Raw genomic sequence first — 72,089 nt, forward strand, 5'->3', positions numbered from 1 at the left:
GTTCTCCATTCATAAGGTTTTCTAGTTCAATCATCAACTCTATTAAGATAAAATGTATACCTACTATAGTCTATTTTTCTTAGTACTAATTAGATTCTAGAATGATGAATGATGAGTTTAAATTTTAAATGGATTTACATTCTAGAATGATGAATGATATATTTAATTTTTAAATCAATGTATATTATAGAATGATGAATATGGATCAATTTATTTCACTATTGAATCTGGTGGTGTATGGATGAATGATGAATATGAATCATGTATGTACTAATATGAACCATGAATATGAATAGATGTATTGCATAATTTAATTTAATTATGTATGGTTCTATATATTTATGCAGTGAGGGGTTTCTTTCTAGAAAAAAAAAACTCCTCTAAATGCCACTATGCACTATTGTTCACCGTCAGATTCAGTGTTAACGATTGAACAATGCTCTACCCTCATATTAAACCGTAAACATAAACATGAAAACATTAATAAAACATAAACATGAAAGATATTTCGCTCAGCGTGGTTGCAGATCTCGGGAAGAAATACGAACAATGCAGTTTGAAGGCCACGGTTGCTACTAATTACAGCAAAGGATTTTCATTAATAAAACATAAGCACGAAGGATATTTGGCTGAGTGTGGTTGCTACTAATTACAGCAAAGGATTTTCATTAAAAAACATAAGCATGAAGGATATTTGGTTGAGTGTTGTTGCAGATCTCAGGAAGAAATACAAACAGTGCAGTTGTGAAGGCCACGGTTGCTACTAATTACATCAAAGGCGGAGCCGGCACGAACTTCAACTGCGCCAGGACAGTTATTGCACGTGTTGGTTGCTGGTATCTTCTCAAAGGAGGCGTGACCTTAGATTCCTCTCCCTCCTCCACCGCGTTATACTTTGAGGTACCTCCTGTTTCAATATATTTTTTTTTTATCAAGTATGATTATTGAAAGCCTTATATGAAATTCGTTATCTAGCTAAAAATATCAGTAAATGCATGGAAGGAGATGATATCAAGTATAAGTATGATTATGCATATGTGTTTATCGTGATTAAGTTTAATTTTTAGGATAAGCTAATAATTTTTAGTGTTTTGAATTCAATATTTTGAGAAATAGAAAATTAGAATTTAATACTCTTCTTAAATGGAAAATTAGTTATCACGATAGATTTTGTATTATTATTTTTTATAATTTATTTAGGTATAATGACAAGGGAAAATGGGAAATTAGATATCAAAATGGACTTCACAATTTTCCTTTTATATATTTTTTTTATAATTTATTTAATATGTAGAATGATTTTTATTAAGAAAATGGGAACGCCCACACCAATTAAGAAGAAGATTACGTGAACTTTAACATTTTATTTATAAAATAATTATTAAAATTTGAGTTTATCTTTGTTATTAGACGGAAAAAAAATAGCTATAGTAATATATATTTACTTTCCAGAAATATATGTTTAAAAATACATATAATAATAATCATATATAGGAAAAAAAAATAGTGATAGTAATATATATTTAATTTCTATAAATATATGTTTACAAACATGTGTAATAATAATTATATATTTATAAAAAAAAAAGAATGTTAATTTTCATGTCATCTAAAATTATACAAAAAAATTAGAATATTCTAAAGCATATTAATGAATATTTATCAATATTTTTCTGTAGATTATATTACTATTAATTAATGTTTTGAGGGCCACTAGGGTGTTTCATTTAAATATAATATTTTAATGGATATTTTCTTCTTTACTTCATTTTGATTAAAGGAAATTATCAATCTTTCTTGTAGATTTTATTACTATTATCAAAATTTTGAGCACCAAAAAGATTTTTCTTTTAGATATAGCATTTTAGGTGAGTGGGAGTTGAATTGGGGAACTTAGATGCAATGTTATTATTTACCAAATAATTCCCTCAATCATAGGGCCATATATATTATAATTATTAAAGTGTTTTTTTTATATATGTTTCTATTTTTTAAGAGGCTAATCCATGTGGTTAACGTTCATTAAAAAATTAGATGGTCGTTGATTTATTTCATTAAAATTTATGTTTCTCATGTGAGGAAATCACCCTCAACATAAGGAAGATATAAAGTCCCATTTCACTTACTACCAGAGGGGTCTTAGTGATAAGGTTGTTTTTCAAGATGTAGAAACTATAGGAAACCCTTTTACGTCTGGAAATTTTGATAGTAATAGTGTTCTACTATAAGAGAGGCCTTTTTCTGGGGGCTTTTTGTGTCCTAATGAGTTCATCTTATAGATGACTATGTTTGTAAAATGATTAAAAAAATGTCCACATAAAATGTATTCGATGAAGTTTCTGTGTGTAGAGTCTTTCATGAAGATCTTGATTGATATTTACTTCATGCAAATATTAACAAATATGACATTTTATTTATGATACTCTCTTTGTAGGAAATTCTTATGCAGGTAGGTGAATTCTAATAGCTATGTTTTAGATTTGAATAAAATTTGAGGTGCATTCTAATGATTCATATCGTGATGCAATACCACCTTATTTGAGGGTAAATAATTAGAGGATCTTTCCTAATTGATTGGTTAGTATATTAGTAAATATTTATTCTTATATTAGAATTTTGATCACACAAGAGTGGGGTGTTTAAATTAAAAATTTATTTTTTTCAATTTTTTTGTCCATTCATTTTCAACCACTTCAACAATGTTGGATGAAATTTCTAATCAAAATGGTTGAAATTGGATTTATGTTATATAAATGAATATAATGTTGATTAAAATTGAGTTTGAGTTTGTATTAGATGAACATAATATTAGTCAAAACTAAGTTTGTATTATATGAAGGTGACATCTTGATTTGAAAATTTTTTAGAAATTTTCAATCAAAATACACACAAATATCACTAAGCAATATTAAAAACTAAATATGTCTATTTTAGTACAAAACAGCTAGAATTATAATTTAATTATTCATAATTGCAATTTAATTATCAATAATTATTAGGTAGATATTAGACATTTAAACTCAAAATATTTAAAATATTCTTAATGAAATCAAATGTTAAAATTTATCTTCAAAGTGGTTACATCCTTTCAATTATTTAAAAATAATAATATTTATCCAATAAACAAGGGTCATATGAAATGTGTTTTTAGGTTTTTGGGCATATAGTATCAATAAGACATAGTATAAAGCCTATTTATAAGTTACTAATCTCAATGATGAGGAGAATGAGTGGATTTCCTTACTTAAAAAATATTGTATATATGTTTAACTCACCTATTAATTCTTTTTTATAAACAATAATAAAATAAATAAAATTATAATTTAGTTGTATTTTATAATTTTATTTAAGTTGGGAAGCATGAGATGTATAGTAAAATGTTTTGATGTCTATCCATATAAATGTTACATTTGATATAGCTTTCAACTTTGAGATGTAAATGAGATGAAATAAATGTTTCCCATATTTAAGCATCATTTAAATTTTTTTTATGTCTCTACTCATTGTAATATTTTTTATTATATTATTTATGACTTTTCTTTTGATATAGGTTTAACTTTCACATTATTTTTTATTGGGATAAAAAGGGTGGAAATGTTGGCCCATCATCCTCCATCTCAACATGCTTTGAACATTACAATGATTTTTTTTTAACTTTATCTACAATATAAAGTCTAGTGGGCTTTTAATTCAGATGGATGCATATTACAAATATGCAAGGGACATTATATTGTGCACGTTGTTAATAGTATAGGGCATTGAATGAAAGGAGCCAAACTATTCATCAAGCAAACCAAGAGGGACATCCCCATAGGGTGCACTATAATGAACATTATACTGAACAACAATGTTTATCAGGTGGATTTAATAACTGAATTATTCTATTAATACTCCAGTTTTCCCTTTTTATTTCATCTCAATTTAAGCCAATTTGATTCAACAATTATCTTGTCAATTCTTCATGTTTGGCTTAATTATTTTTCTTCTGAAACTAATATATTCTTATAAGTCCCTGCCATCTTGCAATGGCTAGGGACTATAGTAATCAGTTGGAGATGTTAAACCATTAATTCACTTGCTTGTTATTGCTTGTTATTAGTCACGATGGCTTATAAAGCAAAGTTTTCAGGAGAATTTCTTTTAACCATCTTATTTGGCCTCTTCCCGAGGGGAAGAGGCTATACCATGATATTTTTCCCATTCTTCGTACGATATTCCATTTATTTAGTTAACATTTTCTACAGGGAAACTATTGCTAGCATTAGTTCAAAAATATTGAATGCTATATTATAATCTTGGAATATGACTATAGAACCAGAACATAGACAGATGATGGCGTAGAAGAGAGATAGATGGCGTTGTACATGTGATGGCATAGAACAAAGACAGATGGCATTGAACAAAGAAATATGGCGTTGTGCATGTGAGATGGTGTTTGTTGCAATGGGGTTGCTCTGTCCTGTATTTTCAATGTAGAATCTACTTCCTTGGTTTTTCTTGTCATTCACTAGACCCTCCAATCAATTCGTTCTTGAATCATGTTAGCCTAAACGGGGCCTGGTGTTCAGTTGTTCACCTGGGTCATGTTCCACCCACAAAATGGAAATGAGGTGAAGCAAACTAAACTACTAACAGTAGTGATCTACCTACCATATGCTCGTATACAATGACCATATGCTGGTATAGAATGACCAGGGTAGATCAGTATCACCCTGCCTACATAGCTATTTATTTGTTGTAGCAATATTACTTGTGTAACGTATAAGGGTGGGCCTATTTGTTGTAGCTATGGAAGGAAATATCACCTTGCCTACATACCTATTTATTTGTTGTAGCAATATTACTTATGTAATGTGTAAGGGCAGGCCTATTTGCTGTAGCTGCGGAAGGAAGGGCTGGTGGTAACCTGACACCCTTAGGGATGCCTGTGAGAGCCAGCCTGTGGGTAGGTGCTACTCGCTGATATGTCCCGACATAGTTCAATCTGCACGTTGATGGCAGCGGAAGATTTCTTCTGTAGAGGGAGGTGGGGAGATTCATTCTGCATGCTGATGGAGGCAGGAGATGTCTTCTGCGGAGGGAGGTGGGGAGATTCATAAGCTTCAACCGGAGGGAGGTAAACTCGGGACGGACCTCATGGAGCACCTTCGGCCATCTGTTTATTCTCCCTTCGAAACATGCTTTGGCTATTAGCCTTTTCCTCCTTATGAATTGCCTGTCACACTTCCACCTCCTGCTTCGCTACTATATGCTCCAGCTCCCACCTCTGGTCGGCTCATCAGACCTTTGGTTTGGCTAATCAATTGTATCTTGATAGTCTACTCTTGCTTTCAAACTTACTATTCTTCCCCTTCTGCTCAGTCAATTAACTTTGCTTTTGCTCAGTCAATTAACTTATCTGGGTATGTATCTTATGTATGTAATTACAGAAGGATCTGGATATTCAATATGTAGGTGCCATTCAAATTTTCAATACATAGGTGCCACTAGATCAATATTTCAATATATGACAATTGCTTCATAAGAATAAACTATTGAATCAAAAGGAAGACTGGTGCTACTATAGTAACGCCAAGCATACAAGCAAAGGACTCTACCTACCCATACTTATGAATGAAAGAAGCTCAATGTGGATGATAGGGCAAGCGATATCAGTTCCATTCTTGTTGTTCCTATTCCATACCATAAAACAAAACCTTTTTATTAATCAACATTGGCACTAGAGGCTGCATCTTGGTCATGCTAATAAGGACTGATATGGTGATGAAGGTTATTCTCCAGCCTGATACAAAATTCAGAAAATTTGTCCCTCTATTAAACTAAGTTCGACCCTTTTCTGATGGTGGTTTTTCAGCCTACAGATAGATACAACCTGCTGGAAAATATGAAAGATTTCGGCTCCCTCTATGTAGGATAAACACAGCCTCAAAGAATCAACATAATTCTAAAGAAATCGGCCTCCTTTCTCTATGCAAGGAAATTCTGGAATAGCACACAGTGATCAGATCTCTCAACTGAGCCATTGGCACCAGAGAAACCCCCAACTCAGCGCTTAGAAATTTTAATATTTTTCCTGTGCAATTCGACCTCCTGGACTAGTGAATTTGGCCTTACTGTGGGTCACTTTAATGCTTCAGATTTCGTCCTCTTATGGAGAAATTTCTACCACTGCTTTGTATCTGTTATTTTTTCTCCTGTAAAACCCCTCATAAGCATATGCTTTGAACACGGGCAATAAAAACTCCATGTAATGGTCGGATTGCACCTCTTGCAGACACATAATGTCCGCCCCATAATGCAATATTTCTTGTATCAAATTCTGACTCCGATATCTCCAATCAAGTGCTTGCAAAGGACAAAGGCGATGGCGATCTTGAGTAGCCTAAATGTCTGCTAACAGACTTTCTAAGATGCGATTGAACCAGGGGGAGCTGCAATTCATCTGAAGGAAACATGACATTAAGAAAATTGTATAACCAACATTGAAAGTATCTCTTAGAATGTGAGTAAGGGAAGGAAAAGCCACAAGTGGCCACCATGCAATGCAACCGTTATCGTGTTTATCTTACTTTTCTCTATCGCAAGGAAAAAAACATGTCAATCAATGTCATTTTCCCCAAAATTTAAGAAACTGTATTAACTTTTATGAACTACACATTTTTAGTTTATTGAATTTTGGGTGCTTTTACATTTAATTTCACCTTTATCTTTATCTTTGCCTTTCTTTTTCATAGTTCATTTGCTTTTTAGGGGATGAGAAACCCTTATTTCCCATCATATTCTAATTCAATGTCATAGCTAGCTTGAAAGCTCCACAATTTGTTGCAATTGCAAATCCAAATAGCCTTAAATTCATAATGCTACTAAACCAATGTGCTATTGGTTCCATTCAATTCTTTTAAAATCAGAGTCCGCCATGAGAAAAACACCCAATCTGTCTAAACCACTACAGATTTATGATGGGGATCATAGAGCTCCCATAGGCTTGATTGTTGGAAAAAGCATAAAACATTTACCCACTGCACTGCATGGGGCACCTACAGAAGAAACTAAGTTTTTTCATTTTTGGGCCAGAAAATCTCTGAAGAATTTAAGAAGCTCTGTAACCTTTTGTACAATTTCATAATCATAGCAAACCTAGCGGTAGTTCAACAATCATTAAAGAACTCAGTTGTTTCTCAGCCATGCGCATCCATTTAAAGACGTTAATTCATTTAGCAGGTCCAGGGTTCCACTCGCCATCAATTCTTAAGATTCCGATAGATCTCTTTTCTTGGAACAGAGATTTCCTTGTCGCCGAGGAATTCTATAGACTCTTTCTCAGCTAACCTGAGTGTTATAGATATTTTTGTGCCCTACAACTCCAAGCATGAAATGTCCATAAACCAAGGGCTCCTAAGTCCCTAAAAGTGTTGTTCTAACCCCTAAAGGAACAAGGTCAACAGATTACAGCTTCTCCTAGAAGTTCTCCACCAGAAACTGCTCAGAATTGGTCAAAACAGGATCATTGCAGCTGCTCCACTGGCTAGGTGTGTTGCATCTCACCCAAATGCACTGTGAGGGTGCGTTGCATTTCAAAACTCCCTTCTGTAGGGTGCGATGGGCGAGAAATGACAAATGGAAGTGTCATTCCGCGAGGTGGAGAGGCAATGGAAGCTTCCAGAATCTTCTCCTGTGACACTTGCCTCACTGAATTCGACCAAGGATGAGTAAGAGGCCCTCAGTCTTCAAGTGGAAGCAAGAACTGACAGAGAGAAGACACTAATCAAATCACAAGCTGACTCATCCTCCTTACAGATATCTATATATGGATCCCTCATCCCAGAGATCCAGAGGCTGGAATTTTGCATATTGTAAGGAATTGTTGTTGGTTTCTAGAGACAAACATCAGATTGTTGGGTGATTTATGCTTTGTTTGAGGTGAAGAGGGGCTTCTTTGCTGGGAGGTTGATGCTGGGTCGGAACCACTGGATGTAACTCCTCCTAGATCTTTTCTTGTTTATCAATAAAAACTATTTAAGTTCTCCTCCATGCTTTTGTATCATTGATGCTTGTTACATTTTTATGGTTAACTTAAATCTGATACTAAGTTGTTTATGAATATAGATCCATGTCTTTGTATAATGCTCTTCTTCTGTGATCTTACAGGTACTTTGTGAAGCTGGGCATGCAAGGGAGCAGGTAGCTGGAGACTATCAAAGAAGAGAGGGATTGGATCAAAGGATTAGCGCAAGACACAGGTTGGTTCTTTCTATTCCTCTCTACCTATAATTCATAAAGGAAATACAAAAGTAGTTTTTCTCTGTTTGTTTCTCAGGAAGCTGTCACACCTTAGTGGGATAGAGCAGTTCTAAATAGACACTTTTCCCTGTAACAAAATGGCGACTCCGCTGGGGAATGTCTAATTAGTCTGTTTGTGTATCATTCTTTGTTGTTTGTTTCATAAACTTATAAGTAGCTTTCGAACTACATTTGCCATAACAAATGCAAAGTAGATAACTGCTGCTTCAATCCATTCACTGGAATCTGTTTATGATTTAAACAGCTGATTCACAAACTATCTGATTGCCCATGTGATAGCTCTTAGATCCTCCTTAGATCTACCCCTGATTGTTGCATTACTGATTGCTTTTTACTCGGCCAAAACCCAAGGACTGAATTGCAAAATGTGACCCGGAACCCGGACAGAGTCTCGTTTCTAGCCCAGCACAGGTATTGTTCAGAGATCCTGAATTTCAGTGCACTTCCCGAAGGGGCAACCTACGCTGCATTTCAGATTCTGTGTGCTATAGGTGCGCTGATCAGACTAGCTCTGTGCAGTTGTGGTTCTTGTGCTTCATTCTTTCCAGTTCTATCCCAGAATTTTACTACCTGTGATTAGTATATGTCTGTTTGAAACCTCTTTTCCTTGTTGTTATTCCGCCTCCTTTGTACAAAAGAACTATAGATGTTTTTGTGTGTTTGTTGAGTCATTTACAGTTTTCCATTGCAAAAGTAGAATAGTCGTACTGTCATCCTTTGATTTGAATCTGTCGCAAGTGTCGATTTCGATCATAGGAGAAAGTTTGATTGTTGTTTATGGTCAATTATACTATTACTATTGCCTTTGGTCTGAATTTGTAATTTTCTAGTGTTAAGAACGAGTGTTCATTTCAAAATCGTAAGGTGTCATAATCATCTCTGTTTTTGATTTCGAAAAAGAGCTTGTTTATATTTGTCGCTTGAAAAGAAATTCAGATTTGTACATCAACTTTCTTTTTAGCATCAATACTAAGAAAGTCGAAAACAAATACATGCATGTGCATTTGCATATAGATAGTCTGTTTGACTTGATTTAGGAAAGTGCATTTACAGTGTGCTCTTTGCTCTTTGTGAAAATATTCTGTCTTTCTTTTCCCCTAGTAGCTAGGATTTTCATTGCACAAAAGAGATAAAAGTTTGTTTATCATCTTTTGATTGCATTTTAGGAATTACACATACATCGCGTGGTGAACCCGAAATGAAAACTTCATAAACAAGATCAACTTAAAATAAATTCAATGAATCTAACAAGGCTTTGCAACTTAACGCACAACATTTAGAGGTCTAGGCTAGAGACGTATTCCGGCGTCGTAAAACCTAGTAACTGTTGTCCTCACTGATGGTTGGGTGATTCCTCCACTTTGAGACGATAAGTGCCAGTATAGACTTGTGCTCCCACGTACCGTCGAGTATATTTTGGGAGACCCCTATAGGCTTAAATCCTTTATCCTTAGGAAGCTGTGTCTGCCGCCCTATCGATCGCAATGCACTGAACACAGCATTCGGGAAGATTGACTGCCATACCGTAAATAGTATTCTGCAGTTTTGCGATTGGTTTGGTACTCCCTCTACCTAGATCTCCAGAGTAGTCCCTTTCATTCCTTTTCAGACTCCTTAACGGAAAAGGTCCATCTGAGCACTTGTCACTTCAGGCTCATTAAAAATCGAAGGCGACTAGAGTCATCTTTTGTTTTTTCTCGACTCTTAAAAACTGAAAAAACAAGTTGTGTCAAAGCGTCTAAAATTCATTTAGTTCGCAAAATACTTCCCCTTTATTTTAGTTGATTGAGTAATCTGCAATCGTGGAAGAAAGTCAATTGAAACCCCGTCGTTCGCGGAGGCTTATGAGTCAACCGTCTTTGTCTCCGGAATCGAAACCAGTACGGACAAAGCAAACTCGTTTAACCGGTTCCAAATCTCCTATTAAAGTTATAACAAGTGTTCCAACAACATCAAAGACTCCGATTACTCCAAACATTTCTGGAATCCCTGCCTCTACAAAAGAAGTTCAGCAACCACAGAAGGACAGTGATACTGATCCTAGTCTGAGAGTAAACACTTGTGTTACCGAACCAGTTCCATCTACAACCGGTTCGGAGAGTCTTACTCTTCAAACATCTGTCGCTGCCAATTTCACACCTTCTTCGGCACCAGAAATATTTTACGGACCTGACGGTCTTCCCCGTCCACCTGGTCTGATTGCCATAGAAGAAATTGTAGAAGATCCTCAAACAAGTACTCCAACGCAATTTGGAGTCGGGATCACTCTATATCCTTCTTCTTCGGAAGTTAGTCTACCACCAGCGGAAGCTCCTGTAGAATCGCTAGGTAATCTTTTGGATAGACTACAAATGTCTGAACAACCGTCAACATCTAGGACTGTGTCGTCTGACACAGTGACGACAGAACTCCCTGCTATCACTCCGACAATGTTCACCGGTATACCATTTGTCCCGACCAGCTCTCAACCGCTAGAAGGAGCTCACTCAGGGGCTATTTCGATAGTATGGTCTGTTCCTGTTTGTTCATCTGGAATAATATCCGGAAAATCTTATGTTGAGTCTCAACAAATTGATCCATTTGGAAGTCAATTTGGGCAGTCCGGCCCCCAAGGGCAAAACATCCCCTTGAGTTCTGGATTACCATCGTATGGGGGGCAGTATGCCCTTTCATTATCCCCTCCGGGAGGATATTCGTACGTGAGTTCACAACAACATTCAGGTTATACTGGAATTAGCTCAAGTGGTTGGGTACCTATACTACCTCAACAACCAAGAGTTGTATATTTGATGCAACAATGCTTACCTATGTCAAACATACCGACTACGCCAACTATTGTGACGGTGTCGCAAGTTCAAACGCTACCTGTCATATGCCAACCTCAGGTTTCTCAGGTTGTAATGCAACAGCCCCTTGACCCTGCAACTCAAGCACAATCGCCGACTGGTGGAATGACACAGGTTCAGACGGGTACAATTACCCCTCATCTTGGTCAAACTGTTAGTATCGGTCAACAGCACATGGATTTACAACCATGGCTAGTACAATACCAACAACCGCAATTCCAACAAGTATACCAAGGTTTTGAGCAACAAATCGTTTCTAATAGTGGGCAGCCGTACATTCAAAACGGTCAAAATCAACCATTTTACAATGGTCATGCCCACCAACCTTACCAAAGTTACCAGCATCAAATGCATTATGCTAGTATGCAAAGACCAACTGCTCAGGCAATCCCATCTTATCCTGGGTATGCTTCACCTAACCTGAAACAACAGTTACCCTTTGTGGCAACTTTGGAGTTACCTGATTTAAACCGGTTAACCAACGATCTAAATGCTTACGCCCCTTGGTGACCAGCGATTCCGCATAAACTTCCATCGGATATTCCTAAATTTAATGGAAATCCGGGTGAATATCCATTGAATCACGTGATGACCTTTCATCTATGGTGTTCATCAAACACCCTAAATGATGATTCGATAAGACTTCGCCTCTTTCAGAGGACATTGACGGGTCCGGCGGCAAAATGGTACATCGAATTGCCTAGAGCTTCGTTCGACAATTTCAGCACCTTAGCCACAACCTTTTTAACCCATTTTCAGTTACCAATAAGGTACGAAATGGGAACAGAACTTCTTACCAATTTCAAACAGACGACGGCCACTCACATATCTGATCATATACATGAATGGCAACGTCGTCGTAGAATGGTAAAAACGTATGTCCCCGATCAGCTCTCAGCTGAATGGTTTATCAAGTCATTACTACCTTCCATCCCGGAAGATGTGGAAAAGGGGGGAGTCGTAACAAAAGAGCAAGTTATCGCTCGAGCACAATACCTGGACTTGATTTACACTTAGTCTGGCACGCTCTATGATAAAATACCTGATGCCCCTAGACCGGAATTCTCAATTCCTCCTCCTCCTAAATCAAACAATGACTCTCATGCCGGCGATGGTGTGATTGGCACAACAGACACGAAATCGACAAAGGCTACATCCAAAAAGGCCTGTAAGATTTCAAGTCAAAATGCAAAAGATGAACTTCTTGCTTCGGAAGTAAATGTCGTATCGACAGATAAAGGCAAAGAAACCAAAAAACAAGGAAGCAAGAAGAAAGGCAAAGGGAAGAAGAAGAAACAGGAGGAAACGTCACCTGAAAAATCTTCTTCAAACCCTCCTGGAGATAGGAAACCAAAAAATCCATGCTTGATATGCGATGAGGATCATTGGACCACAAGTTGTCCACACAGAGCTGAGGTTAAAAAATTCTTTAAGAATTCGAAAACCTCCGCAGTGTTAACTGATCCATTTCCAAATCCAGGAAAAAATTTGGTTGAAAGGGAAAATGCTTCCCCGTCTCAAGTGCTAATGTTGTCGGTTTCAAAACAGCAAAATGATGCTTTGATATCGAGAAGGAACAAGGATTATGGGAATCCACAGCTGTCGAACAACAAGGATAAAGATCAACCAAGTAGTTCGAAAACAACTTCGACAGAAGTTGTGCCACCCACCATTCCTGAATTGATGATAAAACCGCCAAAGGGAGTAGTACACAAGTCGACATTTAATCCCCGCGCTAGAGCGGTACAACATTATAACATAGTGGAAGATTTGGCCCAATCGCCATCCACTATGTCGACTCTTGAAGTACTACAAAATTTCCCATCCCAAAGGCAGGCTTTATTATCGGCCATTGGTGGGATTGACCCAAAGGATTCCAATCTTGTATCCTTCGATCATAAAGGATACGATCCTCAATTACCAGCTCAACTAGCTTTCCTTGTACAAGTGAAAGCCCTCAACAAAACTGTTCATCGACCGATTATTAATGAGGGGGCATCTACATGCATTATGTCGATGAGTTGCTAGAAGACTTTAGGATCTCCAACCTTTTCGCGATCTTCGACGACATTAAAAGCATTCGACGGAAGGACATATACCCCATATGGTATCCTAAGTAACTTGAAAGTCAAACTAGGAGGGAAAACGGTAGAAGTAGATGTTGAAGTCATCGATGGGAATCTTGATTACAACATACTACTAGGAAGACCATGGATATATGCCATGGCAGCTGTTGTGTCGACGTATTTTAGAAATATTTCATTTCCCTTTCAAGGAGGGATTACAATCGTCGATCAACAAAACTTCCTCCCCAGTGGTTCTCAAGTTACTGGAAGCATTCCCATGATCCATGGAAGCCCCCATTCGCTTCAGAATATCGGAGTAGGCCTACTAAAAGATCCTATACCAATGGGAACTTTCGCTCTTCCACCTCCAATCAATCTGGCGGAAGTAGTGTCGATAAGAACCTGCAACATGATATCTTCTAAAAAGATCTCAGAAAATGATATCGACATGGATCATGCAATGGTTTCGCCCCCAAGCCCAACGGAAATATTGTAGCAATCAATGTTCCTAGCATGGGAGGCAAACCCAAATCAACGCTCATCAAGAATTTGGATAGATAGGTCCAGAGAATATGGTACCCCTTCAGATCCTTGGTCGCAAGTGCATGTCACCGACGAAGGAATTGTCCAATCTATGGTAATTGAAGGGACACCATGGAATGATTCCCACCATCGTTCCCTTCTTCCGAATTGTGGAGAAGATAATCAAGATGACCTGTATCATCCTTCAGTTTTTGAATTCCTATCAAATACTGTAAACACGGTGGATTCCGAGCGAAACTTGTCCAATATTGAAGAGACTATCGCCATAAATATCTCGACTAAAACAGATGGTGTAGAGAATATTCATGTCGGCAAATGTTGTTCTCCTTCAGAACTAGACATATATAACGCTCTTTTTCGCGAATTCAGAGATGTCTTTGCTTGGTCATATGATGAAATGCCAGTCATTGACTCGAGTATCGTTGAACACGAAATTAAGATGTATCCAGATGTCAAACCAGTACGACAACGGCTACGGCAGGTGCACCCCAAGAAAGCCGCTGCCATTAAGGCAGAAGTTGGAAAACTTCTCCATGCTGGTTTCATCTACCCGGTTCCTCTAACCGATTGGGTATCGAATATTGTCCCTGTTATGAAAAAACAAGGAACAGTTAGAGTGTGCGTCGATTATAGGGATGTAAATCAAGCTTGTCCAAAGGACAACTACCCTACACCCTTCATTGACCAGATAATTGATGAATGCGCCGGATGCGAAATCTTTTCATTCATGGATTGATTCTCCGGGTATAATCAAATAAATATCCGCCCACAGGACCAGTCAAAGACTGCATTTATTTGTCCGTGGGGCACATTCGCATATCGAAAATTACCCTTTGGTTTAAAGAATGCAGGGGCGACGTTTCAGAGGGCAAAGAATTATGCCTTCCATGACATCAAAAACATCGTTCAACCATACCTCGAAGACCTTCCGGCTCATTCGTGAAAGCGGACTGATCACCCGCAGCATTTAAGAGCGATATTTCTACGTTGCCGACACTACAAGATACGACTCAATCCACACAAATGTGTATTTTGCGTCAGTTCTGGTCGTTTACTTGGCTTTGTTGTCTCGAAGGACGGGATTTGTCTCGACCCATGTAAGGTCTAGGCAATCATAAATTTGCCTCCACCTTCGAATTTGCTTTAGATTCAGAAACTCCAAGGGAAAGCGAACTTTCTGAGGAGCTTCATTCCAAATTACGCCGAACTTGCTAAAGGTTATACACATCTTTTGAAAAAGGAGGTACCCTTTGTCTGGGATCAGGTTGCGCAAGCTTCCTTTGATGCTTTAAAAGATTCCCTAATGAAAGCATCATTAATGTACGCCCCTGATTATCAAAAAGATTTTAACCTGTATCTGGTTGTAGCGGATACGACCATCGCAATGGTTTTAGTTCAAGAAGTCGATGGAATTGAACATCCTATATATTATTTAAGTAAAAACTTAAATGATACAGAAAGCAAATATTCTTACGTTGAAAAGCTAGCACTCGCAGCTGTTCAAGCGATACAGAGATTTCGACACTATATCCTCTTTCAGAAAACTACCATTCTGTCAGATTGTAACCCCATGACTTATATACTGTCGCGACAGTTGCTGGGGGGAAAATATTCAAAATGGATAGCAATCCTACAAGAGTTTGATATGGAATTTGTAAAATCCAAGTCAAGGAAAGCTCTAGTTTTCGCAGAATTATTGTGCGATCTCCCATCGTCATCCAACGATGACACATCAGAAGAAACAATCGTGGATGAAATTTTGTTTCTGATATCTGCAAGCAATGAGTGGTATGGAGATACAATCATTTATCTCCAAACTCAAAATTACAGGCCAAACACCTCCCACTCCGAACAAAAACGTATCCGATACCAAGCAAAAGACTACATGATCGCCGGTGATACACTCTACCGTCGTGGTAGCGATACAGTTCTGAGAAGGTGCCTCACCCATGAGGAGGCCTAAAAAGTCCTGAATGATTGTCATTCAGGCACGTGTGGGGGACATCAATATGGATATGCTACGGCACAAAAAATATTACGAGCAGGATACTTCTGGCCAACAATGTTCAAAGATTGCATAACCGCAGTCAAAAGTTGCCCTGCTTGTCAAATTTTCGATAGCAAAACCAGAAGACCACCCGCACCTCTGCAACCAATAGTTGCTGTTGGGCCATTCGCCAAATGGGGCATCGATTTCATGACATGTAACCCCACCTCGACTGGGGGGGCATGAGTACATCATAGTCGCAGTTGACTATTTTACCAAATGGGCCGAGGTGATGCCTACATTAGATAATACTGGTGAAACAGCTGCCCTCTTCTTTTTTAATCATGTAGTCACCAGATTCGGCGTGCCGCAGGCTATAGTCACAGATCATGGATCACATTTTCACAATCACATGATGGTCGAATTAGCTGCCAAACTAGGGTTGTCTCACGACAGCTCTACTCCATATTATCCGCAAGCCAACGGACAAGTTGAAGCAATCAACAAGGTCCTCAAACGCATGCTGCAAAGGATGATTGGAGTTCACAAAAGAAGATGGCACCTAATCCTGTACTCATCTTTGTGGGCTTACCAAACATCGGTAAGGAATGCAACTGGGTTCACACCTTTCCAACTGGTATATGGCCTGGAAGCAGTCTTACCAATCCAGTGTGAAATCTCGTCTCTCAAACTCGCAATTGATCTCCTCCCCGAAACTTCAGAAGAAGAAGCTCGTTTCTTGGAATTAATCCAATTGGATGAAACCCATCGTGATGCCGCTTTGGCTAACGAAGCCCATAAGAAATGAGTCAAGGCGCAGTTCGAAAAAAATGTCAAACCCCGTGTCTTCTCAGAAGGTGACTTAGTCTTGCTTTACGACCAAGAATCCGATAAATTGGGAGCAGGTAAATTTAAGTCTCTATGGATGGGCCCCTATATTTTTAAACGAGTGTTAGCAAAAGGAGCCTACGAGTTAATGGATTATGATGGAATTCCACTGGCACAACCTCGTAATGGGTTGTACCTCAAGCGTTACTATGCGTAATGGTAACCTGTGTGCTTTTGTTATATTTTTGTTTTCGCTAAAGTGTTTATTTTGGTCAAGTAATCCACTTTTTACATTTGTTGCAGATGTCAAACCTATTGGAGTCATGTGTTGGATATGCCGACGGAGTGAGTCGTAGTTCACGGAACCTATCCTTCGCAGCCTGGGCCATTTTTGATCCAAGCGGCGAGTTAGTAAGTTTTAGAGGTGTATGTATTGGTCGATCAACAAATAACATCGTTGAATATAGCGCATTGATAGAACTTCTCTTTGATGCCATCAGACATGGTATACGCCGACTAATTGTCAGGCTAGACTCACAACTCGTAATACTACAACTCAATGGTATATATTCCGTCCGAAACCAAGCTATTTATCGCATGTTCCTAAGGGTTAAGATTTTGGAAAGACAATTTGATCTTATTCAATATCAACATATTTCCATAAACTTAAACACATTAACTGACTCATTAGCAAACTATGTGTTAGATAGACATTTGCAACATTTATAAAAAGAAACACATCATCAATGTTTTACATTTGGATCATGTAGCTCAACCAAAATAAAACTCCGAAAATCAAAAATATATATAACTGTTTATGGTTTACACATAATGTTCTGTAACCAAGACAAAATCGGTCAAATGACCCAAAAACTCAAAATACTAGGGGGCACCCTAGTCTAATGATGCTCGTGATAGCAAGTCACAGCCTGTGCGATCATGCGTAAGAGACGAGTCCATCGTCTGGGCACACCAGTAGTATGCCGCTGTAACCGCAAAGGTAGCTCTTCAGTCCTCACATCTGGAATACCGAGAGTGAGGCCCTCAACCTGCTCCTGTAATGCCGTGAGAGTCTCGGCCACATCGTGGTCACGAAGAATAGCCCTTCCGACGGCCTCTCCTGCTGGGGCAGCAGCTGGTACTCTCAGGCGAACTACTAGACGAACAGGACCAACATCTGCATGTACACATGAGTTTGATTAAAGTCTTGATAGAATAAAGCACAAGGAAATTATAAACAAAAAAAATGATAAACAAGAATATGGTCAAATATTTTACCAATGGCGCCCCACTACTCGCCATCCGGCAGTACTAAATCTGGATCACCCCAGAAGTCCATTCCAGCGTATGGATACTCAGAATAAACCATCTCCTAACGATCAAACCACCTAAAGAAGGTATCAGAAAATGAAATCTGAGACTGGCCAGCATGCCTAGACATATGGTCAACCCATCTCTGCATACGTGGTTCAGTAGGAGAAGGTAAATCGAGTGCAATGTACTGCGACTGCATCAGTGTTATCTTCTCCAAGGCAAAGGCGGTCAAAATAGAACCATACCCAAAGTTCTTCAACCTCCCGCTCTTTATCTTGGTCAACTGTTCTTTCATCACAAGAAGTACTGCGTCGCACCAGTTGAACACCTTCGGTTGGAGGCATTCCAAGGCATGTTGCATGTAAGATCGGTTGGCTACATGAAGAGCCGCACCACCGGCCATCCTACCAAAAGTAAATAGAATAGTCCTGAGGGACCTGTCAGTGACATCACAGATAATGATCTTACCATCTTTACTCGGCTGAGATCCTTCTCTGCAATACCGGCGGACATAATCTCTCACAGAATCGCCTCCTCGGGCCGAACCTGACAAAGAGATGGGGGCACCCCGCCTCGACAAGCCAGTCAAGAAATAGATGTCTACTACAGTCAGGGGGATAGATTTTCCCCTGATCTAGAAAACCTGATTGGTAGGATCCCAAGCATTGAGCAAATACTGCAGTAAGTTGATCTGTTGTCTCATGCTAGAAATGCGGAAGAACTTCAGCAAGCCACAGTTCTGCAGCGCGTTCACTGTAACTGGATCATGTAGGGCAAGCATTTCCTCTTCTTGATGCTCACGTTCTCGCCATGTAATAGTCATCTTACTCCAAAGATCTCTGAAAAACAAACAAGAGAAGAGTTAGATCCTGATTTTGGTGAGAAACAGGCAAAATTTCCATAAAAAATTGTGCGTCAAATTCCCTTTTTACGCCCAACGCACCTACAACAGTGTTCTAGGTGTGTTGAATGTCAGATAGCCTTTAGACAGGCCAACATTCAATGCAGTTTTCGATACATTGAGGGTGCGCTGATGGCAAAACGAGTTCTTTAAACCCCAGGGACTCAGAAAAGCTAGGAATCAAGCTCAAAATGCAAAATGGAAACCATGAAATGAAAGAGCTCAGGTTTAGCTCCTACCTGGTCCAAACGGTGCCGGGAATCGTCCACAGAATCTCCCGAAATCAGCTGATGAAAATCGAGGGGGAAAAGCACCTCCAAAGCTCCAACAAACCAAGTTCAAATGAAATGGTAAAATGAGAGGTAAAAACACTTTTTCATTACTTTTACATAGTTCAAAGTAAAATATTAGTGTTCTAACTCGTTTTCAAGCAAATATTGTTCATTTCTGACTAGTTTGATGAAGAAGTTGAAAATACAGTACGATCTTTAAAAGGACAAAGCTATTTATGGTAAAATCAAAACAAGACCATCTAATCGAGCAGTTTTAGCACATAGTTCAAGCTCGTTAAAAAATAAACATAAGACATGAGCAAATGTTTCCACCCGTGTTTAAGCTCGTTAAAAAATGAACTATTCCCCCGGTAAATAACCATCGTGAATGTAGTACTTCAGTCGTTAAAGCCTTAGTCGTGTTTGCACCATCACCTCCACTTTTCATTGGCCGATCATTCACCTCCATTTAATTGTTTACCCGTTTTGAGGAACAGCTGCGAAGAGTGATTTCACTAGCCATCCTTGTGACACTGCCGTGATTGGAAAATTCCAAACCTTACTTGGAATCAGCTGCTACCCGTTTTATCACTCGTTCCTCTAAAGATGAGTCTCCTTTAAGCTCTTTTCAACTGACTCGTAAAATATGAAAAGATTGCCGAGCCATTGGCCTCTCCAGGTCGTTAAAGGGACAGGAAGTGCTATCCCTCCTCTAGATTTTAATCTTTTTGAACCTGAGGGATTATTACACAAAAAGATTGAGCACTTGTTTTGTTCGGCTCATTAAAACTATCGAAAATTCATCCCTTCTGTATTGTTTTATACTTTTTCGGACTTAAGGGATTAGATGACGAAAAATGAATTTTGGAGTTGCCTTTATGTTCCTTTTTAGACTCTCTAAAATTGAAAAGGACCAAGTTATCTTTATCGTTAAACTCGTTAAAAATATTAATACCGACAAACTTGTCTTTAGACGAGAACGAATTTCACTATAACTAGGCTCATTAAAACATAGCGATGGGTTTGCCCAAAGGGAAAATTATAGAACAAGCATATGTTATCCTCCTCAAGCTTGACAAAAATAAAGAGGTACTGGTCAACAATGATTGGGGAAAAATTGGGAAGAAAACTCAAAGAAACTTTATTGGTAGCAAGTCGCTCTTGAACATGACACTTCCACTCCGTGTCCGAGTCGGGTTGGGTTGTTTCATTCACCGGTCACATCACCATGGTCATGCCATACCATCCACATTTGGGGTTAATGATACCAATCCATCACATCAGTGTTGCTGATATGTTCAAGAGAAGTCATCCAGAGAAGTCACCTGTGTCTCACCCACTACCATACATTATACTCCATTCTTTCATGACCGTCACCCTGAACCTTATATCATCAGATCATTTTCACCTCCATCAAAATCATTTGCTTCGTTCCGTGTCATTGATGTGGGATTCATTAAGGCCCTCCTCTGACGGATCACTTCTTGTCGACATCAGCTCATTATCCAAGAAGTTGATCTAGGAACACCCCATTCAGTACTTTGAAGCTTGCATGCCTAAATGGCAAGTTTCTCACTTCCGGCGACAGGTTTACATCAATGGCCTTCGACCGAAAGATTTTGTGTGGTGTTCGACACCAAGTCCTTTATTCACACCACGTGAATTGTACTGCAGTACCTTGAGGATCATTATCATTATCGGTGATTCCTCTCGCGCTTGTTAACAGTTTACATCATTGACTGGTAATCAAGCGATGTCCTTCCATGTTCGACTTCAGAACATTTCTCACATGGATCGACTTGTACTTCGAGTGAAGATCGGACGAGATTGAAGACCCTAGATCTAGTTTCATCCATCCGGGCTGCGATATATATTCAGGGAAATGAAGACATTAAATGTACAGCATTGCAGAACAGATAATCATCCTACCAAAAGGATGATGGCTCTATCAGAATCATCAGTCTACGCTCAGACGATTGTCTGTACTATGTACATGAAAATGAATTTATAAAGCTGAGCATGGGAATGCCCGCCTCAGCTAGATCATGAAAACAGTATGAAGATAATGTATTGTATTGTATCTTATTACAGGTCTCCTCCCAGCATTGAAAGAACTTCGGATCCTCATAATAAATCATTTCACCCGACACCAAAAGGTTAACGGCCTCATACTTTAGGGGGCAACTGTTATAGATATTTTTGTGCCCTACAAATCCAAACATGAAATGTCCATAAACCGAGGGCTCCTAAGTCCCTAAAATTGTTGTTCTGACCCCTAAAGGAACAAGGTCAATAGACTACAGCTTCTCCCAGAAGTTCTCCACCAGAAACTGCTCAGAATTGGTCAAAACAGGATCATTGCAGCTGCTCCACTGGCTAGGTGCGTTGCATCTCACCCAAATGCACTATGAGGGTGCGTTGCATTTCAAAACTCCCTTCTGTAGGGTGCAATGGGAGAGAAATGACAAATGGCAGTGTCATTCCGCGAGGTGGAGAGGCAATGGAAGCTTCCAGAATCTTCTCCTGTGACACTTGCCTCACTGAATTCGACCAAGGATGAGTAAGAGGCCCTCAGTCTCCAAGTGGAAGCAAGAACTGACAGAGAGAAGACACTAATCAAATCACAAGCTGACTCATCCTCCTTACAGATATCTATATATGGATCCCTCATCCCAGAGATCCAGAGGCTGGAAGTTTGCATATTGTAAGGAATTATTGTTGGTTTCTAGAGACAAACATCAGATTGTTGGGTGATTTATGCTTTGTTTGAGGTGAAGAGGGGCTTCTTTGCTGGGAGGTTGATGCTGGGTCGGAACCACTGGTTGTAACTCCTCCTGGACCTTTTCTTGTTTATCAATAAAAACTATTTGAGTTCTCCTCCATGCTTTTGTATCGTTGATGCTTGTTACATTTGTATGGTTAACTTAAATCTGATCCTAAGTTGTTTATGAATATAGATCCATGTCTTTGTATAGTGCTCTTCTTCTGTGATCTTACAGGTACTTTGTGAAGCTGGGCATGCAAGGGAGCAGGTAGTTGGAGACTATCAAAGAAGAGAGGGATTGGATCAAAGGATTAGCGCAAGACACAGGTTGGTTCTTTCTATTCCTCTCTATCTATAATTCATAAAGGAAATACAAAAGTAGTTTTTCTCTGTTTGTTTCTAAGGAAGCTGTCACACCGTAGTGGGATAGAGTAGTTCTAAATAGACACTTTTCCCTGTAACACTGAGGTGAGTTATCAGCCTTGATGTTAAGGATACAAACTTTCAGATTCGGTTCTCTTTGAAATTTTGCACTAATCTCATACTATGGAATCTCAGATTTTTTGCAAATGGTAATCAAACTTCAGGAACTAAAGCCTCTGAAAGGGATAGGACCATACAAGAAGACATGACCATACAAGAATGGCCTCAACTTGCTTTGCTTCTAGAGTACGTTTTCGAGATTCGATCCTTGCCTTCTGGAAAATTCATGTCTGAATTAATTTGAAACTCTGTTTAACTTGGCGTGTTCTAATGCCATAAGGATTTGACTATGTAGAATCGAGGATCATGAGTGAAGAAGAGAGGCCATAAGAAAATAGAGATTACGCAGGAGACTATTATCTAATTATGTAGATGAAGATCGCGCCCTAATGGGAGGAAACAGAGATCGGCTTCATAATCTTATTGAACAAGTGATGAAAGATCCCACATTCAAACAAAATTTTTACTCAAGCATTCGCCATCACGTTTGTGCCAATGCGGCATAAGAACGCTTATGCCATATCCTGTAATTATTTGGGGTGATAATTGGCTGTTAAAAGACGAGAGGGATGGTGAGACCTTTTTACTGTATAGCTCTGAAAATTGCGTAAGAAGTTATCAATTCTCAGAAATGATCATTTACAAGTCAATGAAAAAGTTCACCATATTTCCACAAATTCGATTGATTATCTTGGGGTGCTCAAGTCTGCTGTTGTTCATTGCGAGACAACACTGTTGTTATTCATTGCGAGAGAACATTTTAATTACCATGTAAAACATGGCGGAGGCAAATATCCCAACAACTCACTTTCATGTGAAACAGTTTTTGGCCAAATCAAAGCTATCAATCTAGTACACACTAAAGGATGAAAAGGAGGATGAAAAGCTATCACTAAGAGCTGTTCAGAGTCCTTGTGGATCAGCTCTTCAAATCATAAACATGCCCAGAAACTGAGCTAGAGTAGTTGCCCTCTACTTTGCATTTGAAAAGATCCAAATGCAGTTCGATTCGATACTCCCTCTGTTTAGGAAATGAATAGCAAAAACACAAACAACCAACAAGATACGATCCCCAGTGGAGTCGCCAATTTGTTGTTGGGAAAAGTATCCAATACGGAATGACCCTATCCCACTCTAAGGGTGATAGTACCTCAGCAACAATCAAAGCAAAGCTATCTAAGATTTCTTCTTTATGAAAGTAAAATAGGGGAGAAAGAGATCCACTAACTGATGTCTTTCGCTAATGGTTGATCCAATCTTCTCTCCTTGCTGCTTACTCCCAGCTCCTTGCTCTTTCACTGGCCCAGCTACACCAAGATCCTGCAAAATGGCAAGAGAGGGAAACTACAAGAAGCATACATTCATAATTGATTCAAGGATTAGAATAAATCAAATACACAAGTATAACAATACATCATTGAGACACATGCATATAGAAGAACCTCAAATGCTTTATTAATGGAAGAAGTAAAGTTCAGGAAGTGATACAACCATAAGAGGCCCAATCCAGCATCACCTTCCCAGCAGAAAGAAATCTCCTCTTCACCTCCTTCAAAGAAAATCACCCAATAGTTCTAAACTCAAACCAACAGCAATTCTTTACATTCACAAGATTCCAGCCTCCCTAGACCTCATGAGAGAGATCTATATATAGGAGTTTTGGAGAAAGGATGAGTCAGCTTGAGGCTGGCATGAAGCTGACTAGTGTCCTCTCTCACTTCAGTTATTCTTCAGTTCTTGAGTCCACTTGGAGGTTCTTGCTTCCACTTGGAGATCTAGACCCTCTTACTCATCACCAGTCGAATTCCTTGATCCAAGTGTCATTTTGGAAGCTTCCTGGGCATTGACACCTTGAGGAATGACTGTGCCACATGTCCCAACTCGCCCAGCGCAGGTAGCCTTCTTTGCAGTTGACATTCAACACAGGTAGACAGTGGAGCACTTGACATTCAGCGCAGATACTAAGTGGAGCAGTTGACATGATCCAGAATTGCCTTGTTTTTGAGTGTTTTCAGGTGGAGAACTGTTATTCAGTGCTGTGGTTTGCTGACCTTGTTCCTCTAGGGGTAGGAAAAACATGTTTAGGGACTTTGGATCCCTTAGATTATGGACATTTCATGCTTCATGTTTAAAGGCACAAAAATGTCTATAACAGTTGCCCCCTAAAGTATGAGGTCGTTTATCGGGTGAAATGCTTTATCAGTAGGATCCGAAGTTCATTCAATCACTGAGAGGTGACCTGTAATAAGATACAATACAACACATTATTTTTCATACTACTTTCATGATCTAGCTGAGGCGGGCATTCCCATGCTCAGCTTTATAAATACATTTTTCTGTACATAGAACAGACAATCGTCTGATGATAGACTGATAATTCTCTGCTGAAATTATCATCCTTTGAGTAGGATGATCATCTGCTGCACATGTCAATGTCTTTATTTCCTGAATATATATCGCAGCCCAGATGGATGAAACTAGATCCGGGGTCTTCAAACTCGTTCGATCTTCACTCTAAGTACAAGTCAATCCATGTGAAAATTGCGCTGAAGTCGAACATGGAAAGACATCGCTTGATTACCGGCCAATGATGTAAACCGTTAACAAGCGCGAGAGGAATCACCGATAATGATAATGATCCTCAAGGTACTACAGTACAATTCACGTGGTGTGAATAAAGGACTTGGCGTTGAACACCACACAAAATCTTCTGGTCGAAGGTCATTGATGTATACCTATCGCCGGAAGTGAGAAACTTGCCATTGAGGCATGCAAGCTTCAAAGTACTGAAGGGGTTGTTCCTAGATCAACTCCTTGGATAATGAGCTGATGTCGACAAGGAGTGATCCGTCAAAGGAGGGCCTTAATGAATCCCACATCAGTGACACGGAACGGAGCTAATGATTTTAATGGAGGTGAAAACGATCTGTGAAATATGATTCAGGGTGGCGGTCATGAAAGGATGAAAGATGATGTATGGTAGTGGATGGGACACGGTTGACTCTTTCTGAACAACATCTCTTGAACATATAACGACACTGATGCGATGGATCGGTAGCATTACCCCAAATGTGGATGGTTTGGCGAGACCATGGTGATGAGACCGGTGAATGAAACAACCCAACCCGATGTGGTACGGAAGAAAAGTGTCATGTTCAAGAGCGACTTGCTACCATTAAAGCTTTGAGGTTCTCCCAATTTTTCCCCAGTCATTTCTGACCAGTACCTCTTTATTTTTGTCAAGCTTGAGGAGGATAACATATGCTTGTTCTATAACCTGCCCTTCGGGCAAGCCCATCGCTATGTTTTAACGAGCCTAGCGATAGGGAAACTCGTTCTCGTCTAAAGACAAGTTTGTCGCTATTTAATCATTTTAACGAGTCTAACGACAAGGAAAACTCGGTCCTTTTCATTTTTAGAGAGTCTGAAAAGGTACATAAAGTCAACTCCACAATTCCTTTTTCGTCATCTAATCCCTTAAGTCCGAAAAAGTATAAAACAATACAAAAGGGATGAATTTTCGATAATTTTAACGAGCCGAATAAAACAAGCGCTCGACCTTTTTGTGCAATAATCCCTCAGGTCCAAAAAGATTAAAATCTAGAGGAGGGATAGCTCTTCCGGTCCTTTTAACGAGCTGGAAGGCCAAAACTCGACAAACTTTTCATATTTTACGAGTCAGTTGAAAAGAGCTCAAAGAAGACTCGTCTTTTGAGGAACGAGTGATAAACAGGGATAGCAGCAGATTCCAGGTACAGGTTGGAATTTTCCAATCACGGCAGTGTCACAAGGATGGCTAGGTGAAATCACTCTTCGCAGCTGTTCCTCAAAATGGGTAAACAATCATATGGGGGTGGACCATCGGCCAAATGAAAGTGGAGGTGGCAGGTGCAAACACGACCAAGGCTTTTTATGGCTGATGAATTTACGGTCTCAAATGGTTATTTACCGGTACTGGGTTCATTTTTTAAAGAGCTCGAATGCGCCAAAACACTGCTCAATCTTATGTTTATTTTTTAACGAGCATGAACTATGTGCTAAAACTGCTCGGATCTTCGCTTTTCTATTTTTTAATGAGTATAAATTCCGCGGTAAAACTGCTCGACCATATGTTTATTTTTTAACGAGCATGAACGATTTCGCTAAAAACTGCTCGATTATACCAGTCATATGATAAGAAATGTCTCCTGTGAGATAGCTATTTTTTATGGATCTTTATGTCACGAAGCTATGCTCCTAATTTGGAAAATTTTACTTTTGCCCCACATCCTTTCTTTATGCAAGTTAGGAAACGACTAATCCAAAAAACAGATAAATAACTGCTCTTTGCTTGCACTCCAAAAGGTTTGCATGCCCCCAGGTATAAAGTACAATTTCAAGGCTGCCCCTACTTATCCGTCAAAACATTTGTTTTAACGGGTGAGGCTTACCTCTTTCAGGTTATCCAAAGATTGTCCTGTTAATCTTTCAAACTAGACATTTCTTCGGCGATGTCTACCGAAATAGACAAAGGTGGGTGAAAAATAGTTTATTCCACTCACATAACTTTGACAAAAGAATCTTTTTCTAGAACAACCCTCTTCCTAGACGGACGGGGTATGGACTAGTCATATTCTCCCGCAGAAACCTACTCTATACCCAAAGTTTTCTCTGCCCAAAGCAGACCAGGATGCATGCCCCCTGGGTTCCAGTTACCTCTTTCCGAATCACTCGCACTCATCTGGAAGAAGAACTGGGGGTGGAGGCATTTCTTGAGTGAATAGACCATTTAGGGTTGGTATTTGACTATTTGCGATGCATGATCTCGGAAATGAAAGTTGGTCTACGAGCTTGACCACTCTTCCTTCGTGTGGAAAACACATTACTCTAAAGAGTGAGGAGACTATTGCTCCCATGCAATATATATAGTCTCATCCAAGGAGTAGGTTATAATCCAAGGGTCCTTGAACGACCATCACGTTCATTTGAACGGCCTTCCCTTTCAATGTAATGGGCACATTGGGGAGGATCCCTAATGGTCGACTGGTTCCTTTATCGAAACCCGAGAGATTTCTTATCTCAGGCAAAAGCGTCGGGGAACCCAGTGCTTTCCAAGCAATAGAGGAAAGGATACTCACATATGCCCCTTCATCAATGATAGTTCCAGCCATTACCATTCTGTATATTTGGACCATGATTCTGAATGGTATATTGGCTGGCAACCGGGGTCTACCTAGTTGGTTCCAATCAAAGGACACAACCAGGTTGCTTGGTGGTGGGACCGAATACACAGCCGGATATGACCCTGACGATGTTCCTTCCTGCGATAAAGGAATGGGCGCATTGCCCTGATGCTCGTTAGAGTCTGTGTTGATGAAAAGAATCTGGATGGTGTCATCCTTATTCTCTTCAGTGAGGGTTTCATTTGAAGATGAATCTTCAGTGACGGTGTCATTTGAAGATGAAACTTCTGAAGGGAGAACCGGGTCGACTGTCGTTTCGACCTTTGGACTTTCGTCTGGTCTAGATTCAGTAGGTTCATTTTCAATGACTGACGCTTCAGCTGACCACTTGAGCGGGCCAGCTGTATTTTCAACCAACGAAGGACTTGGCACGAGTTTTTTGTATCCAGGAGGAAGTCTCAACGGTGAAACCGGACGATCTTCCAAAACTCTCTTTTCTTCGTCTAAGAAGGGACAATGGTGGATGGCGTGATCACCTTCACACAGTCTGCAGGGGGATCTTGCTCCCCCTCTTTGTCTTGAACCTTCACTTTCGCTGGTTGACGGTAAGCATTCAACATGGCTATCAGAGGTTGATGCTCCCGAATTATGCAAACGAGGGGACCAGTCCCTTAGTATCCGGGGAATACAGGGACAATCTCTATGGAAGTGGTCTCCTCTACATATGACACATGGTGATTTAGGCCCAGTTTGTGTTGTGTGTGGATTTTTGTCAGATGTCTTTTGCTTGCCCCCAGTCGCCTTAGGCTCCTTCTCCTTCTTCTCTCTCTTCTTCTTCTCCTTCTTCTCCATGGGAGCTTGGCTTTTGCCGGCTCTACCTTGCGAAGATGAAGGATTGGAGGAAGAGTTATAAGAAGTAGAAGGCTGGTGGGCAGCTCTAGACTGATCTAACTGTTGACTCGACTGTTCAGGAACCATGGTGTTCTGAACTACATTGGTTGAGAATAGCCAAATTGGCAGGCCAATTGTCAGTCCTGGAAGCGACAATGTGGCCATGTGAGGCGCACCAACTTCTCCCCAAGAGGAGAAAGGACTAGGATTTCCATCATGGGGAATTCCTTGGTTGGGGCGTTCCATGTTCTCAACCTACAGATCAACGCAGGAATAGGAGGTGATTATGTTCCGTTTAAAATAAATTTTATAACGACGCTTTAGACACAACTTGCTTTTTCACTTTTTAAGAGTCGAGAAAAAGCTAAAGATGACTCTAGTCTCCTTCGATGTTTTAACGAGCCCGAAGTGAAAAATGCTCGGATGGACTTTTTCAGTTATAGAGTTTGAAAAAGGCCAAAAGAAACTACTCTGGAGTTCTAGGCAGAGGGTGTGCCAAACTTTTCGCAAAACCACAGAATACGTTTTACGGTACGGGTGGTCAATCTTCGTGAATGCTGTGTTCACTGCATTGCGATCAGTAGGGCGGCCGACACGGCTTCCTATGGATAAAGGCTTTGTTCCTATAGGGGTCTCCCAATATATACGCGACGGTACGTGGGAGCACAAGTCCGTATTGATACTTATCGCTTCACCGTGGAGGAATCACCCAACCACTCAACGCTAAGATATCACGTTTAACGACGCCAGAACACGTCTCTAGCTTAGACCTCTAAGTGTTTGCGTTATGTTTCAAAGTGTTGTTATGTAAATTCAATTCATTTTAGGTTGATCTTGTTTAGCAGTTTGCCTTTATGGATCACCACGTGATGTATGGTACAACTCCTAAATGCAGTCTAAGATGATAAGCAAGCTTTTCAATCTTTCAACTTTGAAAATCTTAACTACTGAGGGAAAAGAAAGACATCATCTTTTCACACAGATCATAGAGCACACACTAATGCACTTTTTCCTAAATCAACATGCAAGCTGTCAAAATGCACATGCACAATGCAGGTATTTCTTTTCTCTTTCTTAATGTTGATGTACTACAAAAAGAAAGCTGTTGTATAACTTTGAATTCAATTTCAAGTGAAAGCAAACAAGATTTTGTCCAAAATCAAAAGACACCTTAAGATTTACTTGTTTCAACACTAGAAATACATAAATTCAAACCATATGACGAAAGCAAAAGCTCAATCAGCTATGAACAGCAAACAAACTAACTCTTAAGATCAAAACGACACTTATCACAGGTCTAGATCTAAGAGGTCACAACAAGACTAGTTCACTTTCGTTATGGGAAACTGCAACTGATGTAAGAAATACACAAAGAACAAATACAGTTTCTTTATACAACCGAGGCGGAATAGTGGCAAAGAAAGGTGGTTTCAGATAGGTACATTGACTGATAACAGGCTGCAAAAACAGGGATGAAAACAGGGCAACAGAAAGCAAGGAACCCCAGTTGCACAAGGCCTAACTGGTTCAGCGCAGGTAGAACACTGTCAGTTTGACATTCAGCGCAGGTAGCCCCTTCGGGACCTGTGATGAAATGCAGAATGCCTTCACAGTGCCTGCAATGAAGAGAGAAACTCTCGTTTTTCTCAGTTTCCGGGTTACAGATTGCTCAAAAATCAACAGTTTTTGGCCAAATCAAAGCTATCAATCTAGTACACACTAAAGGATGAAAAGGAGGATGAAAAGCTATCACTAAGAGCTGTTCAGAGTCCTTGTGGATCAGCTCTTCAAATCATAAACATGCCCAGAAACTGAGCTAGAGTAGCTGCCCTCTACTTTGCATTTGAAAAGATCCAAATGCAGTTCGATTCGATACTCCCTCTGTTTAGGAAATGAATAGCAAAAACACAAACAACCAACAAGATACGATCCCCAGTGGAGTCGCCAATTTGTTGTTGGGAAAAGTATCCAATACGGAATGACCCTATCCCACTCTAAGGGTGATAGTACCTCAGCAACAATCAAAGCAAAGCTATCTAAGATTTCTTCTTTATGAAAGTAAAATAGGGGAGAAAGAGATCCACTAACCGATGTCTTTCGCTAATGGTTGATCCAATCTTCTCTCCTTGCTGCTTGCTCCCAGCTCCTTGCTCTTTCACTGGCCCAGCTACACCAAGATCCTGCAAAATGGCAAGAGAGGGAAACTACAAGAAGCATACATTCATAATTGATTCAAGGATTAGAATAAATCAAATACACAAGTATAACAATACATCATTGAGACACATGCATATAGAAGAACCTCAAATGCTTTATTAATGGAAGAAGTAAAGTTCAGGAAGTGATACAACCATAAGAGGCCCAATCCAGCATCACCTTCCCAGCAGAAAGAAATCTCCTCTTCACCTCCTTCAAAGCAAATCACCCAATAGTTCTAAACTCAAACCAATAGCAATTCTTTACATTCACAAGATTCCAGCCTCCCTGGACCTCATGAGAGAGATCTATATATAGGAGTTTTGGAGAAAGGATGAGTCAGCTTGAGGCTGGCATGAAGCTGACTAGTGTCCTCTCTCACTTCAGTTATTCTTCAGTTCTTGAGTCCACTTGGAGGTTCTTGCTTCCACTTGGAGATCTAGACCCTCTTACTCATCACCAGTCGAATTCCTTGATCCAAGTGTCATTTTGGAAGCTTCCTCGGCATTGACACCTTGAGGAATGACTGTGCCACATGTCCCAACTCGCCTAGTGCAGGTAGCCTTCTTTGCAGTTGACATTCAACGCAGGTAGATAGTGGAGCACTTGACATTCAGCGCAGATGCTCAGTGGAGCAGTTGACATGATCCAGAATTGCCTTGTTTTTGAGTGTTTTTAGGTGGAGAACTGTTATTCAGTGCTGTGGTTTGCTGACCTTGTTCCTCTAGGGGTAGGAACAACATGTTTAGGGACTTTGGATCCCTTAGATTATGGACATTTCATGCTTCATGCTGTAAGGCACAAAAATGTCTATAACAAGTTTGATCAAAATACAGCAAGAGTGGACAGGCTTGGGAACCAACAAGAGTCTACCGCAGGCTGCAACTACCATTTCCTGCCACACCACACAAAACTTTGTATTTCCTTCAGAAAGTTGGGTTCATCCCTGAACCTCATCGAAGGGTTTTCTCTCTACCTCGCCATCGGCACCATTCCCTTCGTTTTGTTGAAACCCCATCATGGTTTGGGAGATTATAAACTATAAATTATGTATGCCATACTAGTTTCAGGATGTCTAGTTTGTCATTTTACAACTCTTTTCATCCTGGTTATAGAGTGTGTCTTACTTCTCCTGGTGTAGGCACTTTTGAAATCTCAAAGTTGCTAGGAAATTATAAACTCTGCTTTTTAGGGGATGGGATACCCTTATTGCCCATCATATTCTAATTCAATGTCATACTCAGCTTGGAAGCTCCACGATTTGCTGCAATTGCAAATCCAAATAGCCTTAAATTCATAATGCTACTGAACCAATGTGTTGTTGGTGCCATTCATTTCTTTTAAAATCAGAGCCTTTCACCAAAAAAACACCAAATCCATCTAAACCACTACATATTTATGCTGGGGATCATAGAGCTCCCATAGGCTTGATTGCTAGAAAAAGCATAAAACATTTACCCACTGCGTTGCATGGGGCACCTGAAAGAGAAAAGCAAACCTTCCAACAGTCAATAACCTAGCATACAGCTGCAGTCATGCACAGTGTTACAGTGGGGAAAACAGGCAACACAACCCAGATAGTAGCATGCCACAGGCCCCTGAAAGCCTTCTTCATCTGCCATGAGGACCCCTCCCACTAGCAGTGCTAGGGACCAGTAAGAGTGGACATGCCTGGGAACCAACAAGAGTCTACCACAGGCTGCAACTGCCATTTCCTGCCGCACCACGCGAAACTTTGCATTTACTTAAGACACTTGGGTTCATCCCTCAACCTCACCATAGGGTCCTCTCTTTACCTCGCCATCAACATCCCATTCCCTTCGTGTTGTTGAAACCCCATCATGGTTTGGGAGATTATAAACTTTGAATTATGTCTGCCCTACTAGTTTCAGAATGTCTAGTTTGTTATTTTACAACTCTTTTCATCCTGGTTATAGAGTGTGTCTTACTTCTCCTGGTGTAATTAGAGGCACTTTTGGAATCTCAAAGTTGCTGGGGAATTATAAACTCTGAATCTCCATCTCCAGTATTAAAAGTTCTGATCTGAAATGCCTACTGTTTCAGTTCCCCGCTCAAGGCAGGGACTAGCTGCTATGTAGCCCATCTTGTTTCAAAAATGGTTTCTTAAACGTTTCAGTGTAGCAACATTTTTGAATGAGCTAAAATGGTACATCACGGAGCTTGAGCAAGGGCAAGAGAATTACAAATATGCAGATGCCATCGTGAGATTTTGTAAAGAAAACAATATAAATATGCAGGGGTACAACATAATGTGGGAGGGTCCAAATATGTTATGCAATGGGTAAAGATTCTAAGTGCCCAACAACTCCAATAGACAGTGGAAAATTGAAGTACATTCAGTAGTAGGAAGGTACAAGGGCCAATTCATCCAATGGGATGTCAACAACGAGATGCTCCATTTTTCATTATTTGAGGACAAGTTAGGGCTCAATGCCTCTGCAATTATCTTCCAACTGTCCCAACAATTAGATCCCTCTACTCCAATTTTCATGAACAACTACAATACAATCAAGACCTGCAATGACATGGCCGCCATACCCGATGCATATGTGCAGAAACTGCATGATATTAGTCAACTAGGGCTGATTGAAGGAATATGTTTGGAATCCCATTTTTCAAAGACCAACCTACCATTAATGAGATCTGTATTGGACAAATTGGGGTCTTTGGGTCTGCCAACTTGGCTAACAGAGGTCGATATTGACAACGACGTGAATCAAACTATACAGGTAAGAAAGCTTTGTGGTCCAAAATTTCTCAATTCAATAAACTAAACCCTCCATGAATCTCATGTTTAACGGTGTAACAGGCCGAGTATTTGGAACAAGTACTGTGTGAAGGATTTTCTCACCCTGCTGTGGGAGGCATAGTCATTTGGTCGACATGGCCTCCTCCCAGTGGATGTGATAGGATGTGTCTCATTAACAATAATTTCAATAATCTGCCTCCAAGCAACACGGTGGACAAATTGTTGAAAGAATGGAAAAGAAAATGCATTAGTGGTTTCACTGATCATGAGAGCGGGACATTCAAATTTTCAGAATTTTACAGTGAGTACATCGTCACTGTAAAGCATCTCCACATTACTCGTACTAATTCTTTCAAGATCTCAAGGAAATCTAAACAACCACTACACATTAACGTTATTGTGTAAATATCAATGAAAATATTGTAACCTGCAGCAATAATACAACAATAACTAGTCAACATTAATGATATAAATATGAAAAACTAAATATATATCAGTATTGCATAAACAATGAACTATTAAATATAAGTAGTGCAATAATATAAATTAAAACTAGCAATTTCACCTAGTGAAAAGGAACATTGAATCCATGTTTAGGGTGCGTAAAGCCATGGATTTGGCTGAGCAATGGTAACTTTGGTAGATGGTCACTAAATCATGACTTGACAATTTTCTTTTTAAAAGACAAGACCCACCCCTCCTTCCTTTGTCATGTCTTCTCTCCTCCATTAACATAATAATAATAATAATGAAACCTAAAATAGAAAATTAATTTAAAAAGAAATGGAAAAATCGAAAATTATAAAAGATTGAAATAGTTATGGGAAAAAAATTGAAAATAAAAAATTATAAAAAATTGAACTACATGCTTTTTTGTAAAGTAAATGTGTATTTAAATTGAACTGCATATTTTGTGGATGATGTATATTTAAATTTAAATGTATCTATTCACTTCATTTTCAAATGTATATTTTTATTTAAAAAACCACATAAATTAAAAATATAAATTTCTATCTGTTCATATATATATATATATATATATATATATATATATATATATATATATATATATATATATATATATATATATAAACTCTAAGAATTTAGCATTGTAAAGTGGCCCTCTCACTAGGTGTATGTGTCTCAACTATAAGCATTTGGCATTTTAAAGTGAAGCATCAGTTACCCTATCAAATAAAAGCATTAAATTATTGATGAAGGTACCTCAACCACAAGAATTATCAACTCTAAGCATTTGGCATTTTAAAGTAAATCATTAGTTACCCTATCAAATACAAGCATTACATTACTGGTGAAAGTACCTCAACCACAAGAATTTGGCATTTGAGAGGGAAGCATCATTCACCCTCCCACAATTAGGTGAAAGTGTCTCAACTACAATCAATTTGGCATATGAGAGTGGGCTGTCCCTGCCTCAATTATTATCCTAAGATCAACCACTCCAAATTACTGATTTACTAAAACAAAGTGTCTCATTGTATATATTTCCATCTTTTGAATGGAATCTTTTACAATGAAACATACATATTTATGAATCCAATTCTGGTTGTGCAATTCCAAATATAGTGCTAGTAATATGGGTGTAGAAGATTGAAGTTATGTGTTAGAAATATGAAATAGAGACACTTCTAAAATTAATTACAACTCAATGACAACATGTGTAATTTAACATTTCATATCCAGAAACAAAACCACTCCCTCAATGATTATGATATAGCACTGGACAATAGGATTAAGTGACCATTCATCCAAGGCATGTCCAAATTGATGATAATTTTAAGAGTGACAAAATTTATGATGTCATGAATGTAGTCATCTTTGGAATGTCTTATCCCATTGGTTTTCTCAACCTGTAAAATTTTGTGCCATGAAAACTTCGTCCATTCCAAAATTATCTTCACATTGCCCACCATTCTAAGGAAATTTGTATTTCTAAAGCTTTTTTGTGCACTGTACAAACTTATTTTTAAAAGAATTTCATTCGTGCACTACAAACGTACATGTGTGGAGGAAAGGGCCTTTTGAATATTGCATAGTCAAAGATTGTGTTCACGTATTACAGGTTAACGATGTATGATTCTGAATAGATGTTCTTGGTATTTAAAAATAAGTTGGTGCATGTACATGCATGACTACAACCCTATAAAGCTTCAACATTGGATGGTATTTTAAGGATTTCTCAACTCATTCAGTTTTACATGTTACTACATGGATTGGTATAACTTTAGAGGGGCAAAGATTGTTATTAGAATTTCTTGACTCTACAATTTATATGCACTTGTCTTATGTTTTTATGTTTCTCTTTGTCACCTCCCAAACCTGCACTTTATTTGAAATTTTTATTTGAAATTACTTTAAGGATTTAATTGAAGCTCTCAATAGGGTGACAAGTGTTGTGTAAATGATAAGAAAATTTCTAGTACTTGAAATTGTTTTTAACCAGTTTTTAAAATTAAATTGAAAAATATATACACAATTTTAATTAAGAAAATGTGTATAGCTATAAATAGAGAAAAGTATTTAAGTTAGATTATAAGAAATTCTAAATATGAATCAAGGATCCATACCTACATTCGCCAACCATATATTTCCAAATTTCCAAGCTAGCCAGTTCCCTAAAAGGGTATAAACCAAAACCAAATCCCTTTAGATGAACTAAAGACCTTAAGATAACATAAGAATTTGTAGTAGGTATATTCCTATGCCTAATTCAATCCTCTATTAATAGCTGGTTTTGTTTAACCACTTGTTGCTAAAGGCTTGTATAACTAACCAACCTCCATATTCACCATATTCTCCTTGCACGTACAGCCTTCCCAAAGCAATGTCCTTAGACACCACACTTATTATCTATGTGATAGTATTATACCAAGGTAAACCAAACAATAGTTAAATAAAATAGGGGTAAGCAATCTAATGCATAACAATTAAAGCGAAGAGAAATGTAGATTAAAACATTGAAAGAGTAGTGTTAATGGATTTGTTGATAATGTTCAACAACACAGAGATTTACACATTTAGAGCTAGAAAAAGGATATACAATAGGTAGAAGTTGTGAATATACATATAGGTACAAGTTATGATCTAACACTACAATGCACACTACAAGAGAAAATAGAATATCATTCTCTACACTGATTGTTAAAGTTTGAGGTTAAGTCAATTGGAAATCTTGAAGTTGGTGAAGGAAATCTCGAACACCAAAACAAGGTGTTGTCACTCTGGTTTGTTGGTTATTCTCAAAACCTCTTGAAGAGAATTGTAGACAAAAAAAACAAGTGGTAGTTGATGATATCATTGTGACATCCTGGTTATTTGAATTGGTACAATTTTATGAAACTTCAGCAAAGAGAAAGCAATAATAGTTAGTAGGACTATTCATGGGAGAGGATGTATATGGTATAAAATGGTATCAGGTGAAGCAAAAACACATTGACAAGGTGCAAGTACAATGTTGAATCTGTTAAGCATTCCCCCAATTGACATATTGCAACTCAAATCAATAGGATAGTGAAAGAGGAGTTCACTTTACTCTCACTCAAATTTTAACGTATGACATATGTGTTCATCTATGTTGCTTCTCCATTTCTTTTCACCTTACGACATTTCCTTTGCAACATTTGGTGCAATTTATAGTTATGATTTCATTAATCAAGTATTTAACTTATATAGTTGTATATATTATCAGAGATACGACAAAATATTTTACAAATTGTGTATATAATAGTTAAGAATGTCCACTTCCTTATAGGAGGTTGCACATTCAAATGAAGGGAGAGGTAGAATATTTTAATAGTCAGTCCCTTGTCCAAGAAACAAGAGGTCGTATACACCAATTCAGTGTTTGGATTGTCATGACTTTAAATTATATTATTATTATTATTATATTATATATATCAACTTGGCATTTAATTGAATGTTGTTCTTACAATTTTAAAGAAAATTTAACAAGTGGCCTTGTCATTTAACTATCAATTCATGGTATATAATTTTCAAAAAAATTATGCTAACACAATCCACACAAAATATAGTACTTAGTTTTTTGTTTATTTACCTATAGTTTTTATTATTTCTAGAATCTCAAAAATTAATAATTGAATTTCCTTCTATACACCTTTATCTTATCAACAATTTTTTTTTTCTTGTTAATATAAAATGAAGAAACAGAAATAATTTTCTAAAGAGAAATCATCCACAAAAGAAAATTTTTGCGTAAAGTTTTAATCTACTATTTATGTTGCAATGGTATTATGAAAAAGGAATTCTAAATGTGTAAGCAGTGTTCCACACAAAGTCCCAGTGTTCAAATTTGAAGGGCTAATCTTAATTTCATTTGGAAGGTCATACATTCGTCTCACCATTCAAAGATGAAAGGTTATCAAAAAAATTGTACTTCTATTGACAAGTGTATATTAAATATGCCTCCATTAAAAAAAAAAAAGAAAAAAAAGAAAAAAATTCAAAGTGAAATAGTATCCTTCTGAATCTTTAAAATCTTAATAATCTATAGAGTGGATACATTAAAAAACTATAAAATATCAATAGAACCTAGTAAATAAGCAAGAATATTTCTCAAATTCCATTAGAAAAAGGTAAGTATATGTTTATAATATTCATTGGATGATCTTCAAAATTATTTGGACTCATATCATTGAAATTATAAATTATTTTCCCAATGAAAAAGGCTTTCTAGTTTTCATTTGTTTACATACATCATAAATTCAACTCCAATCTACCTCATTTAGAAGATGAGGTGCACTAAGAGACAAAAATATTAACATTTCTAGTGTCTCACTTTTTATTCTGTTTAACTTTGAGAAGCCTCTTTTAGACACTATTGTGCTTGTTAAAAAAACGAGAATAGATTTCCATAATTGCATCAAATATGAAAAACCTTTAAACCATTTAGATTCATCTCCACATATATCCCATGATCCATAAATATTCTTTTTCGGGTATGATTTAGAAATGGTGCAAATAAATTCATCCATTTCATGCAAACATCTAACAATATCCACAACAGGTGATTACCCAACGCCAAACTTTTCACATAAACATTTGAACCATGTTTTTGTTTGAGAATCTCTATCAATAACTTATTCAAAATAATGTTGAGGAGTAAAAAAATTACCAACATTAATATATATAAATTTTTGAATATCCAATCTAAATATTTAATCACCTTTATAACAAGACATTTTCCCAAAAGAATACATTCATCTAACATCCCCGATATTTGCATATTTGGAGAACTTCAAAACCTCAATCGATGTAAATGTACCATACCTCTGCTATCTGCAAATAAAATGTTTCCTCCTTATGGTTTAACTAAAAGAGAGTACATCTTCACTGCACCTACCCCAAAAATTATTCCTGAAAATCATTTGCAAATCATACTAATAGAAACATCTAAAGTAGTGCCAACAGATATAATATCAACATTGTCCACTTAGCACTTTTGATTCCACCTATTTAATTCAATAAGCACATATGCAAGTAGATGGATGCAAAATTGCACTTTAAATATTGTTTCCAACTCATACATTTTTTTCTCCCCTAACTCCCAACCCTTTAACAAAGTAGGAATGAGTTTAACAAGTCTTTCCATGAACTTTCCTCTAAAGAGCCACCTAATTTGATGAATTTGCAAGACGTCTCACTTAGTGATTTGAACTGATTCTATTAGCTCTTTCAATTATCCATGTATTTTAGTTGATTTCCAAATCATTAATAAACTTTGTTTGCAAATTTGCCAATATATTTCAACTCTATAAATGAGATGAAGCATCATTTGTTGTTAATGTTTCCCTATGAGCTATGTAATGGATATTAAATAAATGAGGAGCATATCAGAAGTTTAGAAGATAAACCTTCATGAATACCCCTCATGGAAGATGCACCATCTGAGCCAAAACCAACTAACTTCATCAAAGATAGATCCATTTCTACTAAAAGAGTTCTCACTCCATCATACATACATTGAGATATTCCATCCTTTATTTGAAGCACTCATATAAATATTTTTACATAATGACCTCTTCCTCCATTTGTAAAATATGTAATATAAAAAATCAAATGTTATTCTAGAGTTCAATCATTGCTTTCATCCACTAAAATTGACTAAAATGGGATATGTAAAATCTCATCTTTTAGTTTGTTCCAATACACCTCTATAGAATCGTGAAGAAACGCTTTTCTTGATGACGTATTTGTATATGAAAAATATTCATTTGTTAGAGGCATGTGTGGAGTGCATTTATATATATTCAAGTCACATATTTACTTATACATTTCTAAAGATAAATCACATATAGCAACAAATACATGTTTATAATCACTAATATAATTCTCTTCTTCTCAGAATCTACCATTAGTTCGACATGTTTAATGATTGGGAAATTACCTCATTTTCTTTCTCCCTCAAAATTGTAAAGATAAATTATGAGCTTTTGATTCTACATGGCTACTTAGACCACTAACTTGGATAGCGTTACCTCCCTATTTTGCAAATAGAGTGGCTCTTTTAAATTTAACACACTGAGAACATTTTATCCTTTCATTACCATTACAATATTTTATAATATAAGCCCATGGAAATCTTGTCTTTCATTTATATTTGAATATTATTTTGTGTTTATTTGATGGGTTTTCTCTTTCAACAAGCTCTATACTATCTAATTCATCATCTTCATGTAGATGAGCATCAACCTTATTTTGAAGATTACATTGTTAATTAGAATGTTTTTTAAATCAAGAATTGTCATTTTCTTTTTATCCTTCTTAGAGTGACTAATAGGAGACATTTTTCAATATCTACACCTATTCAATCAATAAAAATAATAGAATAAGTTAATACATAAATTAAAAAGAAATAACATATTTACTGGTGAAAGAATTATAAACAAATTCATATTAATAAAAAAGAATATAACTTTTTGAATTATAGTCAATTAGTTGATGGACATTGTATGATGGTCTAACAAGAACACTTCCAATCATAGTTCCAATTTCAAAATCCAATTGTTTGTTAAACTTGACCGATTTCACAATATTAATATTTGTTTTTGACAATTTAAAGGAAAATGTTGATGGTTGTGAGAAATTGTTAACTGTTTTTGTTGTTGATGGTTTTAAAAAATTATTCATAACCCATCAACGAAATCGATACACACCAATCAACATAATTTCCCGTAGTACTTCAAACCTTGACTTTTATTAGAACAATGGCCGCCTAATCTTGGGAAAATGACTATAATATTTTCCAAAATGTCTAGAGGCATATGTTTCAAAGAATACAATTTGCCTTCTGTAAAGCCATTTTTTTTTAAATTTTCTACTGTTATAAAAGATAAAAGTAATATATTTTATAACTAACTTTTTGTAATTTTCTATTATTATAAAAGATCAAAGAAATATATTTTATTACAAACTAAAACAAATGAAGTTAGAGGTGACAATTAAAAAAAATAAACACATTGTAATTATCTTCACCATAGTTGCAAAACAAGATTATTCTCAGTTTGATTGTATTCATCAACAAGTGAAAAAGATGATTTGATGCTTCAATTTCCTACCATTTAAACTAAATAGTTTACTAGCCTCTCAGTTGATCCAAATGTTTTGGTGTAGTGTGTCCAAGCTTATGTGCTATCCTTTGAGGGCCAAAGTCATGCAAGTGTATATGATATGAGGTTACCTCCTTTCCTATAGCCATATGCTACATATCATTACTTTCCCTCCATGCATGGCCATGATCAACACAACGGGTATGGTATCCCTTGCTTAATAATTCCAATAAATATTACTTAGAGCCTCGAAAGTTGAAAACCTTCAAGCTTAGGTTAGAGGATTTTGCTTGGATGAAGCTTGAAGAAAGAGTGTTAAAGGATAATTGATGTAAATTACAAGTTGCAACCTATAGAGAAAGGTGCACAAAGTTGTTGAATGGGTATTTGATGTGATTTTTCACCTTATGATGGGTGTAAATGTAATAGGGCCAAATTGGTTTTTAATTTAATTATACGTAATGTTTATTAATTGAAGTTGAGTCCCATCTCACACTATGAGGAGTCAGGACCATCAAGAAGCACTAATTGTTGCTTATGGAGAGATTGTGATATCATCTAACATGTCCCTCAACTACTCCTCCTCCTTCACCAGACATTGTAGCATCTAGGATGTCAGGTTTTCCCTATTTATGTACCATATCAAATTTGTTTCCTCCATGGTCAAGGAGAAATCTAGAACCATGAATGTTGTTGAGATTAAATTATTCTCAAATTAAAGGTTTCAATGCTCATAAATGTTGCCATTTAGTTATGATATAATATTATACCATTACTACAATGGAAACGCATGGGGGTTTTGCTAGGGGAGAAATAGCGTACCACGTGTGTTCATATTGGGGGATATATATTGAGGAAAAAATGACATAATATATTAAGCATATAATAGAGGGTAAACGGTTATTATATTGGAAAGTATAAAAAATGGTGCTCAAAGTTAATGAAAAAATATAAAGGGATATAAAAAATGTTAATGAAAAATTGATACCTATAATATTCAGTGAAAATAGGATATTTTTAAATTGGGAAGGCGTATTGGGTTCATATTGTATTTTCCAATATGTAGTGAAAATAAGGGTATTTTTTAGTATTCCACAAATGCATGTGATCGGTCAGAGGTTCATTGAGTGAAGTCCCCGTGTGGAGACAAATACAATCGGGGTCTTGGCTCCACTAGATAAGGCTGAATCTGAATTGCAATGGAGCATTATAGGTTATAAATTATAATATATTTTTAGATAGATATTTCTACGTCAAATTGAGATCTCTCTCCTTTATTGTGTATTAATGGATACTAAATCCAACAATATAATGACATTACATTGCCATGTGCATGATATCACTAATTTAATGTGATGTTGGATAACTATCATCTATTAAGGAGACTAGGTGAGCGAGCAAAATGGGGCATTATGTTGAGTTTGTGTATACAATTGAAAGGTTGGAAAGGATTTCATTGATAGTGAGTGAAGAAAACAATTTGGGAATGATGGTAGTTAGCAAGTTTGTTGGAAATGAATGTGTAGGGTGATTTATCTAGATTGTAGATTACTAGATTGTACATTGAGCGATCACACAAATATGAAACACCTTCATTATCAATTCTTCATTTTAAAAGATATTCTCAAATCCAATGTATTCTTGGCATGTATTAATTACTTCCTGAATCTAAAGCACTAATTGAGATACGTTTAATCTACTTTCCATGTGAAGCATGGTGAAACTCAATCCTGGGGTATATTAAAGGGAGGGGGAAGGGTAGCACAGTGCAATGCATTAACCTATATTTGATTGGATCCTAAATCAATTCAAATCACCCACATTTACATTCACATCATGTCTCCTTCTTGCTTTATACGTTGTTGGTTCATCGGGTGATGTGAATGTGAATATAAGTGATTTGGATTGAATGAAGATCGAATTGAACACAATTTGTCCCCTTTAATATACCCAAGGATTAAGATATGCATCAGATTAATGTCTAGATACAATGATTCAACATTCAATGTAGACCTTCATAGATTCAATGTCAAATTACCTTCTCCCTTGGATATGGTTGAAGGTAACTTACTTAACATAGTGCACAGAATAAGATACCAAGTTATGTGATATAACTAATATTTAATTACACATATTATCATACAGAAAATAATATAATACGAATCACTCATTTAGATAACTTAGTCCATCTAAGTATGCAGACCACCATTAGTAAATAACTTCTTCTTGTCAAGTTAAAGAACTTAAAAAATATTGGCTAGTTATTAAAAATATTTCCCTTCTTTTGAAATAAGAAATTTAATCTAACCTTCACGATTGACGAGTGATTTTGATATTTTAGTTGTTTTTGAAGGGTATTTTTTTTTAGCACTTATAAGAAAGGTCAAAAGCTTGAGAAAGGGGTGGGACGGATTCAATTTTGAACATTGATAGGGATTTTCCCCCAAGGTGGGGTGCATACACCCCACACTTCCCACACATCTGGGATGGGGGGGACGATGAGGAAAAATTTCCCCACATCCCCCTTTTGGGGAGGTGTTGGGATGTGAATGGGGAAACATTTGATACTTCTCCTTAAAAATAGTGCTTCTTGGCACACCCCCTCAAAATGGGGAGGCCAAGAAGCACCCCTTTTGAGTTTCAAGAACTTTTGTGTCAGGAAGCCTAATATACAAGTATATCACCCTATTATTGATATGGATTTCATGGTAATGTTAAATTTTTAAGTTAAAAGTGACATTCTCCATTATTATTCATTTCATTTCAAATGTATAAAGTAGAATTTTAGATCTCACTCAAAATCTAACAAAGTTAACAGTTTTTTAAGATCACGGGTATTGTAGTGTTTTCATTGGATTTTTTCCTGTATGAGGGTATGAAATTAGTATTTAATTAAGGGCACCAATCCTTGTGTGTACCTTAATGTTAGTGGCATTGGTTGTCAAACTCCTATATCATGATCTTACTAAAAATGTGCCCATCACTCTTAAACAAAATCTTCACTTGACATACTAAAATTTTTCTATCTTATTTTAATGCTTAGAGGGTGTTATTGATGATGAATATCCAAATATATGTAATGTTTATGATATGTAAGTATTTGTTGTAGCATGACTTTTTTGGATGCTAGAGGCCATATATAGCATGGTTGTTGATGTATTTTCGGTTCAAAGATGAATTTCACTTGATGTTATTTTGGTTATTTGCACCCTTACATGTGATATAAATGAGAACTTTTTCCTGTTTGTGTATAAATGGTTTGGATTCATATGGATGAACATGAATATATATTTTTTCTTTAAATTTGAATATTTTAGGTGTTTTTGGTCAAACATTTTTTTCGCCTAGTTTTTTTATCGATTTCGGTATGGTTCCAATTGGTTCTCGATTCAAAGGGTTTCTTGTTCAATCATCACTTCTATGTCGATAACATTGGTACCTACTATAGTATATTTTTTTAGTACTAATTAGATTCTAGAATGATGAATGATGAATCATAAATTTAGTTTTTAAATCAATGTAGATTCTAAAAAGATGAGTATAACTGATGTATGTATCAGTATGAACAATAAATATGGATGATTGTATTGTATTGTTTACTTGAATTATGTATGGATTAATATATTTATGCTTTCATTATATATATACACACACACACACCATGATGTCTTCCTATCCCCCACCCCCCCAAAAAAAAAAAATCCGTAAAATTTTAGGGTACTCCCACACATTCCCTCTATGCAGCTCCCTACACCTGCATCCCCCCATCCATGATTCATGGTGGAACATTGCATGTAAGTGGAAGACAATACCCTTAATGTGATAATTTGACACTATTCTATAGAAACTTTCCTATGAATCATGCACACCTTCGATTATTGGATATTAGAGTCACATGGAGGATATATAGTATCTTAATATGATTATGTCCTCTTATTATAATGTGTCCTCTAAACAGATTTACTAGAGGAAAATATCCTTATTTTAGAATTCATGGGATCTTTTAAACCCAAATTTATAAATGTATTAAACACTCTTATAGATCTAAGTGGTAAGTTCCTAAATTTAGATAATATCACAAGGTATTCAAACCAATCACATTATTATCATTTGTATAATTCATTAAGAATTACACATTTTCCCAAAAGAGAGATATAAATCAAGTGTTATCATTGTGACTAGAAAATAAATTTCCAATGATTTATGTGTAGTTTTTACATATAGAACATTTGATTTTTTATGGTATTTTTCAACGAATCAAAGCTTATATTGATGGATGAAATGTGTATGCAGGTATCTATATTCATAAATTCCTTCTTTAGAGATACATAAATGGGTGTTAATGGTAAGATTAACAATCCAAAATCACATAATTGTTAGAAACCAAGAAAATACTAAGTGGAAGGGGGCGGGGGGTGGGGGTGCATGTTGTGTTGAATCAATATTTTAAAACTTTTAACAATTTTTTAGCCAATTAAGTGCATTCAACAATGCAATAGTGCACCAATCACATAAAGTTTGAACACAGGATGTTTACATGTAAACCCATATGAGATAAAATCACAAAATATTTTCTATTATGATGTAAATGCAAGCACCAACTCTAAATTACATAAAATTATGAAAGTTCCAACCCCATTTTCTTTGTAAGCACTCAATTGTTGGAAGTACCAATTGATCCAGATTTATGAAGGAACAAGATGAAATATAGATATAAACATAAACATAGAGATACATCAAAAAAAAAACTTCAATTCATTAATAACAAAATACTAAAAATTGTTTACATGCAGAATGGAAATAAAGTAGCTCAACCCATGGTAGCTTATCTCTAAGAAGAGATGCGGCGACTACATGCCTTCTAAATTATGTTACAATGAGGCTCGAAGGCCTATTTATTATTGAGAAATAATGGAAAACCCTAAACATCCAAAAACCTAACCTGAGGAGATGAAGCGCCAAACATTTGTGGGCCCCATTGGGGTAAATTGGTACATCAACTTCCCAGGGCCGTAACTTTGGCATACGATCTTTGTTTCACACGTATGATACCTTGTTATAAATGTCTATTTGAGGAAGACCATTTTTAACCAAAAATTGTTGTCCTAGGCTATGATTTTGCCCATTTTCCAAAAAAAACATCATTTTAAGGCCTCAAAACGGTTCTAGAAGTTCACAACCCGAAAAACTGCCAAAAATAGTAAATTATGCTATAATTAAGGAAACTGAAAGAAATAATGGTGGGGGTGTAAGTGGAATAGCTATTGGCCACCAATATCCACTTGGATAAGTCCTCTCACCTTAATAAGCAGTGATCCCCACTGCATTGAGTGCTTCGACGAGCTGGGGAAACTTCTATTGAACTTGGTCCCTGGTGAGCCACTTGCCCTGGTATAGGAGTTGGCCAGTTTTGACAACTCGATATAGTTGGATCCTCTCTTTATGATTTCTCTTGATATGTGTGTCCATGATCTGATCAGTTTTAGCCTGTTAAATGGAGTTTGGGTTGAGCTTTGTTGGTGTCAACTTCTCAATAATGTATGATGTGACCAACAATGGTGGAAAGTATGGTTGAAGGTGGTCCACATTGAATATGGGGTGCAAGACAAGGAATGGGGGGATACTAAGCTCAAAAGCATTGTCTGCCACAACCTTGGTGATGGTGTAAGGCTTGTGTCAGAGTGGTTAAATTTTATGATAGGCTCCAGCAAGGTGCTCTTTCTATAGATGTAACCAAACTTTGTTTCCCACCTAAAAATTATGGGGCACCCCATGCTGATCATGTCATTCTTTGTATTTGGAATTGGATTTCTCCAAGATGTCGTAAAATTTCCAGTGGATGTGTTGAATGCGCTCAATAAAACTAGTGCTTTTATCAGCTTCAAACTGAACATGGCCAAATTATTCCTTTGTATTTGTAAAAAAAAGTGCAACATCAATGAGACATAATGATTGAAATATCAATCCCACTTCAAAGGGGTTGTGGCCAGTCAGGCCATGGAGATATTTTGTGTATCTATGTTGGACATAGGGAATACTCTCATCCCATGTGAATGCTTAGATTTGTACATGTGTAGTATGTTCACAATCATCCTATTGATGACCTCTGTCTAGCCATAAGTTTGGGGGTGGAATGCAATCGACTTAGTGAGATTGGTGTCCAACAATGACCAAAGTCTCGACAAAAATGCTCTTAGCAACCAGCTATCCTGATCTGATATAATGGTCTATGGGACAAAAAAATGTACCCACACCTGTTCAAAGAAGAGTCTCCCAGTGGCCTCTGTTGTGATACTCTTCTTACAGGAAACCAATATGGCCATCTTAGAAAATCTATCGACGACCACAAATACACAGTCATTACCATGATTGGTAGAAGGAAGTACAAACATATAGTCCATGGAGATGGATTTCCTGGGTTGGTTAGGAGTAGGTAGAGGAGTATGCAAGCCTTTCTTCTTAATAGTTTGCTTGACAATGACACAAGAAGTGTAGGATCTGATTTATTTTTCGACATCCTATCAGATATTTGGCCAATAAAAAATATTTTGTAGTATGGCCATAGTTTTCTCCATGCCAAAGTTCCTTGTGACCCGGCTATAGTGCGCCTTTCAAATCAACTTGGCACGCTCACTTGAAGGATCAAAAAGGTGGCCCAAGTAGCATAATAATGCATCTTGAAGGTGGAATATTGGAACTTGCTTGCCATCCACTAGCATATGGTATGTGGTGGTGAAATCTGGATCATTTTTATATATTTGTGGCCATCCATAGGTCTTGTGGCCATAATCATTGAGAATAGTGGTCAGTCCTACAACTAGTGGTCAACTGATACAATCTGCAACATGATTGGTGTTTCCCTTCTTATATTTTATATTCAAATGGAACTATTATAGATATGTGGACTAGTTCTGATGACAATGATGCTGAAAATTCTCTCTAGTATGTATAAACTACAGGTTTTGGTGATATGTGTGGATGATCATCTCCTTCCCCATAATGTAATGTTTTCATTGCCCGCAATCTTGCACGATGGATTACATCTCCTTATCATAGGTGGGGCATTTATAAATGATCTTGGAAAGTGCGACATTGTGATAGGCCACCAGATGCCCTTGTTGGGTGAGAACTTCACCAATAGCATAGTGAGAGCCGTTTGCCTCAATTTCAAATGGTTGTCACAGGTTTGACAATGTGAGTACTAGTGTAGAGTAGAGGCAGTGCTTCAACTCATCAAAAGCCTCTATTGGGACTTCGACTACAAAAACTTTTATTTCGCTCTACCCTTGGTAACTTGATTCAAACTCCAAGTGATATGCAATAATCCCAAAATGAACCTCTGATAAAAATTGGCAAGTCCCAAAAAGCTGTGAAGCTTTGTTAGAGTGGTCAGGGATATCCAATCCTAAATGATTTGGACCTTAGCCGGATCCACATGCATGCCTAGCTCATGAATTATCTACGCCAGATATTGGATTTGTCCCATCCCAAATATGCATTTCTCCAAGTTGGTACACAGTTTTGGTTGTCGTAAGGTTTGAAGGACATATCAAATGTGTTACAAGTGCTCTTCCCAACTCTTGTTGAAGATGAGGATTTTGTGCAAATAAAAAATCACAAATAATTTGGTGAAGGACCACAATATGTCATCCATCAACCTCATAAAAGTATCAGTGTAATTTTTCAACTAGGAGGGCATGAACAACAATTTAAAACAACCTTCCTTGGATTTGAATACAGTCTTCCATACATCTGTGGGCTCTATTGGAACCTGGTGATAGCCAGAATTCATATCGATCCTGTTGAAATAATTGGCCCCCTTGAGCTGCTCTAGAAGTTCATCAATCCATGGGATTGGATACATGTTCTTGATAGTGATTTTGTTTACTGCCCAATGGTCAATGCAGAGCCTCCAGGCCCCATCCTTTGTTCTATACAAGTACAATCAGGCTCCCATAGGGTGAGGAAATTCATCTGATGTGCCCTTTTTGCAAAAACTCCTAGATCTGTCACTTGATCTCTTCATTTTCCAGAATGGAGTGGTGGTATATCAATCCATTGGGTGGAGGTTCTTTGGGAGTCAGATCTATCAAATGCTTGACCTAACAGTGGAAGGGTACCCCTGTGGGTGAGGAGAAGATGTCCCTGTATTCTTCCATTACCTTATACACCTACTTCTGTTGCATGGAGGATCCCTTACTGGGGGCCATGGATGTGACCATGATCTTCCACTTACTTTGAGAGTGAATCATAAAGAAAACAAATTTCCTAGTCTCAGAGATAATCTTAATACATTTCTTAGCAAATATTAAAGAGATGATGGTAGGCGGGGCTACCTCTAGTGTTCTGTACAAGTTACTACCCAAATAAATAATAACAGTGTAAGGCCTTGGCTCATACATAACATGATTCTTCCACAGGTATGGTTGGCTTAATAATACATCACAAAGTTCAAGAGTAGCATTGTCACATAGTACCTCATATGTGAAGGGTTTGATTCTATATGAAAGACAAGACTGCTAGCTGACGTGAAGATCTCGTCCTTGGTGGATCCACCCAATGGTGTATGGTTGTGGGTGTGGTGTGGTTGATAGGCCAAACCACTTAATGATCTCTTCTTAGATGAGGTTACTTTAGCTCTTGTTGTTGACAATGAGCTACAGTGGGGACCCCTTCACCAACATTTGTGAGTGAAAGAGATGCTCCCCTTCTTCTGAATCTTTGGGATCAATCTTCTTGATCTTGGTGGTGGTAACAGTGGCACTAAGCTCCACATCAATATTTTGCTTCCCTTTTTCCTTCCCCAGGTTGGGTTATGATTTAGAGTTGGAACATGAGTTTGAGTCTAAAGTCTTCAGCGCGGAAACCAATAACTTCTTAGCTTGACACTCACATGTGTTGTGAGTGGGGATCTTATAAAACTCACACCACTTTCTTATGTTCTTCTTTTCCTTTGGGGTATTTTTATTTTCTTGAGGCTTCAGTGAGTTTTCCTAGGTCACCCCACCTTGGTTTTGTCATTTATTCATTGATTTGGGGCACCTTTCCCTTACTTCGGATTCACATATCCAAAGTCTTTCTTCTTCTGTTTAAAATTCTACTCGATCTTGATAGTGTATCGATAGGCGATGTCAGGCGAGGAGATATATAAAGAATCCATCTTGTCCTAGATGTATTTGTGTAGATAAACACACTACTTTAGTACCAGCTGCCATTTAGAATCCTTGATACCCAACTTCGTGTGAAGGGCATGAATACTATTTGTGAACTCTGGCACGTCTTGGCCCCTTGCCTGTCATAGCATGGTTCACTTTATGTACTTATCTTCATAGCTCCTGACAGGGTAATACTATTCCTTGATGGTGTCTAGGAAAGAATTCGAAGTGGGTGCAGCCAAAAACAATAGAGGTTCCCTCTTGTTCCTCTGCTCATAGTACACTTCCCACTAGTCTTTGACGTGGGGGGTGACTATGAGGAGTGAAAAAGTAATCTTCTCCCTATTATAAAAATAATTAACCGAAAATTATCCTTTGATTTAACCATTTATCTACGACATTTGCATCTATTTGGCCTTTAAATATGGGAATGTCAAAGTTCCCTTGTACCTTAAAGGGAGTGGTGCCTCCAAGGTAGCTGTTGGATGAAGATGTGTTGCTTGTGGCTATCTTTTGAAGGATCTTGGTAATGTTGTCCACCAACATGTTCCTTTTTCACTCGAGGGATTCTTCGAGAAATATTTTGAAAGGATTTCCTACTCCCTAATTTTTCTTTCCTTCCGACATGGGAGGTTGTCAGGGTTGGCGAGGCCGATCTTGCAAAGGTTCAACTAGTTCAAGCCCTAACTCCTTATACACTGACCTTGTTGGGGACATCCATATAAAAGGAGAGAAAGAGAAAACTGCTTTGATACCACTAATCCATAGTTATGAAGGAACAAGATAAAATACATATATAAATAGAAACACAAAGATACAGTGAAAGCATAACTTCAATTCATTAATAACAAAGTACTAAAATTTGTTTACATGTAGAGTGGAAATAAACTAGCTCAAGCGATGGTAACTTATCTCTGAGAAGACATGTGGCAGCTACAAGCCTTCTGAAATGTGTTATAATGAGGCTTGATGGCCTATTAATTATTGAGAAATAATAGAAAACCATAAACATATAAAAGCCTAACCGTAGGAGATGAAGCACCAAACGTTTGTGGGCCCCATTGGGGTAAAATGGTACAACAACTTCTCGAGGTCGTAACTTTGGCATACAATTTCTGAATGGCACATATGATACCTTGCTAGAAATATCTATCTGATGACTACAACTTTCAACAACAAAACCCTGTTGCAACTTTTCGATTTGCCTATTTTTGAAAAAAAAACATTGTTTGGGGCCTCAAAATAGATTTGAAAGTTCAGGACCTGAAAAACTGCCAAAAGTAGTAAATTGTGCTACAATTAAGGAAACTAAAAGAAACAATGGTGGGGGTCCAAGTGGATTAGGAGGGTGGCAACAAATATCCACCTAGATCACCAACTCCTTTAACTTTACATGTAACATCTTGAAAGAGACTACAATACCCTTATTTATAAAAATCTACTTGCTCAACCTATCAGATCTCTTATTTCATAATTTTTAGACTTGAATCTCAGGCTCTTTAATCAAAATATCACAATGAAGAAATTGTTAAATCTTAGATCTACTAGTCATCTTTAATATTTTTTCTACAAAAACCTTCCTTTTTCTTATTTTTTGAGTTAATTGCTGTCACTTTCCATTGCCACTTCACACTCACTAATTTCATACCCATTGATTAAATAAATTTATTTTTTCAACAATTTAATTTTCAACACTTCAAATATGCAATTCTCAAAATCACAATAGCTCCAAATATTAACTAATCTATACCTTCATCGTTTAGCCAACACTTTAATCTTCGTCTTTGTCTTAGTTCTACTTGTCTTCTTTCTGCTACTCAACTCCCTCTTTTCTCCTCATTCAATTCAAGTTTCTTATGATTCTACATGTCAACAATAGCTATAGCTCTTCAATTTTCATAAGAATGAATCATTATCATGTTGTTTCCTTCCTTTTATAGATGCAACCAATCATATTTGTCCCAAAAAAAACTTTAATCGTTCAACCTTTTAACTAAATTTTGGCACCTAATGCCACCAAGTTTCCATTTTACATCCCCTAGTGTTTAGCTCTTTTTTTCATGTGATTGTGGACCCAAATCAAGGGCTCAAGCTCCAAAGGTGCTTAGTCCAAGACCACTACAGAACCAAATTTCCTCATTATGAAAACAATCCTGCAAAATTCAGTGATTTGGTCCCTCTATGTCCATGTTGGTTAGTGTGCTATTAGATGTCCTTACATCTATATTAATTCTATGATCTAGGGATTCTATCCCCAATTTTTTGTAGCAAGGAAGCATCGTTGATCAACCAAATGGTTGGATCATATTTAAACCTTCATTTTTTTGTTGACTCTCGATCTTGGGATTCGATGATTAGGGCCCGACTCCACCTTGCAACAACATCGCACCTATGCTAGGTCAGATGGTTGGGTAATGTTTGCACTTTTGTGTTGGCTCCTAGATGCAGTGATCAAGGATTCGACTTTTTCTAAGCATCCCAACCTCTAGATGTTAGATGACATTTTTTCCTTATGACTCCAAAACCATGAAAAAAACACACCATGTCACTATCTACAATGTATCATGCCACATCACTGTTGGCATTGTGATGCATGTGTTGTACTTGATGGAAACCCACTTGTAGTAGAACAACTCACTTGTATATGGTAACTAGATGAATCTACAGAAGAGATATCAGATGTGACAGAATGCATAATAGCAATGTTTACAGATGTGATGTAATGCAAGACAATTTCAAGGAATCAGTTCAGAAAGCAACTTACTTAGATGAAAGATCACAAGTACAACATGAAAACAACAAATAATTATATTTTAGACTACAAAGAATGAAGAAAGAGAGGTATGCGCAAGTTCACCTTGACCAAGCCACATATAAAACAAAAGGAGTGTATAACATACACATGCACTTTCGCAAAAGGAAAAGCGCGTATACCTTGGAAAACTAAGTTTTTCATCCGAAGTCTTTCATCCATGGTATTTTGATCCATGGTATTGGTCCTAAGTGGTTTTGCTCCATGGTATTGAGAAAGGTCTAAAACTATATAAGGAGGAGAAGATCATTAGGCCAAGGTAGACAAGCATTTTGATCCATGGTATTGGTCCTAAGTGGTTTTGGTCCATGGTATTGAGAAAGGCCTAAAACTATATAGGGAGGAGAAGATCATTAGGCCAAGGCAGACAAGCATTGAATATTTGATAATGTGTGAGATCCAGTATGCAGGCTATGGGTTTATGATGATCTGCTTGATCTAAACCAAGGAGGAACCTTAGCATTTGATGGAGTATAAGATCTAATGATGGATCAAGATCTTAAGGCTTGAAATGAACTATCTCTATAAGTTTTGATCATGTATGATCTAGATCTGAACACTAACACATGTATTACTCTGTAAATGTTATGATCTGTGTATAACTAAAGTCTATAAAGGCTGCAAAATTATGAATGAATCTTTATAGATGTATACACTGGTTCACTTTGATAAAAGCGCATATACATGCATGTTCAACACATCGAAGTAGCGTATACCTTATGAAATATGATGTTTGAAGTTATAGTTGGTTCTGGTTGTTGATGCATAGTTTTGGGTTTTGATTTATGTTCTGGTGATTGCATTCTGGTGACAGTGTTCAGATTGATTAATTGTGATTTGCTTCAGTGATGATATATGAAATCTAATGATGGAGCAAGATCATAATGACTTATCATTATGTGATCTGATGGGCTAGATATGATTGCTAACACATGTTTTATCCTTTATATGTGATGATCTAGGTATGTCTGAAGTTGGGAAGTGCAACGAAGTTATAAGTAAGTATTTGCAGATCTATACGCTAGTTCGGCTCTTCCAAGTTGAGTATACACTTTGATGCATGGTTTTGAGGTTACAGCTAGTTCTGAATGATGATGCAGTGTTCTGGGTTCAGATCTGTGTATTGGTTACAGTGATCTATCTATTCCAGCTGATTGATTGAATTTGATTAAGTTTGAATGAATGCTTGATTCAATTGTGTCAGAGGTTCAGTAAGTGTTTGATTTAGCTGTGTTAGAGATTCATGGATTATCAGTGATTGATTGATTCAGCTATGGTTGATTCAGAAAGTGATGATTGAGTTTTAGTGATTAGTTGATGCAAATGTATTTGATGGTTGTATTGATTTTGAGCTTCAATGTTTTTGATGGGTCCAGTATGAAAATTGGATGAAACATGGCCTTCATATTGTGGTGTAGTGATCCAGGAATATCCAGTGTAAAAATTTACGAAACATGGTACGTGGAGGAAGAGAGCAGGTTGTAGCCTTTTGTAGGTCGGTGCCTACGTGCTAGTAAACATATCAGCTAGTACAAGAGATAGGGGGTTGTAGCTCCCTTCTAGTAGAAGGTAGAGAACGAGAGAAGGTTGTAACCTTCTGCAGGTAGAATCCTATGTACCGGTATGAGTCTGCACCAGTACAATGTTGTAAACATATTTTCTTATTATTAAAAGAAGACAGAGACAAAAAAAACAAGTGGTTTTCACCCACATTGGGTTTCCACCTTAAATCTTGGTGTTCATGCGTGTTTCTTATGTGTGATGGTTCACTCTGTTATTAACTGCATATGGTTACTGTTTAATGTTTAATAAAGTACTGATGCACAGATTAAAGATCAAAATATGATGAATTAAATGAATAATTAGTTTGCTAGATATACGCTTGTTTCCTTAAACACAGTTGTGTATACACGTGGGTTACCCACATGGAAGTAGCGTATATAAATTTGAGCATGAAAAGAAAAAGATTATTGACTTGACTAATACTAATTCACCCCCCCTCCCACCCTCCTCTTATTATTATTTCCAACAATTGGTATGAGAGCAGGTCCTTTGGTAGAAGCTTGATTGCTTGAAGGAGATCTGTAGAACAATGGGAAAGAAGCTAAAGAAGAAAACGCCTAAGAAGAAGAAGACATCTCAAAGGAACTATGACAATGGGAGAGTTGATTGGGGATTATGTGGAAGGAATTATTCAGAATCACCTCAGAATGAAGATGAACAACCAAAAGAAATATCAGGTATGAATTTGTTATCCTCTGGTGATACATTTCTATGTTAGCCTCTCTCACAAAACAATAATAAATCCAAAATAAATAAATTAATTAAATATTCTAAGTTAGGAATTTGTGCCTAACTCTTGGGTTGTTCCTCTAAGATAGGAGTTAATTTAGGTAACTCCTATATTGGTGTGTGTCTGGTGAGAAATTATCTCAACCAAAGGAGAAATTATCTCAACCAAAAGTGTCTAAGATAGCACGCACTATCTTGAGAACACTATCTCTCATCTATTTATTTGTAACACTATATTCAATTATTTTAATGAATGAGAATGAGAGAGAATGCCTGAGGAAGCCATGAGGCTAAGCCTTTTCCGCCAATATATTTTTGACTAGTTTCATATCTATGTTTACTGCGATATGTTTTTGAGTTATTTTAATGTGTATCATGTGGTATCAAAGCCAAGTTGGCACTGATGTTGTTGTACCAACGGGAGGCATTCATTTAATGGGATCCAGGCGCTCGACTCAGTGCTGAGATTAGAGAATGAGACAACCATTCTGTTGATTCAATCTTATTATAACTCTTGGCAACAGATTTACTCTACAAAGCGTACCTTGATCTCTTCTATGCAGAGAAAGGATTTACTACTGCGCTTGCACCCTCGGCCTCTGCCTCTAATTCCACTTCCGCCGATTAGACACAGAATTATGAGTGGAGGGTTTGCATATATTTACATGGAGCATTCCTGATTTGATGTGGCCTTGATGATGCTGGATCATTGAGTAGAGATGTGAAGTTTGAATCAGATTAAGGTATGTCTGCAATTGCGGTGAGAATCACGAGAATTGAATGGAGACCGGATACAATTAGCAAAGGGAAACTATGTTGATAGTGGAGGAATAGATCCACAGAGGACTGTGACTGGAAACAAGAGAAAATTCAGAGCGCACAAGGAAAGTGGATCAGCATGAGCAACATTGATCGATCAATGTGAGAACAATTGTTAGTGTTTATGTGGGCTGAGACCACAGTGTTAAAGGACATCACTGAAGTTGTTGTGCATCGTGTTTTAAGACAAATCTAGTGTATTGGAGATCGGATTGAAGCCATGAGTTGAACCGGTGACCCGATGGAATCAAATTTGAAGCCACGAGTTGCATCGAAAGTTGGTAAACGTTGTTCTGTAGAGGTCGTTATCGTTAATCGTTGTAGAAGAGACAAGTTGTGTTAGAAAATTATATATTACGGAGCAATGGAACACATAAAATATTGCAGAAATATAAACACAGAAAACGCACAAAACAAGAGAGACACAGATATACGTGGTTCACATAGTTTGGGCTACGTCCACCCCTAACAACCAGTCCTTCTTTTCTATTATCCAGTAAAATGAAGAGACACAACCTACAGGAAATCCGGTGTAATATCCTCTGTTTTCTCTCACAGTCTCACCTCTCTGTTTCTCGCTCACAGAATACACATCTATCACACAACCTCAAATACAATACCCTCATACAAAGAGAGGGGTTGCCTTCTAGGGCAAAAACCCTAAACTAAACATAAGTTCTACCATCAGATCATCCGCCTAATGAACGACCCAGATTGACTAGAAATTACTATACTTTTACAAGGCAATTTTACAGCTGTTTTTAGCTTCGGGGGTGCTGCCCCTGAAACCCCCCGCTAGGGGCGGGCTCCCAAAGGTTGCAGCCGCCCCCCCTGGACCCCCCCTGCAGCGAATATTTTACGGGTGGCGTTGCCGCCCCCATTTTGAATTGGGGTCCTATGTGGCGATACCTTTGAATATAGAAGATAATCAGGCTCCACACCCAACAATCTCCCACTTGGAGACTGATTGTAGCAACTCCACCACTGCTCCATTTGCTGGACAATGACTCCTCTTTGGACCTGGTTGTTTCTCATCTTCATCATCATCCTTGAAGACCAACTGAAACTAAGAATATTCTCAGTTTCTCCCTGGTTACAACTTTCGTTAGCATATCTGCAGGATTCTGGCTAGTGTGTATCTTTTCCAGCTTCAACTCTCCATCTTCCAACACTGATCGTATGAAATGGTACTTGAGTTGTATGTGTTTAGTCCTGGAATGAAATGCTGAGTTCTTTTCAAGATGAATGGCACTTTGGCTATCACTATATAACGTGCCCATATCATGATCCTTACCCAATTCACCCATAAACCTTTGTAACCAAATCATTTCTTTACTAGCCTCTGTAGCAGCAACATACTCTGCTTCTGTTGTTGAAAGTGCAACAACACTTTTGATTTTTGAAACCCAACTGACAACTGTTCCTCCAACAGTAAATACATATCCTGTAGTGCTCCTCCTGTTATCTCTGTCACCTACCATATCTGCATCAACATATCCTTGTAGGGAGATGTTTGAACCACCAAAGCATAATGCTTGATTTGTGGTACCTTTCAAATATCTGAGAATCCATTTCACTACCATCCAATGTTCCTTTCCTGGATTGTTCATGTACCTGCTTACAACTCCCACTGCATGTGCAATATCAGGCCTTGTGCAGACCATTGCATACATTAAGCTTCCAACTGCTGATGCATATGGAACTTTAGACATATAATCCATGTCTTCTTGGGTCTTTGGGCACATTTCCTTGCTAAGTTTGAAATGGCTAGCAAAAGGTGTACTAACTGGTTTTGCATTTTGCATGTTAAATCTTTTCAACACCTTTTGTATGTACTCATTCTGAGACAATGTTAATTTACGATTTTTCCTGTCTCTAGTTATTCTCATACCAAGGATTTGTTTTGCAGCTCCCAAATCCTTCATTGCAAATGAATTTGCCAATTTTATTTTGAGCACATTTATTTCCTACATGTTAGATCCTACAACAAGCATGTCATCTACATACAATAACAATATAATATAGCTGCCATCATTTTGCTTTTTCAAATAAACACAATGATTAGAGTGACATCTAGTATAACCTTGTTCAGACATAAACTTGTCAAATTTTAGATACCACTGCCTTGGAGCCTGTTTTAAGCCATACAAGCTCTTCTTCAACCTGCACACTAGTTTCTCCTTCCCTTTCACCTCATATCCTTGTGGCTGCTGCATATATATCTCTTCCTCCAAATCCCCATGGAGAAAGGTTGTCTTTACATCTAACTGCTCAAGATGCAAATCTTCAGCTGCTACAAGACTTAAAATGGTTCTGATTGAAGTCATTTAACAACAGGAAAAAATATTTCATCAAAATCAATACCTTTCTTCTGTGCAAACCCCTTCACCACACGTCTAGCTTTGTACCTCTGTTTTCCTCCATCTTCTTCCTTCAGCCTGTAAACCCATTTATTCTTCAATGTAGTTTTTCCTACAGGCAACCTGACTAAATCCAAAGTCTAGTTATGCATTAAGGAGTCCATCTCTTCTTCCATGGCGACCTCCCACTTCTTCCTGCTTTCAACCTGCATTGCTTCTTCATAACATTCGGGTTCACCGGAATCAATCAACAATAAATAATATAATGGAGAGTATCGTTCAAGGGGTCTACTTATCCTGGTAGATATTCTAACACCACTTTCAGGTGTTTGGGGTGCCTGTTGTTGTTGTGGTGCTTGTTGTTGTTGTGGTTGTTGATTATTATTATTTTCAAGCACCTTTCCTTTTTCAGTGATTTCATCAAGAACTGCGTATTCCTTGTTTTCCTTTTCTTGTTTCTTTTCCTGCAACTGATTCTTATACAAGACCTTTTCATTGAATATTACATCTCTGCTCCTAATGATTTTGTGATTTTCGTAATCATATAAGCGATAACCAAAATCATTAACACCATATCCAATAAAGGTACATTTCTTTGACTTTGCCTCAAGCTTTGTTCTATTTTCTTTATCAATATGGACAAAGGCGTCACACCCAAAAGGATTTAAAATAGAGTAGTTTACCTTTTTACCTATCCATGCTTCCTCTGGAACACCATCATCCAAGGAACTTGAAGGCCCTCTATTTATTAGATAAACAGCAGTATCTACAGCATCTGCCCAAAACTGTAAAGGCAATCCTGCATGCAATCTCATGCACCTTGCACGCTCCATGATTGTTCTGTTCATCCTTTCTGACACACCATTTTCTTGTGGTGTTCTTGGAACTGTCTTCTCTCTGCGAATTCCATGCTCTGAACAGTACCTATCAAACTCTTTGCTGCAATATTCACCTCCATTGTCTGATCTAAGACACTTCAATTTCTTTCCTGTCTCAATCTCAACCAAAGCTTTCCATTTCTTGAAAGTATCAAATACATCATATTTATTCTTAATACAATAAATCCAAGTTTTTCTAGTTGCATCATCAATAAAAGTAACATAATAACGAGAGCCACCGAGAGATGATAACTGAGCAGGTCCCCATACATCTGTATGCACAAGCTCTAATTTTTCGTTCTTCTTTTCTTTCCCAACTCTGAGAAATCTGACTCTCTTTTGTTTTCCATAAATGCAGTTCTCACAGAAGTCCAAATCAACATTCTTCAAACCTGGCAAAAAATTCCTCAAGTGAAGAATCTTCATCCCCTTTTCACTCATGTTTCTGAGCCTATGATGCCATAATGTTGCATCTGCTCCTTTGGAAGTTAAAGCATTAACAGAGTTAGAAATACCATTGCATAAATACAATGTACCAACCTTTTCGCCTTTTTCTATTACCAGGGCTCCTTTAGTGACCTTCCAAGCTTTATCTGTGAAAATTGTCACACAACCTTCACCGCCTAACTGCCATGTTGAAATCAGATTTTTCTTTAGATCTGGAACATGCCTTACCTCATTTAATAGCCATTGGTTTCCATTCTGCTGTTTTACAAGAACCTTACCCATTCCAACGATTTTACAGGGTTTATCATCACCCAGACGAACTTGTCCAAAATCTCCTTGAACATAGTCATGAAAGTATTTCTTATCAGGTGTGGCATGGAATGAAGCCCCTGAATCTACCACCCAGGAATCAGTAATATTTTCGAAAGAACGAATCAAAGCATCTTGTAACACCTCACCTATCACATTTGCTTCATGATTGTTTTCTTGCTGTGCATCTCCTTCTTTTCCCTTCTGAGATATACAGTCTTTCTTTAGGTGTCCTTTCTTTCCACATTTCCAGCACACTATCCCCGATCTGGACTTGGATCTGCCTTTCCTTGATTTACTGCGATATCCTGAGCTCTTTCCTCTTTCCATTTTTCTTCCTCTAGACTCTGCACTCAAAGAATTTCCCGATGTCTCACTGGAGCTTTTCTGTCGCATTTCCTCGCTAAGGATAGCACCGACAACATCATCAAACTTTAAAGTACTAGATCCAGAAACGGAGTTACTAATGGCCATTACCAAACCATTCCAACTTTCTGGTAATGAGCACAAGAATAACATAACTTAACTGACTTAACTGACATAACTTAACTGACTTGTAACTGTATTAAAATCATTTAAATGGTTTGCAATAGATCCACCTTCCGACATATTCATATTAAATAACCGTTTCATAAGAAATACCTTGTTTGAGGCCAAGGGTTTTTCATATAGTTTCGACAAAGTCTGCATCAAACCATCTATCGTCATTTCCTTTGAAATTTGAAGGCGACTGATGCAGCAAGGCACAACCGTATTGTTCCGAGTGCCTTTCTATTAAGAAGGTTCCATTCTTTGTCTTTCATATCTGTCGACATCTTTGTTTTTCCGCCCAATGGTAGGTATAGATCTTTCTGATACAGATAATCTTCCATCTGCATCTTCCATAGCAAGAAGTTTTGGCCGTTAAATTTCTCGACCCTAAACTTACCATCTTCCGCCATTGCTCCCACTCGAACCAGGAACCCTTCTTTCCTGCAAGCTTATTAGCCAAATAGACCTTCGGCTCTGATACCAGTTGTTAGAAAATTATATATTACGGAGCAATGGAACACATAAAATATTGCAGAAATATAAACACAGAAAACGCACAAAACAAGAGAGACATAGATATACGTGGTTCACTCAGTTTAGGCTACGTCCACCCCTAACAGCCAGTCCTTCCTTTCTATTATCCAACAAAATGAAGAGACATAACCTACAGCAAATCCGGTGTAATATCCTCTGTTTTCTCTCACAGTCTCACCTCTCTGTTTCTCGCTCACAAAATACACATCTATCACACAGCCTCAAATACAATATCCTCATACAAAGAGAGGGGTTTCCTTCTAGGGAAAAAAACCCTAAACTAAACATAAGTTCTACCGTCAGATCATCCACCTAATGAACGGCCCAGATTGACTAGAAATTACTATACTTTTACAAGGCAATTTTACAGTTGTTTTTAGCTTCGGGGGCACTACCCCTGAAACCCCCCGCCAGGGGCAGGCTCCCAAAGGTCACAGCCGCCCCCCCCCCCCCTGGACCCCCCCTGTAGCGAATATTTTATGGGCGGAAACGTTTCGAACTGGGGTCCTATGTGGCGATACCTTTGAATATAGAAGATAATCAGGCTCCACACCCAACAAGTTGGAGCTTGAATGATCACTGTCGTAAAAATTGGAGGCCCCATTTTTCTGGAGAAAGATTTGTATCTCCGTGGTGTAAAGTTCTGTGAAGAGAATCATTGAAGTTGTGTGATCCATTCAGTCGTAAAAGCCTCAGTGCTGCTTGTAGTGGAGGCTCCACTTCCAGAAAATCAGAGGCAGACCACTCTTAAAGTTGCAGCACAAACACGATTTGTTTTAAGGCAATGTAGATCATTTCTGTCAGGCAGAGGAGTTTCAATTGCTTTTCGTTGTGAGTAGCACACTGAGGTCAGCAGCATGAACCCATATCAGTGGCCAGACCTGCGTGAATCCACCTGCACGGGACAATTTTTTGAGAAAAGACCTACGCTGGTCTAACCTGTCGAAATATGAAGTTACGCTGCAATGGCATGGCAATCATAACCCAAAAACTGTAGGTAGAAAGATCACGGTGGACTCCAACCAAATTAGCAGCGAGAAATCCATCTGCATTACACTCTGCGTGGACTGCAAATTCCGACCTCAAATCCAGTGGAAAACTTCATCAAATTGAACAACAGTTCTGGAAGCACGCCTAATTCGCTCAAACATACCTGAAGATACTGAAACATCGACTTATGAAGCTGCATCGGTGCATGAAGATTTAGGTAATTTTAATGCGGAGAATGATTTTTCTTATCAAAACTTGAAACAATTTTCTTTATAAATATTTATGTGCTTCATAAATGATACATGGTGGCCAAATATTTTGGTTAAAACAAATTGAGATTAAAGGAAGACCTGCAACAAGATTAAAGGAAGACCTACATAAGATTGATGCACTTCCTTCAAGGTCTATGGGTAGTTATTCATAAACATTATACATGAAGCGATGCACAAGTTTTAATGGTATAAGAAAATATATTTTATTACTTTTCATTACAGTAATAAAATATTTTATAGTCCTTGGTGATATGTAAAAGAAACGCTTTCGAGGATTTAAATGCATGTGTAAGTCAAGTTGGGTAAGGAAAAGGTAAAGTTGTTTATTAAATTGTTTTTGGAGAGATAAGGAGTACTTGTAATTTTTTGTATTTCGAGTGATAAGTGGAATTCTTTGAGAGAAATTCTTTTTTTGTAATCCAAAGTAATATTTTACTTTGAGAGAGATTTTGAGAGTGAATGAGTGTAAGTAGTTTTTGAAGACATTTTTCTTTCCAAAGTTCTAGAACTCGGATTCCATGAAGATGTTGTGAAGCTGAGCGATTATGTACTCCAAAATTTAATAAAGATATCATTTTTGTGGTGATTGTGTCCTAAATCTGCCTGAAATTGAATAAGGGGATCTAAGGTACACTATGTGTGTTTGATGGTGCATGTGTTTTATGGCTTCATGTTTTTTCTTTTTGATTTGTGTCTAGTTTTGACACATAAATGATCTCATTTAACACACATAAAGTTCAATGCAAGCAAGCACAACACTTGTAACAAAATAGCTTCAAGGAAGGATAATTAAGCTCAACACATGCATTTGCGTCACTACAACAAATAATCAAAGATTGTCAACATCAACATTCTACCTCAACAAGCAAATTCACTTAAACAAGTTAAATCATTTTAGAGCATAGTCTACATCAACATTATTGAACTTGTAATCAAACTCAAATTACATTGAATTGTAAGGGTGCATTCTCTGTTGAAACCGACACCCAAGTCTTGAATTGAGTCAAATTGAATTCATTGTAGTGAGTCATTAAAATCATTGTAAGCTTTTTTGGGTGCATTTTAGATAGTGTTCGACACCCTTCCTTTAAGAAGAATCAAGTGAATGCATGAATTTTAACTCTAAAGCAAGCAAGCAACAAGTTCGCATCTCCTGCAAGTGAGCGTGAGTATTCATTCAAGCAATTTGTGTCAAAACAGTACAAAGTTCAAACCTTCAAGCGAGCTAGAGTGAAGTGCATTGCAACAACCATCAAAGCAACCAAACAAGTTCAACTCTAACACCAATTAAGCAAGTTGAGATCGACGTCAAGCGAGCGTAGCTATTCCTTCAAGTGAGCGTGAATTCATAAAGTAAGGCAAGTGAGGATTCAAGTAAAACAGTTCACAACACAACATCTACGACAAGAGAGCCTGATTTCAAGTGAGCAAGTTCAGATGGCGCAACATCTTCAGTTGTTAAACATTCTTCACAGTTTGATCATCTCCAGTGATGAAGACATGGTGCACATCAGCAAAGAAACTCTTGTTAATCTTTCATGGCATCTGCAAAAAACACATGAAACCATTGAGTTTCTTCAACTAGAGTCGCAACTACAAAGAGATGAGCTGCAACAAAAGAGTTCTTCTTCCAAGTCATTCAACCATACAGATGAAGATAAAGATGTTGATTCCAAATCACTCATCCAAAGAACTTCAACTGTCGAAGTTGTTCATGAAAAAATTCAAATTTCTTCCAAACCCATCATCAAGCCCTGGGAAGAGATTCAAAATAACAAGAATCGACGAGGCTTAGGATATGTCATTGATGACACCAACTTACATATCCTAGATTATTCCAAGCCAATTAAGTTCATCAGTGCAGGATTTCTTGCATAACTCCCCTCAGCAAGTTCTGAGAAAGTTGCAGACAAACAGAATTACACACAACCTGAAGTTGAAATCCAATCGAAGTGTTCTCATTGTCAAAGAACCGGTCATATGGAAAATCAGTGTTTTGATCTCCATCCTTGTTGCCATTGTGGCAAGCCCAATAATTCCTCAAAAAAATGTCGCAACCAACAAAAATCAGCCAGATTGAAGATACATTATGAATGGATCGATCCTTGGGAATGGTCATCCATAGTCAAAATATTGTCTCAATTCTACAACCGACTACAATCACACATATTGCAGCCAGCAGTGAACCGATGATGGTACTCTCATGCAGTTGAACGAGGGAGTACAATAGTGAAACTCTCCTACACCTGAAGGGGTAAGTTCAAATATATTTTGGAGAAGATTGTCTCTCCTTTCAGCTGACAAAGGGGGGAAAATGTCGATGAAATTGACAAGTGGTTGTCAGACTGAAAGTCTCAACAACATCAGCGAAGCAGCTAGTGGGCATCTTCATTAACCAGTGGGAATTTGCCATCAGCAGTGAGCATCAACAAATTCGCCAGTGGGCGATCGACAGCCAAAGTAGCAGTGAGCAACTTTCTTCATAGCAAAAGCAACATTGAGTTGTCTTTCGACATCTTTAGCCAATGGGCGATCATCATCAGCAAATACACCAGTGGGCATTCATCAAATTGTGTCAGTGGACACCGAATGCTGTTTTCAAACAAAGGACAGTTGGATCCTTTTGTGGCTTGGCACATGATGGAGTTGTCAAGAAACATTCAGAGATGAATCAGGCATGTAGCTGATTCATGTTCTCTTCAGATTTGAGTTTTTTCCATCATCCAGTTTTGGCGGTTTTTTCAGGCAAAGTTTTTGAGGATCAACATGAGAACCTGGAAGATGGTTCCTCGTTCTTATTTTGGATTTATCATTGAGGGGGGGAATGTTAGTCTCTCTCACAAAACAATAATAAATCCAAAATAAATAAGTTAATTAAATATTCTAAGTTAGGAATTTGTGCCTAACTCTTGGGTTGTTCCTCTAAGATAGGAGTTAGTTTAGGTAACTCCTATATTAGTGTGTGTCTGGTGAGAAATTATCTCAACCAAAGGAGAAAGTATCTCAACCAAAAGTGTCTAAGATAGCACGCACTATCTTGAGAACACTATCTCTCATCTATTTATTTGTAACACTATATTCAATTATTTTAATGAATGAGAATGAGAGAGAATACCTGAGGAAGCCATGAGGCTAAGCCTTTTCCGCCAATATATTTTTGTCTAGTTTCATATCTATGTTTACTGCAATATGTTTTTGAGTTATTTTAATGTGTATCATTCTATGTCCATTTGAAGATGATGAAAGTGATAGTGAAACAACTAAATTTTCTCTTATGGGTGAGAGAGAAAGATATCAAATAGAGGTAGAATTTAAAAGGCTCATAGACAAAATTAGAGATCAACAAGATCTATTGAACAAAAGGGAGTGTGCCTTCGAAGAAGAAGCTACCAAACTAAAAGCTCAACTAGAGGAAGGAAACAAAGTAAGGACGAAATTCAAGGAAAAGGAAGATCAATGTAAAAAGATACAGGATGAAGTGACATCATTAAGAAATGAAGTAAATGAAAGGAGCACAACAATAAAGAAACTCAAAGATAGATCTAGTTACTATGAAAGTCTTGAAGTTAAGATCCTCTCACCAAAAGAAGATCTTGAAAAATCAAATAAGCAGAATGAAGAACTACTCCAAGCTCTTGAAAAACAAGAAAATGAAGTTCTTGAATTAAGGCAACAGATGGAAGAAGGAAGAAAAGCTGAAGAAATCATGAAGAAGCGGTATCTTGAAAAGGAAGAGCAATATCAGGTTGAGTTAAATATATGAAAAGGTAAATTAGAAGAAAAGTATAAGCTCTTACAATTTCAAGATAGTACTAAGATCTTGGATGATATTCTTAGCAGTCAAAGGTCTCCTGCCATCAAAACTAGTCTTCATTTTTGTGAATCTATTGAAGGTGAATCTAGCTCACAAAGTAAGACAAGGAACTCTAATGCAAAATCTAAAATGCTCAACAAGGAAATGAGCGTCAATCCCATCAACAACCAAGGAAAGAAATTCTTCAAAGGAAATATTTTACTCCTAACTATGTAAATGATAGTCATTCATTTCCTCAAATGAATAATGTTGAATGTTTTATATGTCATAATCTTGGACATGTTGCAGCAAGATGCAGAAGGAGAATGGTTCAAGACCATCACACAGAAATATCATTAGCTTCTAGGTACTTTAAGGGATATTGTTTTTCTTGCAATATGTTTGGTCACAAAGCCATTGACTGCTATAGAAGAAATATGAAACATGTAAGGTGTCATGCATGTAACAAGTTTGGTCATATAGTAAAGGAATGCAAGAGGAAATTTCGGACACCATACCAAAAGGAGAAAACATCATCACACTTGAAGATATGGAAGAAGAAGGAAGTACAATTAGAAAAATGTGGCATGGCACAGTGTACAAACATGACAGACTCAGGGGAAGCCAAAAGTATGAAAATTCAATGTTCTAAATCTCATACGCAAGTTTCATGAAGAAAATTCGCATATATACACAATTTCGAAACCGCACAATCGTGTATATGTGGTTTGAGAAAAATCTAGAGGGACAGACTCAGAAAAACTAATTTTATATGATTTAGACAATTATCACTTATCTTTTCTATCATAATGATGGATGAATACAACCTGTGAAGTGTTTTTGATCCTCACAAGTTGTTGATAACTTGAGGAATATCTAGTTGACAATGATGCCTTGATACTTCTTACTAATATATGCAATGATTAGATCTGATAGTGAATAGGTGAAACAGGTTCAGGGGGAGAACATGCTATGCTTCTAATAAAGCATTGTTGGCATTATGTTTATAAGTCTTTGGTACCTAATCAATGATGATGATTATGTGGCTAAAGTATTCAAATGATACATCTTGCTATGTATGAGTTACCCATGATGAAATCTCAGATGATACTTGTATTGATTCATATCAGATTTATGGATGACTTTTTGATGATGGATACAGTATATATATGTTTCTTATATGGTGATCTTCATAAGGACAAGGAGAAGTACAAAGCTTGAGTACACAACTTCATTATTTGATGATAAGCCACTTATTTCTTTTATGTTGTTGTCATCATGCCTCCAAAGATGCATAAAGTTGATATGGTGCAGATATGATTCTTATAGTTGTTGGCTCTCACATGGTTGAGGATTGTTGTTGTTGATGATATCAAGAAATCTTGACAAATGACCATGAGCTCATGGTTTGCTAGATACATATTGCTATCTCTTTGATGGATATACAGTTTTCTAGATACATGGATGATTACTTAAGTTTCATATTGATAAATATTGTTGGTTGGCCAAGAGAATGATGTTATTGTAGGTCACATGAAGACATAGCTATTTGAAGACATGGATATTCAAAGACATGGCTTACCTAGACACATAATGATTATGAGTTCTTACCTTATGATGATAGGTTGATACTCACATACATTGATGCTTATCAGATGTGGGATGTTCCCTAGTGATGATATAGTGAAGGCTCTTGTGGAAAGATCATGCATAATGGTGTTATGATCATAGATGATGTCTATGGTGTTTTCACATACATATGATATGATGTGAATGATTTTGTGCTACCGCTTGGAGATATGACATATGCTTAATTGATTCATGGAAGGTTATGATAAGGCTCTTTCTACTAAGGAAATGAAGCAAGATGAGATCAAGAGGATGAGTTGATATATGCAGACATACTTTGTCACAGGGTGACGATATTTACACTATCATATCTTGGGAACTAATGATGGACATATACAGGTTACAGGTTTGGATGCTGTTGATAGAGGCTTATGGTGCAAATCATACATGGTGTATGATAGTTGTTGATGACTATCATGGTCTTGTTTAGATATTTGGTCTCTGTCATGTATATCATTCGATGTAAAGGTCATATAAAGACCCATGATGTAATAATTTGTCTCTTGATGAGTCCTTTTTGGTCATATGATGTAATTTGTATCCCCATTTTGCATGGGATTGATGATGTAATTATATTTCTGTCATAAACAATTGGTATATCCCCACTTGGTTGGGTGGATGAATCAAATTCAGTATATCCCCACTTGGTTGGGAGATTGATATATGTATGAGTCTTTGGTGATAAGAAGGTCAAAGTCACTTAGTCGAGTGATAGATTCATGCTATTCTTTTGAAAAATATTTGCAGACTCTGCATGTGCTCAGGGGCAGCATGGATGATATAGTGCATCTCAGCATGTACAAAGGTGGAGTTTAATTAGAAAAGTAAGCATGTGCTTAGGGGAAGCATGATCAATGTTTATATTCAGCTGTTCAGATATGGAAGTCTTATTTTTGGTTAACCCTTTTCCCTTGATATCAAAGGGGGAGAGTATTTTGGTGTTTCTTGTTATCTATAATAGTTTCTATAGCTTGCAGTAATAAAAACCAACATGGTTGCCATCATGTCCAAAGGGGGAGATTGTTGGCATTATGATGCATGTGTTTTACTTGATGGCAACCCACTTGTAGCAGAACAACTCACTTGTATATGGTAACTAGATGAATCTATGAAAGAGATATCAGATGTGATAGAATGCATAACAGCAGTGTTTACAGATGTGATGAAATGTAAGACAATTTCAAGGAATCAGTTCAAAAAACAACTTACTCAGATGAAAGATCACAAGTACAACATGACAACAACAGAATTACAGTTCAGACTAAAAAGAATGAAGAAAGAGAGGTATACACAGGTTCACCTTGCCCAAGCTGCATATACACACAGGTTAATAGAACAAAAGGAGGGTATAACTTACACATGCACTTTCATAGAAGGAAAAGCATGTATACCTTGGAATAATAAGTTTTTGGTTCGAAGTTTTTGGTCCATGGTATTTTGATCCATGGTATTGGTCCATGGTATTTGGTCCGAGGTATTGACCCTAGGTATTTGATCCAAGGTATTAGTCCTAAGTGGTTTTGGTCCATGGTATTGAGAAAGGCCTAAAAATATATAAGGAGGAGAAGATCATTAGGCCAAGGTAGACAAGCATTTAATATTTGATCAAGTGTGAGATCCTGTATGCAAGCTACGGGTTTATGATGCTTTGCTTGATCTAAACCAAGGAGGAACCTTGGCGGTTGATGGAGGATAAGATCTAATGATGGATCAGGATCTTAAGGATTGAAATGATTTATCTTTATAAGGTTTGATCATGTATAATCTAGATCTGAACACTGACACATGTATTACTCTGTAAATGTTATGATTTGGGTATAACTGAAGTCTAGAATGGCTGCAAAATTATGAATGAATCTTTACAGATGTATACGCTGGTTGACTTTGGTAAAAGTGCATATACACGCATGTTCGACACATCGAAGTAGCATGTACCTTATGAACTATGATGTTTGAAGTTACATTTGGTTCTAGTTCTTGATGCAGAGTTATGTGTTTTTCTTTATGTTTTGGTGACTACATTTTGGTGACAGTGTTCAGATTGATTGATTTTGAATTGCTTCAGTGATGATGGATGAGATCTAATGATGTAGTAAGATCATAATGACTTATAATGATTATGTGATCTAATGGGCTAGATCTGATTCCTAACACATGTTTTATTATTTATATGTTATGATTTGGCTATGTCTGAAGTCAAAAAGTGCAACGAAGTTATAAGTAAGTATTTGTAGATCTATACGTTGGCTCGCTTTGATGAAGTTGCCTATACACATTGGTTCAGCTCTTCCAAGTTGTGTATACACTCTGATGCATAGTTTTGAGGTTACAGCTGGTTCTGAATGATGATGCAGTGTTCTGGGTTCAGATCTATGTACTGGTTATAGTGATCTATCTGTTCCAGCTGATTGATTGAATTTGATTAAGTTTGAATGAATGCTTGATTCAGTTGTGGCAGAGGTTAGGTAAGTGTTTGATTCAGTTTGTCAAAGATTCATGGATTTTCAGTGATTGATTGATTCAGCTGTGGTTGATTCAGAAAGTGATGATTGAGTTTTAGTGATTAGTTGATGTAGATGTATTTGATGGTTGTATTTATTTTGAGCTTCAATGTTGTTGATAGGTCTAGTATGAAAATTGGATAAAATGTGGCCTTCAAATTGTGGTGTAGTGGTCCAGGAATATCCAGTCTGAAAATTTATGAAATGTGGTACCTGGAGGAAGAGAGAGGGTTGTATCCTTCTATAGGTCGGCACCTATGTGCTAGTAAAAATATCAGCTAGTACAAGAGCTAGGGGGTTGTAGCTCCCTTCCAGTAGAATCTGGAGAACGAAAGAAGGTAGCAACCTTCTGCAGGTAGAAGCCTGCATACTGGTATGAGTCTGCACCAGTACAATGTTGTAAATATATTTTCTTATTATTAAAAGAAGACAAAGACGACAGCAGTAGGTGGTTTTCACCTGCATTGGATTTCCACCTTAAATCTTGGTGTTCATGTGTGTTGCATATGTGTGATGGTTCACTCTGTTATTAACTGCATATGGTTATTGTTTAATGTTTAATAAAGTACTGATGCATAGATTAAAGATCAACATATGATGAAGTAACTGAATCATTAGTTTTTTGGATATACGCTTGTGTCCTTAACACAGTTTCATGTACACGCAGGTTACCCACATGGAAGTATCGTATATAAATTTGAGTATGAAAAGAAAAATATTATTAAATTGACTAATACCGATTCACTCCCCCACCTCAGTATTATTTCAAACAATCACTGGCATGTGTCACTTGAAAGAAGGCCACTTCGCCACCCAAAAATGTTGAATCCACATGCATCATGTTATGACCATACGGTGTCACATAATCATCTACCACTTATCTTTGCCATGTAACATTTCCATGTCATCATTGTGCCACATGTCCTTAACTTAGTGTGCCATGTCATCAATCAACCATCTCGCACTACAGGTACTTCCATGTTATATTAGGGTTTTCTTATTTTGGCCCATTTATGATCAGCCATCACTTGATTGTTCACAAAAAATTTAAGCCTCGCAATACAGTAGAATCTTAGAAACCCTTCTGATCGGGCATTGTGACCAATGGTTTTTTGATTCACCATATTTCAACCATCGTTGATCCCTCTTGATATTTTTTTTGTATTTTTTAAGTTTTAGATTCAATCCAATGAGTGGACCGTGTGCCTATGGAACCTATTCATATGAAACCAATTCTTCTTCTTCCATGGTAGCTAGGGTAAGTACCAGATACCATTGAAATTCTCTCTAAGAGATTTATCTAGCCAATCAATTTTCATGTTCTTTTGAAAAAGGGACTTGTAGGAAACGTTCCTTTAAATACAGGTTACTAAGTTACATATCCAACGCTCAACATACGTAGTAAGCAACAAAGACATCACTGATATCATAGATGTAGAATAAGACTAATATAATCAACAGGATCCCCTTGAACTTGAAATAAATGACAACACTTGACATCAATATTGCAACACACTCGACAATATCCCCCTTTGGAATTGATAGCAATCTATTGTCAGTGCTACGCCCACCAACATTCAAGGGGTCTCCTTGATATGTGGTCCTAATTATACTTAACGTTGTTTGGGATAGGATCCCCATCTAGAATATAGCTTGGTTACTGGTTATCTTAAATACATGCCTTGGCTTTAACTCTTAGCAAGAGAGAGGAATGAAAATGTGCCTTCGAAAAGCAAGGGAGTTGTTCCTAGCGAGTATTTTATCGTATGCATGTAAAATTTATTTCATTGTAGAGGGGAGGAAAAGTGAGCCTCTAAGAGAGAGGCAATAGTACTACCCTTGTAGAGACACACATAA

General features: G+C 37.4%; 1 pseudogene; it reads left to right on the forward strand.

Annotated features, from left to right (window-relative positions):
• The first annotated feature begins 496 nt into the window (after window positions 1-496).
• On the forward strand, window positions 497-33,729 carry LOC149235698 (endo-1,4-beta-xylanase 5-like; annotated as a pseudogene).
• Window positions 33,730-72,089: the final 38,360 nt, after the last annotated feature.

Source organism: Pinus tabuliformis, chromosome 8 (genome assembly GCF_031772625.1).
Source record: "Pinus tabuliformis cultivar Carrire ecotype Pingquan chromosome 8, CPIR1, whole genome shotgun sequence".
Taxonomy (NCBI): Eukaryota; Viridiplantae; Streptophyta; class Pinopsida; order Pinales; family Pinaceae; genus Pinus; species Pinus tabuliformis.